This window comes from Hyperoodon ampullatus (assembly GCF_949752795.1).
Source record: "Hyperoodon ampullatus genome assembly, chromosome: 19".
Classification (NCBI taxonomy): Eukaryota; Metazoa; Chordata; class Mammalia; order Artiodactyla; family Ziphiidae; genus Hyperoodon; species Hyperoodon ampullatus.
The window spans coordinates 19,793,507-19,863,393 of NC_136932.1; the positions used below are offsets into that span (position 1 = coordinate 19,793,507).

At 55.2% G+C, this 69,887-nt stretch overlaps 2 protein-coding genes across 4 annotated transcripts; both read right to left on the minus strand.

Moving 5' to 3' along the window:
- Positions 1-9,696: 9,696 nt before the first annotated feature.
- Positions 9,697-48,014, minus strand: TTYH2 (tweety family member 2; the record flags this gene model as incomplete). 2 transcript variants are annotated; one of them, XM_079726164.1, is made up of 14 exons in its annotated part: positions 9,697-9,777; positions 14,870-14,948; positions 15,414-15,596; positions 16,241-16,383; positions 18,186-18,278; positions 18,496-18,588; positions 19,099-19,154; positions 19,424-19,493; positions 24,065-24,137; positions 24,632-24,727; positions 29,822-30,042; positions 34,826-34,937; positions 40,295-40,467; positions 47,886-48,014. In XM_079726164.1, the coding sequence occupies 14 exons, from the start codon at positions 48,012-48,014 to the stop codon at positions 9,697-9,699; spliced, it is 1,602 nt and encodes a 533-aa protein (XP_079582290.1). The 2 variants fall into 2 exon arrangements, with proteins under 2 accessions (XP_079582290.1, XP_079582289.1); XM_079726163.1 differs by having other exon boundaries at positions 29,822-30,061; positions 34,821-34,937.
- Positions 48,015-53,179: 5,165 nt separating this feature from the next.
- On the minus strand, positions 53,180-56,707 carry RPL38 (ribosomal protein L38). 2 transcript variants are annotated; one of them, XM_079724615.1, is made up of 5 exons: positions 56,646-56,707; positions 56,400-56,434; positions 56,178-56,238; positions 54,001-54,123; positions 53,180-53,249 (listed from the first exon to the last, which is right to left on the minus strand). In XM_079724615.1, the coding sequence occupies exons 2-5, from the start codon at positions 56,400-56,402 to the stop codon at positions 53,224-53,226; spliced, it is 213 nt and encodes a 70-aa protein (XP_079580741.1). In that variant the 5' UTR covers positions 56,403-56,434; positions 56,646-56,707; the 3' UTR covers positions 53,180-53,223. The 2 variants fall into 2 exon arrangements, with proteins under 2 accessions (XP_079580741.1, XP_079580742.1); XM_079724616.1 differs by lacking the exon at positions 56,646-56,707 and adding an exon at positions 56,552-56,633.
- Between the last annotated feature and the right edge of the window lie 13,180 nt (positions 56,708-69,887).

A 69,887-nucleotide genomic window follows, 5' to 3' on the forward strand; every position in this document is an offset into this window, starting at 1 on the left:
ACGCTCGGAAATGCATTCTCACTCATGCTAACAGGAAGTCTTAGAAAGGCCGTGGCCCTTCCCACGAATTGCTCTCGACTTGCCCCAAAAGACAAGATTAAGAAAATAAAGAGAGGGCTTCCCTGGTGGCGCAGTGGTTAGGAATCTACCTGCCCATGCAGGGGACACGGGTTCAAGCCCTGGTCCGGGAAGATCCCACATGCCATGGAGCAACTAAGCCCACGTACCACAACTACTGAGCCTGTGCTCTAGAGCCCGTGAGCCGCAACTACTGAGTCTGCGTGCCAAAACTACTGAAGCCCGCACGCCTAGAGCCCGTGCTCCACAACAAGAGAAGCCACCGCAATGAGAAGCCCGCGCACTGCAATGGAGGGCAGGGAATTATAGTGATTGAGCCCCTACTAGGGCAAATAAATTAATTTTAAAAATAAAAATAAATAAAGTGAGGGCTCTTAATCTCTCAACCAACGTTTCTCGCATCTGGGACGTCCATTCAAAACATAGAGATTCCCAGGCCCCCTCCTGCAAACACTGATTTACATGTGTGGGATGAGGCCTAGCAAAGTGTGTTTTACACAATCACCCCAGGTGACTGTTAGGACCAGATATGTGTCTGACCCCACCTCCAGGGCTTCAAAGGACCAGAGAGGTGGGTCCCGGCTGCCCCCTGAGATGCAGGGCCAAGAGCTGTGTGACAGCCTAGAAGCACGTGCCTGGGTGTCCTTGGGCCCTGGAGCAGCTGGGACCAGGGCTCAGGGCGACGAGGATGCGAGGTTAACTCCTAGGTCCCTTTGCATCCACCTATGTTGTTCCTTGAAGACAATACCACCCTCCCAACCACCCAGCCCGAGCTCCAGAACAACTCAAACTGCACCAGACTCACAGAGAGCAGTATTTCCCGCTCTTTCCTGTGGTTTGGAAACTCTTCTGCCCAGGAAGGGTAAAAGCAATGGCTTGGAGAACAGAGGGTGGGGACAGAAGCACAGATTATAGCAGGTTGCCCTCATGGGTTGTTGGACATGGACAAGATAGAGCCTCGTGCAAAAGGACGCACATCCAATTAGCTTCTTCCTGTCCGCCAGCACACTGCTGAAGTACAACAGGGCTGCACCTGCGCCCCTTCCCTCCCCCCCAACCCCTCCCCCAAGGACTGCCAGACTCGGGCAATTACAGGCTGCCTGTCTCTCCCTCTGTTAAAAGATAATTGCTACGAGACAGCTAGCTCCTAGGGGACACGAGGGGTCTTAAGAGCATGAGGAAACCCCAGGAAGACAAAAGTATCCTCTTTAGCCCAGGTCATATCTTTAACAGCTTTGCTTTCCTTCTTGGTGCTTCCTAGGGCCAAGCTAGGAGCGAGAACAGAGGCATTGTTTTCTGTCTGGAGGCAGACAGAGGGGACATTTAAAGGCTGGCTGGGTGATGGGAAGACAGCTCATTCAAGGACCCAGAGCAGGCTCTTTCTCGCAAGCTGGTGGAGCATGAACATGAGTGGTGAGGTCAGAGTTGGGGGTCTCAGGAGGTCTCTTCCCGCCCTGGTGAGACAAGTCTCATAGGCTGGGCTGCCCCAAGCAGCGCCTGAACGGGGCTGTCTGCAGAGGGGGCTTCCAAGGAAGGCAGGAGCAGCATCGCTGCCCTCTGGGAGTTCAGGGGAGGAGATCGCCCACCCGTGGGAACCTCAGGCCCACAGGCATCTCAAACACAAGAACGCGCAGAATTGGAGACATGCTGATCTGAATGTCAAATATGCAACCACCTCTTGCATCCTGGGGCAGTCAGATCAGAACCTTAACCAAACATAAAAACAAAACTAGGCTTGTGCAGTGATAGTGAGCAAAGTAATTCCTGGAAAAGAACTTCCTTTGGCTTAAGAGAAAGTGTGTTTCCCAAGCAGGGAGACGAGGGAGTGGAGGGTGGCTCAGAAGTTCAGTTGGGGGTTTTCGCAGGCAGGCGGGTGGGGGGCGGCACCTTCCCTCACCACGGGGCTCCCTGGTGGTACAAAGGAGACAAGGTCTCCTCTTCCTCGCGTCCCTGGGGCAGCCCCCCGTCTTTGTGCTGTGTCTGGCTGGACAAAGGACTGCAGGGGGAGGGGCTTCCTGCCCTCTTTCTTCTGTCTGTTCACCTTCTGGAATTTGCGGTCCTAAGGGACCCACTCGCCTTCAAAAGAGGCTGATCTCCCTGAATCCCTTCCTCTGCTTCACACTGGGTTGACCAGCAGTGAGCTCCAAGAGGTGGAGGATAGGGCTTCCCTGGTGGCACAGTGGTTAAGAATCCGTCTGCCAATGCAGGGACACGGGTTCGAGCCCTGGTCCAGGAAGATCTCACATACATGCTGCGGAGCAACTAAGCCCGTGCACCACAACTACTGAGCCTGCGCTTTAGAGCCCACGTGCCACAACTACTGAAGCCCACGTGCCTAGAGCCCGTGCTCTGCAACAAGAGAAGCCACGACAATGAGAAGCCCGCCCACCGCAATGTAGAGTAGCCCCCGCTCGCTGCACCTAGAGAAAGCCCACGCACAGCAACGAAGACTGAACACAGCCAAAAATAAAAACAAATAAATAAATACATTTATTAAAAAAAAAAAAAAAAAAGAGGTGGAGGATAAGGATAGCCAGAGGTGGGTGGAGGTCCTCAGAACCGGAGGGTGATGCGGGACCCTGTCTACGTCCTCTGCCCACCACAGTGTTGGCCCCTTGAATGAAGACTGAGGTCTTTTATTCATCACTATCCCCAGTGCCTGGCGCAGAGAGGGGCTCCCTACTCCCTTTGTCACATGCTGGATGTGTGATGTGACCTCAACCCCCCAGGGCTCTCCCCTAGAGCTCTTCTCCCCCCACTCCTCTTCTGGCTTGAAAAACAAAGCACAGCAAAGGTAACAATTTAAGAGAGGAAAGCACTGGTTCTGAAAGCTGGGAGAAGAGTGCACTTCTGTGGTTCAAGAGACCATGATAAAGTCTGAACTTGTTGCAGGAAGAAGGAACTAACGGTGTGACCTTGAGCGTGATACCCTAAGGGGCATAAGTATGCCCACTCCCGGGTTGAGGAATAAACTGATGCAGAGGGCCTGTCCCCTAGTAGGGGCTCAATCACTATAATTCCCTGCCCTCCGTTCTTATCAGAAAGCTCTCCTCTTCACGGGCTTAGCCTCCCGGCACCCCAGTCCCAGGCTGTATTTTCTATCCATTCAGCCGTAAACCCTTCAGAGGTCTCCCGTCCCCTCCAGGAGACCGATCACATCAGGGCCCCGACTGGCAGCTAGGGGTGCAGGAGGCAGGGTGTTTAGAACTTGCTGGGTCCCGTGACTCGGGAAGCATCGAGGGCAGCGAGGACTGATGGGGCGGGGGACCGAGGAGCGCTCGTCCAGGAATCCACCATCCGGCAGAGCTAGCCCCAAGGACGCCCCACGAGGAGTTTCTTGCACTAGCGGTGGTTCTCACACTTGGGGGCTCCCCCCCTTCACTCTCCACTCTCCTGTTCAGCCGCGGACGTCCTCCCCGCACCCGCCCTTACCCTCGGTCCGTTCCTGTTGCCTCTGGGCCGCTGGGGAAGCACCCGAGCGGCGGTGCCGGCTTCCCGGCTTCTCAAACGGCTCGGAGCCTTGGCGTTTACCCGTTGCCTAGCAACCCTGGCCGGCCCCGGACGCGGGGCGGCGCTGCGCAGAGCTGAGCGGAAGGAGATCCGGGGCACGTGACCCCCCCATCCCGCTATGTTGGAAGCGTCTCCGGTCCCTCCCAAGTTAGTCAAGCACCGGTAATGATAAACTTTTGTAGAGTCTCTGCCAAGGCGCTTATCCGAGTCTACAAATATGCATTTGGCAAGATCCTGAGAAAATGCAAATTGTTCTCAGCGCGCCTCCGGGTCCTGCGCCCTGGTTGGGGCTCTGCTATTTATTTGCTCGTGATCCGGCGGGTCGTTTTACCACCCCTTCCTTCAGCTTCCTCGTCTGCTAAATGGGAATTATAACCCCCAGCCTCCTTTATGCTACCATATTCCCTGCACACTGTATAATAAGCTTAAATCTGACTACAGCACCAGAATGGAAACTCCTGGAAAGTAGGGACTGGGTGTTTCCACAGCTTAGCTCTTGGTTGCCACGTTGTAAACATGTACTGTTTATTGAATGGATGAATGAATGAATAAAATGAATTCCTCATGGGTTAAGGCAATGAGGGGAAATAATGTAAACTAAAGGAAGTGGATTGGGGGCTAGAAAACATGGGTTTAAATCCCAGTTTGGCCATTTACTAATCGCATGACCTTGGGCTAGTTGCTTTCCTTTTCTGACTCAGCCATCCTCGTTGGCAAAGGGAGAGGACAGTGGCAGTACTTAGGATAATTGGGAGGGCCAGCTGAGCTGACGCGGCAGGGTGCCCAGGCTGGAGCTAACTGCAGAGCCGGCATCTGAAGGGAGGCCAGCTCTGTACCTCCGACGGCAGTGAATCTAATCGGAGTTCAGGGATGGGCGCTGGAGATTTGGAGTGGGGCGGACCATGTGTCATACAAGAAGTGGCATTTGAGATTGGAACCAAGCCTTGAAAAACCGTTATGAGCTGCAGGGGGGAAGGAGTGGGGAGAGGATTCCAGATTGGGGGGAGGGCGGGGCTAGTGTGAGCAAAGGAGGGGCTGTTGTCATGGAGGAAAGGCATTTGGGGGGCTGGAGTCCCTGCGGGGGGACAATGAGAGATGAATTTGCAAAGGTCTGCTGGGGCCAGTTTGTGGGAGATCCGAGAGGCAGTCTAAGGCGCCTGGCCAGCTTCCCGGGGGTTTTGTGAAAGTACAGGAAGAAAGCAAACATTCCCTCCCACAGGCTCCCCAGCTCCTGCATAAATGTGCTTTCACCACTACCGGGCAGGTGCAACAAAATTGCCATTGAGATGGCACTTTGCCCAACCGCACTAACCAAAGGCGAGCCCATAAGTGACTGCTGTCATCAACCGCCCCCCACCTCGACTCCCGCCACCAGTTTCTCTGAGTCAAGGAGTCCCTCAGGGTGGATGCCGAGGTGGGTGATGGGGGCTGGGTGCAGGAGTGTCTGAAAGCCCCACGGAACCGGCTTCGTGTGGTCAGATGTGAATCAGACCCGGACAAAACGTCAAGAAGATGGGCTCCACCCTGGAGCCCTGGCTGGTTGGGACTGCGATCGCAGGTGCCCTCCTTACCCCACCCCCAGCTTTGGGAAGCTGAGGCTCCCAACACACACGTTACGCCCCGGGGAAGGGAAGTGAGGCAGAGGCGGAAAAGGGGGAAATGGGAAAAGTTGAAAGGAAAACTGCTGCCTCCTCTCTCCTATTATTGCAATGATTTATTACAGGCTCCCCATCCCCCCTCCTCTGCCCCCACGCAGAAAGCCTGCATGCTGCCAACCACCAACATGCGGCTGTGTTCATTGGGAAGACAGGTGGCTCCCATGTGCAAGCCCGTCTCAGCCACCCTGGGAAGCCAGCAATAGAGCATATAATTAGAAGTAGGCAAAAGGGTCCAGTTGAAAAAATGCAGGGTCTCTCAGATCTCTGCTCAATCACAGCAGAACTGCCAACTGATATTCTTTGCTGAGAGTGGCCCCTGGCCCTGGACATCCCCAAGGCCAGTCCGCAATCCACTGCACTGCTGTCCCCCCAACCTCTTTTTCCAATTTTCTATTGTGGTCAAGTACACATAAAATCTACCACCTTAACCATTTTTAAGTGCACAGTTCAGTGGTATTAAGTACATTCATATTGTTATGCAACTGTCACCACCATCCATCTCCAGAGCTGTTTTCATCATGCAAACCTGAGACTCTACTTCCCTTAAACAATAAGACCCCACGGCCCTCCAGCTCCTGGCAAGCACAATCCTACTTTCTGTCTCTATGATTTCGACTGGTCTAAGTACGTCGTAGAAGTGGAATCACACAGTATTTGTTTCTTTTTTGTAATTGGCTTATTTCACTTGGGCGTAATGTCTTCAAGGTTCATTCATGTTGTAGCAAGTGTCAGGATTTCCTTCCTTTTTGAGACTGAGTGATGTTCCGTTGTACGGATAGAGCACATTTTGTTTACCCATTCATCTATAGATGGACCCTAGGGTTGCTTCCACATTTTACTATTGTGACTAATGGTGCTATGAGCATGGAGGTACAAATATTGAGACCATGCTTTCAATTCTTTTGGAAAATGGAATTGCTGGATCATATGGTAATTCTATTTACTTAATAGAATTTATCCATTTTTAGTTTTTAAAAAAATTATTTATTTATTTATTTATTTATTTATTTATTTATTTATATTCTTGGCTGCGTTGGGTCTTCGTTGCTGCCCGCGGGCTTTCTCTAGTTGCGGCGAGCGGGGGCTACTCTTTGTTGTGGTGCACGGGCTTCTCACTGCGGTGGCTTCTCTTGTTACGGAGCACGGGCTCTAGGCATGCAGGCTTCAGTAGTTGTGGCACGTGGGCTCAATAGTTGTGGCTCGCGGGCTCTAGAGAGCAGGCTCAGTAGTTGTGGCGCACGGGCTTAGCTGCTGTTCCGCGGCATGTGGGATCTTCCCGGACCAGGGCTCGAACCCGTGTCCCCTCCTTGGCAGGCGGATTCTTAACAACTGCGCTACCAGGGAAGTCCCAGGTTTTAATTTTTTTGAAGAACCTCCATACTGTTATCCACAGCAGCTGTACCATTCCACATTCCTGCCAACAGTGCACAAGGGACCACTCCGTCTGCCGCTCCATAGGGCAAGTGTGGATGACAGCCTCAAACACACGCCTGTTCCTGGCAAAGGCTTGAAACGCGGCCGATTCTGGGAGCACAGCTGCTGCATGGAAGTCAACAGTAGCTGAGGACCATGGGCGGGGAGCTGGGGTCGGCCTGCCCAGCCCTCTCAGGCTGGCCCGGGTGTTCAGCGGACAAATGAGATGCTGCAAAGAAAGCTGGAAAGGCGCCGTGCATCCCAGGCGCCCAGGCCCAGAGAAGCACCCCATGGAGGTGAAGAGTTTAGGAAGAGAATGCAGCAAGGACCCGCTGCAAAGCTGGGAGAGGTGGCCCGCCACACGACACCCGCCCCAAGCCCATGTAATGGCACAGAGGTGCCCAGCGGGGCTCTGGGTTGCACACTCCTGGCTCTGACACGCTGTTCTTGACCAGGGTTCTTGGCCTTACCCAACCAATAGAAATTGATTAGAGGTCACACAAGAAATTCAGGCCAGGCTTTATTGGGGCCCCTGCTGCAGGAGGGAGCGAAAACAAGTAATAGGTTCCCTTGCTCGCTCCCCGAAAAGGGGGGAGCCGAGCTGGTTCCTTATATGTGGTGAGGGTGGGGGTGTGTCCGGGGGTGCAGCTGGAAGGGTGGCTTAGGTGGTCTGCCCACCCCACTGGTGGCGCTGTGTGCAGTGCCCTGCTTTTGCTCCTGACACCGTTTTTGCTCCCAGCTCTTCAGAAGTGGCGGTTGGGTTTTTGGGGGTCTATTTGTCCAGAGTTTGCCCCAACTGCACATGCATGCAGTTAGTTTTAGTCCCTTAGAGTCTCTTTGTATTTTGTTGCTCGAGGAGACGTGTGTCCAGGTGTAAGCACTGCAGCAAAGGGCCCCAGGTCCCAGCCTGTCTCAGCTCCAACTAAGTCCTTACTCTCTCTCTGCACCTCTGTTCTTTTATTTAGAAAATGACCTCGTAAGGTTATTATGAGGTTTAACAATTAATGTGAATACTTGGGACAGTCTTTGGTACACACACTGGAGGTAATAAATGCCACTCATTATCAGCAACCTTAGAAGCAATGACCTTTAAAGGGAACTTTGGAGACTCGAGCAGAAAGGCCTGTCCTTGGTCCTGAAGATCAGCAAGGTCACCCGCCACCGGAGAGGCCCTGGGACATTCATTCAACAGCCCTGTCTTTCAATCCTTGATACTGAAACCTGCTCTGGAGTGCTCCCTGCACGTAACCCAGCCAGAAGGTGCTGTTAGGGACCCTTATCATTCCCAAAGCTGAGGAAGTTGGAGACGGTGTGCATTTTAGTACCAGTGGTTTATTTCTCCCCCAGGTGAGGGCACACATGTATCAAGCAGAGGTGTGCCCGCATGCCCCCTTCAGGAAGCACCCAAGGGATTCTAGTTTAGTTTACATGCATTAAAAACAACTCTAGTGGCCAACGAGCGTTAAGAAACACCACCTTGGTGTCGCCAAGTCCTGTCTGCACGTGACAGGGCCTCACGAAGGTGGCTTCACGGTGCACGTATGTACAGGTGAATGGGGGAGACAGAGTCCCGGAGGCCCCGTGGCCCCGCTGGCGTGGAGGCTTGGCTGGGGGTTGAGAACCACTCTGCTGTCAGTGTTCTGACCAGAAGGCGGTGCTTCCAAAATGGAAATGGAGCCCCTGTCCACAGCCACACTACCCTGTGCCCCTGCTTTGGTGTGCAGGGCTGCGGAGGCTCCCGGGTCACGCACTCTTCGTCGGCAGGAGGTTGGAAGCACCAAAGACCCTAACCCTGGATCCTCAGCGGGAAGGATGGTGGGTCATTATTTTCTCCTTGTCCACAAGCTCTTTCTCACCCAGCAGGTGTAGGTCAGGGGCTGGGGAACAATGGGGTGGGGACGGGATGGTGGGAGAGGTAGGGAAGACACTTGTCTTCACATCAAGACACAGTCAGCCCATTCTGCTAAAACCTTTTATGACAAACTTTCCTGAAGACAAAAGCGGGGGGTGGGGGGGCGGGGAGAGTTGACCTGGGCATTCAGCCAGTCTCCTGGACCAGACTCTGTTCATGTTCAGACTTGCCTCTTAGAGACTTTGCTCTCTCAAAACGCCTCCCTCGGGGTGGGATGAACCCACAACCCCATCAATCAGCATCTTGGGACAGGATGTCTCACTGATCTTTATTTTGGTAGACAAATCAGGTGGGAGGGATGAACCCCAAATCTATAGTAAAAACCGGCTGTGCTGTGAGTTTCAATTCTTTGGCTAATCAAAAAATCTTTAAAACACTGGCAAAAAAGAGTTGGAATTGCTTTCAAAGTGTCTGTGAATACCTGAGACTGTCCGTAATCCGCAGTGAGCAAACGCACAGCAGCGATTCTGGAATGGAGGTGCGGCGACAGAGGGCTGCAGAAAGGCCGGCCCACCCCTGCCACCTGGAAGCCCACCAGGCACGAGGCTCTGGTCCCCCAGCCTCCTATGCAGGGCCTGCCAGTGCCTTCCCTTGGCGGCACAGGAAGAGTCCACCTGGCCCCGGGAGACGGATTTGGACAGTGTCTGGTCTCATCAGGGATGTCATCTCCTGATCAGCCCTCCCACCTTTACCTGTGGGGAGATGGCACCCATCCGAGCAGCCAGGAGGGGGCACAGTCCAGGCAAGGGGACCCTCAAGTCAAGCCTGACTCCTCCCCACCGTCATTCACCACCTGGGGAAGGTGGGACGCAGGGGCAAACTGAACCAGGCTCTCAGCTTAGGGACGGCCAGGCACCTGGAGGGCATTTCCGGTGTGGAGAGAAGGTCAAAGGAGGGAGAGGCTGGTCCAAGTCATGGGTCTTCTGTCTGCCTGGGAATCTCAGCCAACCCCAGGCTGATTCTCCCTGAATCTCAGCCACTCCCTTGCGCCAGCAGGAGCCTTCCAATCCTGCAGGTCCACGCACAGTCTCTAGATGCCTTTGGTTTCTATGAAAGAAACACGCTTGCATTTGCCTTAGTTAAAAACCAAAATGGATCAAGGAGGCAGGAACTCCCGAAAGTGTGTTAGGCTGGAAACTCATTCCCATAGTGCCTCAGGTGTTCATCTGCCACGGAAAGGTAGGTGGCCCTCATGCTGGGAGAGTACTGTGGGAGAGAGGGGAGGGGACAGTCAGAACAGGGTCACACATCACCCGTTAAACCAGACACCGTACTAGCAAACATGCTGGAACTTCTGAGGAAGTGTGAGCTGGGCCAGCCACAGTGGCCGGGCACCAAGTTTCAATGTCAAGGCCTCGTGGGGATTAGCAGAGGATTGTCGAGTGGCCTGGGCAGGCTTCGTGTTTGCTGATGCTTCCAACCCTGGGGCCATCAGGACGTCTGGGTCCCAGCCTCAAACTCAAGATGCACACACCGACCAGCCACCCTAATGCACCAGTGTGCTTAGGAGCCCGCCTAGTGAGCAGGCTGAGGGCACAGGCCCACTGACTCAGAGAGCCAGGTTCAAATCCCAGCTGTGCACCTTACTCATCCCATGACCTCGGCGGAGGTTCTCCAGTCACTCCAAGCCTCCGTTTCCCCACCTGCACGATGGACCGAAGAGTACTCAGCTCTTCCACTGAAAGGATAGAGTGATATAAAGCAGGCAAGACCCCTAACACGGGGGTTCTCAAACTTGGCTGTGCATCAGAGACACTGCGGGGGCGGGGGTGGGTCTAAAAGCATCCTGAAACCTAGGCCACACCCACCAGTATTTTTTTTTTTTTTTTTTTTTTTTTTTTTTTTGCGGTCCGCGGGCCTCTCACTGTTGTGGCCTCTCCCGTTGCGGAGCACAGGCTCCGGACGCGCAGGCTCAGCGGCCATGGCTCACGGGCCCAGCCGCTCCACGGCATGTGGGATCTTCCCGGACCGGGGCATGAACCCGTGTCCCCTGCATCGGCAGGCGGACTCTCAACCACTGCGCCACCAGGGAAGCCCCACCAGTATTTTTTTTTTATGTGATAACATAACATAAAATTAAGCCTTTTAAAGTGCCACCACCAGCACCGGCCAGTGACCCACGAGGCTCCTCCTTGACCAGCTGGCATCGAGCAGTGCAAAAGCAAATCCCTCCCTAAAGCTGGGAGAGTCACGCTGTGGGCTACACCTGCACGCAGGTGGGTACATATCTCCTGGGTCCTGGGACCCTGCCTAAGGAAAGTGAGGAGGTGGAGAGCAAATCAAGCAGCTCAGTATCTGCTACTACTAGATAAAAGTGACTGTGAGTCAGCTTAATAGCAGGTGCTCAATAAATGTTATCACTATGATTGCTTAGTATCATCATTATTACTAGCTGCGTAGCTCTTGGCAATTCACATTAATCCTCTTAGACTCAGCGTCCTAGTTCGTAAAACAAGCTTGACACTACTGGAATGATCTAAGATCGTCATGGTGGTTATATTACAAGATAAGTTCATTGAAATTCGCTGGCAATTGCTCATTAAGTGTTAGGACAGGAGAGAGAAGTTGTTTTCTCCTTTTGATGTGAGAAAAATGAGGCTATAATTATCTTACAGAAAAAAAAAATACAGTGCCACCAATATTTTTTTGTAGGTTCTTCCAAGTGCAGCCAAGTCGGAGAAACACAAAGTTTAAGCGTTCATTCACAGAAGACGTTAGCGGGCCTCTGCTCGGAAGTGGAGATGAGGCTTCTTAGGTTAGCACATCTCACATTACACGTAGGACCTGAGATTCTGCATTTCTAACAAGCTCCAGGTGCTGCTGGGCAGCTAACTCCAAGTAGCAATGGTCCACAGGATCCTGACTGTCTCCTAGTGCCAGGGATGTTTCTGGGGTCCAGGTCGAGGCCGTTCACACCAGAGGTGGACGAAGGCTTCCTGCTGGGGGACAGGGAGTAGGGGCCTGAGACCCCTTAACCCAGTGGGTCTGAACCAGGGGCAATTTTGCCCCTGCCCAGGGACATCTGGTAATGCCTGAAGGCATTTTCAGTTGTCACGGCTGGGGGCTATGGAGTGGGGATGCTACTGCCATCGCGTGGGTGGAGGCCAGGTATGCAGCTAAACCTCCAACAGTGCACAGGACGGCTCCCGTGACACGCAGTGCTCTGGCTCAAAGTGTTGGTACGCCTGAGCAGGCTTCAGGCTTTACCTGGGAACAGGTTAGAAATGCAAAGCCCCGAGCCCCACCCCAGATATTCTGAATCAGAAGCAGGGTGGGCCCAGTGGCCTGAGTTGTAATGAGTCCTCCAGGCGATGGATGTTCAAGAGTGAGACCCTCCTCCTTGAAGCAGTATTTTCCAAACTTGCTTGATGGCAAGGTTCACCCGGGCTACGTCTTCAGTGAAGTCCCTGGACTGGTATTTTTAAACAAGTGCCTGGGTCATTTTTGTCCATCGGGCCCAGGATACGGTGCCTGGAAAGACAGGAGGTGATTCCTAGAAAGCAGAGCTAAGGGAAAACACGTTTCTAGCCGAGGGAAGAGGCTGTAGGTTCCGATGGCCTGGCTTGATATCACCCACCTTAGTGAAATCCCCAGTGTCCCAGAGATGGAGCTGGCAGGGGGAGGGATTTTCCGTACACCAAATGCACTGGGTACTGATGGATAATATTTAGAGCAGGTGCAGGGGGAGAGTGGGGAGCGGTCAGCTGCGTCCTCTTTACTGGGGCTCACGTCCGTATCCTCCATGCTGTGGCTTCCTTGGTCAGCAGGCTCAGCCGTCTCTTCATGCCTCTTGCTTGTTAGGAGGGGAGGGGGGTCATCTCTGGGGCAGGTTGAGCTGGGCAGGGCAGGGCAGTCAGCTCTGCCAAAGCAACTGGAGTTTCTGGGCTGGTCTCAGTTATAGCGGGGGAAGGTTTAGTCTGTCCGTCCTTGTCCTTGCAAATAAGGTCAGTTCTTGATTATCTCTGCTAATGTCAGGAAGAGTGGCCTGGATCTTTCAGAACAGAAGGTAACCCGAAATTCATTTTTATTTGGCATCCCAGTGCCTTGAGTAATTTATTTTTCACAGCAGCGGATCTCCCCTAATTATGTTGTACTGAGATTAATATTAAAATCAATCTGCATTCCTGGGGCCACAGCAGCTGGCGGGAGGAAAAAAGGAACCCAAGAGGCTTCTGGTTTAGAGAGAAGCCAGCTTGGGATTTCAAAGGTGCCAACTCTGGAAGCAGGCTTGGACCAGCCGCTCTCCCTGCCTCAGGCCCCCAGGGAGCAAGAGTAAGGCCTGGGTCTAGTGCTGTTTGTAAAAGGACAGCAGGGAGGCGCTCTGGGCAAAAAGCAGCAAGGTGGGGAGAGCCAGAGGGTCGGTCTGGGCACGACACTGCACACATTTGGGGCCGATCATCCTGCGTGGTGGGCAGTGCCCTGTGCTCAGCAGCACCCCTGGCCTCCACCCACTAGATGCCAGTACCAGCAACCCCCCCAGGTGTGACAACCAAAGATGCCTCAAGACATGGCCAAATGTCCCCCGGGGGAGCAAACTCCCTCCTGGGTGAGCCCCAGTGCTCCAAGGTAAGGCTCAAATGTCACCTCCTTAGACCCCGAAGGAACAGTTCCTCCCTCTAGGTCCTAAAGCACCGTATGGCACTTATTACAACAGCTTTCTGAGTCTCTCCCTGCCGCCCCTGCAGGCTATCCATGTCCTGAAGATGGGGGCTGGGTGCCCATCTCTCTTTCCGGGGTCCGGCACTGTGGTTTTCCCCAGGCGCACTCGCTGGATTCCCCGAGTGCACGTGAACATTGCGGTTCTCAGGGCCAAGGTCTATTTCGTTAGTCCCCCGTCCTTGGGGCTCCAGGGCTCCTATTTCACCAACTGGACGGCTCCTTCTAAACTACCTGGATGGGGCAGGTGAAACACCTCGCCCAGCCCAGTGAAGGCAGGGGCTCCTTCCCCGACAGACCCCTGGCTCAAGAATGCAGACTTCAACCTGGACTTAGAGCCCCCTCTTTCTTACAGAGGCCACGCCTCCGTGGAGGAGGTGGGGTGGGAGGAAGCTTGAGTGACAGCAGCAGGAGGGGGTAAAATAAATAGGCGGCTCAGTCTTACATCACTGACTGCGTCACACAAACATGCTTTCGTAAGGATCAATTTCTCCAATGCTCCAACCACCTATGTGGTGTGCTATTACATCCCCATTCTACAGATGGGGAAACTGAGGCACAGAAAGGTAAAGTACTCGCCCAAGGCCACAGAGGTCATAAGCAATGAGCTGGCATTGGAACCCAGGCATTTGGTACTGGAGTCTGTTTTTTTTTTCTCTTTTGGCCGTGCCACGATGCTTGCAGGATCTTAGTTCCCCGACCGGGGACGCAACCTGGGCCGCGGCAGTGAAAGAGTGGAGTCTGTGTTTCTGAACCTCAGCTGTCTCTATTTGCAGCTCTATCTCAGCCAGTAGTATGAGGCCACCCTCATACTTCTCCAGGGGCAGACAGCCGGCACACTCCTCACACCCTGATGTTGCATCTAGGTCCCCTGGCTGGGGTGGAGGGTGGGTGGGAAGTGCAGACCCCACTTGGGCACAGCCTGGGGACGTCAAGAGCTGCGGGGCGGGGGGAGGTTTGGGGCAGGCAGGTCTGGTATTAGCCCTCCCAGACCTGCCACCACAGGGGCCCCTGACCCTCTAGCTCCGGGTGTCAAGGTAAACGTAAATCTAAAAAGAAAACATTTCCCCGGTGCAAAAAGGGAAATAAATGCTTCTTTGAGCAGCATTTCCTTTAGAAAGCTGATCCGCATAAATTACTCCTCTGTCCCTTTGAGAGGTGTTTAAACCTTTTTAAAGGCCAACGAAGGCTCTCAGCAGTTTTACAATCCAGAAACGCTTTCTTCCGGGGCTGGGAGCCATCTCTGAAACGGTAGCATCAGGAAGACTGCCCCCACCTCCCCGGCAGTTAGTGAGCCCTGATGGCCACACAACTACCAGGTGGATTTAGGATGAACCAGTGTGACAAATGGTGCTGCCGAGTCCTCTTGCTGGCAGACAGGAGTCGTTTATCTTGAGGACAGGTGTGGAATGCGGTGCATCTATCTGCCTGGCTGTGTAGTATGAGCTCTGTCTTTACAGTCCCCTTAGCAGACAGCCTGCGATGTGCATGGCAGTCTGGTTTAATGCTTATCTGGCAACAAAACTGTTTCATTCGTTTCTACCTCTGTGGCGGGGAGTCACTGGGTCCGCAGGAGGTTTTTTCTTCAATTATTCCCCCCTCCCCACAGGGGCAGTGCCATTGCCCAGGGAGCCCAGGTTACCGTGGGCGGAGGGGAGCCTCTTCCAATGAGCGGCACATTCTCGTAGCGTGGGTTCCCACCGAAGAGGACAGCTTGGTTCCTGCAGGCAGAAAGGAGCGGGGAGAGCTCAGGCTGGGGAGGCCGGGTGGGGGGTGTCTGCTCAGATTCCTACAGGAGGGTCCCGGGGGTGTGCAGGTGGGAGATGGAAAAGGACCACGGATAGACGGGAGGGAGTGAGGGCAGGAAGACAGGGAGGCCTGGGGAGAAGGAGCAGGTGGGGTGATGGTGCCAGGAGCAGTGTGGCCTGGAGAAATGCAGCTTCTCGGGCCTTCAACCTGCCCCGCAAGCTTGAGGCAAAAGACCTGACACCTTGCAGGGGCTCTTCCTCCAGCACTAGATGCTCTCCGGGGGCCTTCCCACCTGGCATCCTGGCTGCAGTGAGGGGACCACGCTGGCCTCGGATGCCTCCTCCCCACCCGGCTCTCTGGACCCAAACGTGCTGCCCGCAGATCCAGCCCGATGGGTCGGGGGAGGTACCGGGGAGACCCTGGGAGCCCTGCCGTACATGTACTCCGAGACGGGGGCATTGGAGATAGTCTGGGCCGGGGGCTGCAGGCTGGTCTGGCTGCCCAGGCCGCTGCTGTAGCTGCAGAAGCTGCGAAGCTGCCCGCGAGGGGGGTTGTGGGCGGCGATGCGCCGGGCCTGGGGGTTGAAGGGGTCATCGTCGATGTCGTCGTAATCTCTGTCCCTAGAATGACACATAGGATATGGCCAGCTGTGAGGGGCGAGGGAGGCTCCAGGCAGTGCGGCCCCGGCCCGCTTCCCTGTCTTTCCTCCCAGGACTTTCCCTCTGGCCGCAGGTGTCTCCTTGAGGTTCTTTGATATGACTCTGCTCCATTCCCAACTGCGCATCCTCCTCCTCCAGGCAGTCCACCATGCTGACCACAGGCACACGGACCCTCCCTACCCTGCTTCCTTTTCTGATCTACTCTGAAGACACTGAAATACCATCTTGTCTCTGTCTATCTCCTCAATGAGACTATAGGTGCCCTGGTGCTACAGTATGTCCTTCTGGTATTCTGAGGCACCCCTCCCAGCAGCAGCATCACACCACCAAGTCCTGCAGAGGAAGAGGGGATAAGCAAAGGATGCCAGGCTGTGGCATGACGCTGTCACCAGCCTTGGCCCTGCTCCTGCCCTGGCCCCCTCCAACCTCCTTTTGGGGTCCTGTCTGGACTTTCAGGGACGCTTGGGCAGAAATCCAGCCAGCCTGTTGGGGCTGAATGCCTGGTCCCCCTGTTGCCCTTCTCCATCCCAGGTTATCAGCTCCCGGTTCAGTCACAGAGCTGAGCCTCCTGCCTCCTCCCCCAGGAAGCCGCCCAGGCAGCCCACCTGGTGGCAAAGTGCTTCCAGGCCCCTGGCCCCATGCAGATCATGGTGGAGAAGGCGAGGGCAGCCAGGAGGGAGAAGAGGCCGAGGTACAGCAGGCCCTCGAGGCCGTCGTAGCAGATGCCAGTGAGGGCGTCCAGGTAGTCCTGGCGGAGGAAGAGGAACACACAGCTGGAGGGGGAGTGGGACACAGCCTGGGGCCTGAGCTGGTCTCCGAAAGCCCCTCTCCCCCAGCCTGGACTCGGGGTCTCTGCCCCTCTCCCATCCCAAGCACCTGGAACAGCCACTCAGGGTCCACGCTCGGGACCCGGACACAGTGGGGCTTCTCGGGTTCTCTCTACAAGCCTTTGCTGAATACCTACTGTGTGCTGGGCTCTGAACAGGACAGATGAGCTTGCAGGGTAGGGGAGCCGGGGGACAGGGGGCATTTAATCTGAGGCCAGGATGGCAAGGAGTGGAGTGTGCCTTGAGCAGCTGAGGCAAAGCAGACAAGCTTGGTGTGTTCAGGAAAAAGGAAAAAGGCCAGCAGGGGACAGGTGAGATGGCACCAGGTCATGCTGGGCCTCGCAGGACAGGCGAGGAGTTTGAATTTTACACAAGGTGATGGGAAGACATGGGCAGGTTTGGGGATGGAAGGGATGTGATCCTATTCATTTTTTTTTTTTTTTCTTGCGATATGCGGGCCTCTCACTGTTGTGGCCTCTCCCGTTGCGGAGCACAGGCTCCGGACGCACAGGCTCAGCGGCCATGGCTCACGGGCCCAGCTGCTCCGCGGCATGTGGGATCTTCCTGGACCGGGGCACGAACCCGTGTCCCCTGCATCGGCAGGCGGACTCTCAACCACTGCACCACCAGGGAAGCCCAATCCTATTCATTTTTAAAAGACCGCTCTGGCTGCCTGGCTGCCATATATGAAAGGTAAGGGGGCAGGAGAAAGTGGGGACTGGTTAGGAGGTCATGGTTGTCACCCAGGGGAGCGGGATGGTGCTCGGACCAAGGCGGGAGCGGTGGAGGGAGAGAGAAGTGGACGGAGCAGGATATATTTGAGAGTACAGTTGTGAGGCCTTGCTGAGGGGTTGGATGTGGAAGGGGAGGGAGGGTACTGGGGCGACTCCCATGTTCTCAGCTCTGAAGTCAGACTGCTGGGGTCAGAAACCCAAGCCCTTGAATTGATAGCTCTGGGATCTTCAGTAAGCTACTTTTTAGATATACATATAGATAGATAGATAGGTAGATAGATACATCTGTCTATCTACCTATCTATCTATCCATCTATCCATCCACATACATAGACACACACACACACACGTTGCTTATCTATAAAATTTCCCATAAAATAACATGTATCTCACAGTAAAACTGTGAGGACTCAATGACATGTTGGATATAAACTGCACAGAACAAGGCTGAACACAGAACCAAGGACTCAGTAAATCGCAGCTGTGAACATTATTGCGAATATTTGCTCGAATTCCACATGGGATGCGAAACATCGACATGCACTGGCTTTCTGCTTTGGGGGACAGAGGGCCTCACATACTCCCAGTGTGTTCCCTGCACGATTGTCCGATACTCCAGACTCCTAGAGATGACCCTGGCAATGAGAATGGGATGTCCACTTGCAATTCAGGAATTGGTCAGGTGGACCAGATGGCTGGGAGTCTGGGCAATGGGGAACAGCCACCCTCATATAGCTCAGGGCCCCCCAGCATTCTAGAGGTAAACGGATCCAACTCTCCTACCCGCACCCCCGGTACCTTTCACTGAGGCTCCCCGGCTCAGCTACTGGAGAGAATCCAGAAGCCAGGCACCTCTTCTACCCCATTCCCTGGCCTGAAGGGAGCCCAGGCAATCACTCTCCCAGCCTCTGCAGCCTTCTCTCTGGGAAGATGTGGCCTGCTGGGGTGCCCCCTGCCTTCCACCCGCGCCCCCAGGGCCACCCCGGCACCTTGTGCAGCCCCCGGCAATCCAACATGGCCATCAGCTGGTGGAGGCTGGACTCGGATGAATTCAACAGGAGCTGGATTCTGAGCAGATCTTTCTGAAGCAGGAAGAAAGAAAGAGGCAAACATGCAGACAGACAGAGAGGCAGAGGATGAACGCTGGGGGGAGGGCTTGTGGATAAAACCGCAAACCGCAGCTTGTGCAGAGAGGCCTTTAAAGCCAAAGGAAGCGGCTAGCCTGCCGGGAGGGAACAATTTCTTTCCATAGCCTGGTCTCTGAAGCCCGACCCTGTGGGAGGTGGCCGGCCACCTTACCTCTGCTGTGGGGAAATGCGGGACAGCAAACTGCAGCAGTCCCGTCACCTGGATCTGCATGGTGGTCAGCGAGCGCTGGAAGACGGTCAGTGCCTGGGCCAGGAGAGACCGAGGTCCCGCATGAGCTTCGATTCCCAGGAGCCCCCCCGCAGCTGCCAGATTCCCCTGCAGCCCCTCCCCGTCTGCAGCTGCAGTCGCTTCCCCATCATGGCCCTTCCTGCTTACAGGAGGTCTTCCCCTCAGCCCTCAGGCTTCTTCAGAGCAGCACCATTCTCTTGCTTCCTGCTACTCTAAATGTCCTGCTGGGACAGCCTTGCCCGGGGCGGGGCGGGGTGGGGTGGGGGCGGCTTGTGAGAAACACAGAATCTTGGGCCCCAACCCAGATCTACTGCACAGCCTCTGCATGGTAACCAGCACCCAGGGTGAGGGATGGGCATGCACGCTGACCAAGAGCACTGTCCCCTGCAGAGGACCCCAAAGCAGCAAAGAACACCCAGCCACTGCCACCTTATTGGTCAGTGCTGGGGCTTGGGGTCAAGAGGGAGCGAGCTGACCACCAAGGGGGCTGGGGGCAGGGTGAGGGCTGGGCTGGGCGGGCCGTACCTGCTGGAACGGGCTGCTTGCACTCTGACTGCAATACAGGTAGTAACGGGTCACCTCTGCAAGGCAAAGACACTGGGTCAGGCAGGAGCTCACATGTGACGAGCTGCTCATCCATCCTCAGCAGCCAAGCTGGTACCCGAGCTCCCAAAGGAGGTAGCTTCTAAGAAATGACCCAGTGGTCCAGTTGGACCTGAAGTACAGGGGTGGGGAGGCAATGGGTGACTACAGTGCTGAAAGGGGTAAGTAGAGGCACAGTCTGGCTGACCACGAGCCTGCACTGAGCATTCTGAGTGGCTCTGACCCCAGAGGCCTGAGAGCTTGTTACCTGTGCGGAGCTGGCCCTCCGTGATGTTGAGGATGAAGGCGTCGGGAGCCGCGCAGAAGTCGCCGGTGCCCTGAGCCGGGGAGAGACGGGAGGGGTGGAGGAAAGTCACACACCGGGGCCCTGGGAGGAACCGGGTGCCCTTGGCCCCAGGCACGGAGACCCCGCGGCTCAGACCTAGGTGGGCAAGAACAGTCAACAGCCACCCTCCCTGTGCTCGAATCCTGGTTCTGCCTCCGCCCAGCTCTGTAACTTTACAGACAAATCCTGTGTCTCAGCGGCCTCCTCAGTCACATGGAGAGAAAAACGCTATTCACCTAATGAGTTAATCTACATAAAGTACTCAGAAAAGTGGCCAACAGCAGGCACTACAATCCGTTAACTCTTATTCCCAAATGCCTCTTCCGGGATGGACCTGGGTCAAGGGTAAGCTGTGGGACGTGTTTTGGAGAGTTATTTGCACCATGACCTCGTTTGCTCATGTTTTATTTTTTGTCTTGCTGTTACCAAGTCCACCCCCGCTCTGGGGCTGTCCATCTATGAAGCCTCCCTTAGAATCTCTTTCTAAAGAACTACATTGGTGCTGAATCCATCTTTGAGCTTCTGGGTGCAGGTCCTGTCATGATGAGATGGGGGACCAGGAAGCGCACGGGCTGAGAGGACACGGGTTCCGGGCTCTGCCACTGCTGCGCTGGGGGACTGGGACACCGCAGCGCAGCCTGGCTAGGTGACCACCAAGGGCCCACAGGGCTGAGTGGAAGCACGTCTGGGCCCTGGAAGAGGCAGCAGCAAGGATGCCATCCTCTGAGCCAGGCCCTCCCCAGATCTGGCCTGGGGGGTGCAGTGGGACACTGGGTAGAGGGGGACTTCCACCTTTCAGAGCAGCCAGGGGAGGCTCTGGTCCTCTGGCCCGTTCCAAGGGGCACCCCTGCTCCAGTGCACGCTCTCCAAGCCGGGGACTCCTCTCCATGGCCCTTTCCTGCCAGTGCCCTGTCCTCCTTCAGGAAGGGCTGCCTCAGGGGGCAATGCTGGAGCATCACTCATTCATTCACCGAATTGACAAGTATTTATTGAGTACCTACTAGGTGCCACACGATGTCCTAGGCATGAGACACAGTGGTAAGCTGTACTATGGCACTTATGGTCTAGAAAGTGTGTGTCTGGGTGGCATTGGGGAATAAAATGCCCCTCCAGATACAGAGCTTCCACAGAGCCACATCTGTACATGCACACATGCACACATATACATGCTCACACAACCACGTACCTCAGGACCCTGGGAGAACCGTTTTATACTCAAATCACTAGGGTCCATCATCAGACTGGTTTATTATTATAAATCAGAGCCGCTGCACCAGCGGGCCCAGGGGTGCACCCTCACCCCCGTTACAGGAGTGGCAGAGAGAGGGGAGCCAGAGCCAAGCAGGGGGACGGGGAGGCCTTGGGAAACGTGAAGAGCGAGGCCGCCATCTTGGTCTGGGTCACCCCCAACAAGTCTGGGATCCAAAGGAGGGCAGGAGGCTGCTGGCAGAGGTGCCACCAGGGATGCGCCCCTCACCCCCTCTCCTCAGGCCAGGCCTGCTCTTCAGACCCTCAGTGAGGATTCAACCTTCCTATCGCTGAAGACAAGGGCCCGTATGTGCGTGTGCACGCGTGCGCTTTCTTCACGCAGCGGGGATGGGGACGGGGACGGGGGACGGGGGGCGGGGGAGGGGAGGGTGCGCTGAGCGCGGTTGGAGTCGCCCTGTGACTCTCCTAGAAAAAGGTAGTAAATGTGCAGTAAACCAATGGACCCTCACTATGTGCCTCCCAGGGGTCAACCAACCCATCTCGTCCCAACAACAACCCTTCAAGGCGACTGCTGTTCTCCCCATTTTACACAAGAGGAGACAAGGAGATGGAGGCCTGGGGAACTTCAGTTAAGTCCCCAGGGCCCCCTGCTGGGGAGGTGGGGAGGGGATGAGGACCCAGCCAGGGGGGTTCCAGAGGCCAGCCCCCTTGGGCTTGGAGTATATAGTTGTAATAGTTACCTACTTATTTGCTTTGGTATTTGTTCAAAGTATTGGCTATTTTTATAAAATTCTTTGGAAGTTTTTCCTTTATTGATTGGAAGCAGATTATTTTTTGCACGATTAAAATAAGCTTATTATATGAAATATTAAAAAACAAAAACCCTCACTGGGTCAGGGCCCAGTGAGGTGGGCCCGTCGTCCCTCCGTGGCGATTCCCAGAGAGACCTCGGCTCAGTCGGTGTTGCTCTGCGGCCAAAGCACCTGGGTGACCCTTTCCTCCTTCCTCTCCTGGAATCCACTTCTCCCCCTCCCTTCTCCTTGGGCGCTTTCTCTTCTCTCTGCCCCTCACCCTTCACCTCTGCCTTACACTCCTGACTGCACGGGGGGTGGTCGAGCAGATAAGGCTCAGCTCCCCGGCTCCCAGTTCCCTCCCCATAGGGGCAATGCTCCTGACTCATGGAGGCCCTTTCCGGGGGACGGGGAAGGCAGGGGGTGAGGCCACCCCTGCAGTGGGAAGGCAGTGTTGGAGCTCTGGTCCCACAGATCTCAAAAACAAAAACACCCCCCAAAAAACAGGCTCAGAGAGCAGGGGCAGTGGCCACACAAAAGCTCCCCACAATAGCCTTTGAGGGCCTGGCTCCTTCACCCCCCACTTCCTATTAAAATGCAGCAGGATCTGTAGCCCCATCAAAGGCCCATTCACTCCCTCATCCTCTCTCTCTCTCTCACACAAGGGCCTGACTAATCGAATTAGGGAAATGGCCTTTCTCTCCAACTCCCTGGCAACCCGGGGCCCTCAGCTGGGAGCTGAAGTCCCCGCTGGGACGGAGCTGTCTCCCAAAAGGCAGCCCGTGGTGGCCAGCTGGAGGCCATCGCTGTTTTGGGAAGGCAGATGGGGGAAGGGCCCACCATATGCAGGCTTCCCTGCGCCCACTCTTCTCCCTGGAGGAGAGGCTGTCGCCAGGCGGCTGTGCGTGGGGCTCCGGCCAGCAGCCGCTCCCCCTAGACCATGTACAGCCCACCCAGCTCAGATGACGGCAGGATGCGTTTGAGTATGACCTGCGCTCTCCTCCTCTGCTCTTCCCTGTATCTGGAGGGGCCTCAGCCCCAGGGATGTAGGCTCCTGCCTGTCCAGTGCTCCCTCCTGCCCAGAGCGGACACTGAATGGGGGGAGGGGAGACAAAACGGGAGATGCTCACCTCCTCTCCCTTCTGGACAAGTTTTGCCCAAAGCTACCCTGAGCAAGCTGCACCAGGGTCTACTCATCTTGGGGGCGTCATGGATGCAAAGTGGCCAAGGCCAGAGCCACCAGCCAGCCCCCAAGTCACTGGGCCAGGCACGCATTTGGGTAGAGGGGTTCCAGTGAGCCCTTTTCTTTTCTCCCCAGGTTGAAAGGGCAGAACGGTTGCAGGTCACGGGGTTACTTTGTGGCCCTTAAGTCAGCTAGGGGTTCCCTGAAATCCCTTGGTACATCCTGTCCCCTGTGCCCTACCCCACACACACACTGTGCACCGCCATGTAGCGATTCACATGGGATGGCAATGATCTGCCTACATGTCTTTCTTCCGCGGGCTGCGACTTAGTCAAGGGCAAACATCACGTCCTCCTGTTTCTGTACCCCAGGCACCTGCACTACTGAGTGCCACACAGACAAACATCAGCTGAACGAACGAACGAATGAATGAATGACACGCACACAGCTTCTCTAGAGCATTAGGCCTATTAAAGACCAAACATAGGGCTTCCCTGGTGGCGCAGTGGTTGAGAGTCCGCCTGCTGATGCAGGGGGCGCGGGTTCGTGCCCCGGTCGGGGAGGATCCCACGTGCCGCGGAGCGGCTGGGCCCGTGAGCCATGGCCACTGAGCCTGCGCGTCCGGAGCCTGTGCTCCGCAGCGGGAGAGGCCACAACAGTGAGAGGCCCGCGTACCGCAAAAAAAAAAAAAAAAAAAAAAAGACCAAACATACCTGCATAGGAAGCTTCCCCGCTTACACTCCTGACCCACCTTGTGTGTGTGTGTGTGTGTGTGTGTGTGTGCATGCTTGGTTTTGTTTTGTTCACATCTCGAGGCACCACATCAGGAAACATACACCACTGCATTTTAGATGGTGTGCGTGAGTCCAAGGGCAAGGGGACGGGAAGCAGGTGAAACGCCACCTTCCACGTTCCTGACACCGGGGAAGCCGGCCCAGGAGTGTGCTTCTGAAGCTGGAGGGCTCTCCAGTCTGAGGTTCAAACCCCGCCCACACCCACCAGACCTGGTTAGTTCTTTATATCCAGAGAGAAGGCACCTGGTCATCTGTGCCCATCCTCAGAAGCCGTGGCTGGGAATGGGCCAGCAGGGTGGGAAAGGGATCAGGCTTCAAGGGTCTTATCTTGGCTCTGCCCCGAAATGCCTCGTGACCCTGGGCAAGGCCCTTCCCTTCCCCGGGCCTGTGTCCCCATCTGAAGGGGGAGGGGGCTGGCACAGATGAGCCCAGCCCCTTTAGTCCTGAGACTCTGGGATTCTAGGTTAGGGACTGAGACTGGCAGCTGGCCCTGCCCTGGGGACGCTGGACGGGACACATCGATGCACCACCAGACAGATGGACCACCTGGTCAGACCACCCAGCACCCCCGGGCCCCCCAACTCACCACTGCCGCAGCAGTGTCAGCAGCCAGGGACGTCCAGCTGAGAAGCAGGGCCAGCACCCCAGAGCACAGCACCCTAGGAGAGAGGCAGCTGCCGGTGGGATCCAGGCCAAGGCCGGCAGGCGGGGGACCCCGTGATGGCTGTCACCCCGCCAACCTTCAGCGCCCTTCCTCTCGGCTACGATCTTGTCCCCCCGACCCCCAGACTCTTGCAGTGGCCCTGAGGGCAGCCTCAGCCCCTGCCCTGACATTGCTCCGCTGATTGCTGGCAGAGGGATGTGGACCAATGCCTGGGGCACAGGTCCCTGAGCCGAAGAGACACGGCAGGGAGGGTGCAAGCTGAGGAAGCGAGTGGCTCTAACGCCTCAGCTGCTCAACAGTCAGGTCCAGGAGGGAGGGGACACGTGGAAGAAAGCCTGGTGCTGGCTTGGTGTCCAGATGGTGAGTCAGTGGCTGCTGCCCCCACTACATCCTCCCAGCCCTTCCAGGCCCTCATCTCTCTGATGGTGGCACTGTCACCCCACACCCTTGGCCAGCTCCTGTCCCGGGCCCAGAGGCGGGGCTACTCACGAGGCCAGGAGGCACCTGGAGCTCTTGGCCAGTCCCAGGCAGGCGAGGAGGCAAAGGACCAGGTCCAGGACGAAGAGCAGGAGGTAGGAGAGCCACCTGAGCAGACCGGAAGGGATGGTCAGGGGGAGCAGGGCACAACTGCCCACCTGGGGCCCACCAGGGAGGCCTGGACCACTGCCCCAGGCCCGCAGGACCCTTCGTGATACAAACCGCCCACAGCCAGTGGCTAAGCAAACTAGACCAGGGGGCGCCCCTGCCCCGGACAGGAAGAACCCAGCGTGCATGGCGGACAGCTCCTCTGGGCTCTGGGAGCTGCACCCCGCTTCTGCCCGGACAAAGGAGTCACCTTCCCCTGCCCCGGCTGAATGTCTGAACCAGCACGGTCCCCTGAACTTTCTGCAGTGATGCAAGTGGACCACCTCTGCACTGTCCACTCTCTCTGCCACTACCCACGTGTTGCCACGAGAATGTGAAACATGGCTGGTGCAACCGAGGAAAGAAATTTCTCCTTTCATTTCCTTTTTTTTTCAACTTTTTAAAAAAAATTGAAGTATAGTTGCTGTACAATATTACATAAATTTCAGGTGTACAATATAGTGGCTCACAAGTTTTGAAGGTGATACTCCGTTTATAGTTATTATAAAATATTGGCTACATTGTACAATATATCCTTGTAGCTTATTTTATTTTTTTTAATTTAATTTTTATTTTATATTGGAGTATAGTTTTTTTTCTTTCCTTTTTGGCCACACCCGGCGGCATGTGGGATCTTAGCTCCCCGACCAGGGATCGAACCCACGCCCCCTGCAGTGGAAGCGCGGAGTCTTAACCACTGGACCGCCAGGGAAGTCCTGGAGTGTACGTCGTTGACTTACAATGTTGTGTTGGTTTCAGGTGTACAGCAAAATGATTCAGTTATACATATACATATATCCTTTTGATTATTATTATTTTTTTTATTTTTTATTTTTGTGGTACGCGAGCCTCTCACTGTTGTGGCCTCTCCCGTTGTGGAGCACAGGCTCCGGACGCACAGGCTCAGCGGCCATGGCTCACGGGCCCAGCCGCTCCGCGGCATGTGGGATCCTCCCGGACCGGGGCACGAACCCGTGTCCCCTGCATCGGCAGGCGGACTCTCAACCACTGCACCACCAGGGAAGCCCTTGGTTAGGTTTTGATTTCAACCACCTTTTGTGCCAGGCACCGAGCTTAGGGCCAGGGGCTTCTCGGATGAGTGGGCTCATCCCCAGACCATCAGGAGCTCGGGGTGGGGCAAGGGAGCCCAGGCCAGGTCATCCCAGGGCACCAAGAACCTCCAGGCCTCCCAGCCCCTCACTCCTCTGGCCTTTTGCTGCCCACCCAGGGCTGAGGTGTTGGGGAAACGCAGTCACACAAGCTGGAGAACTTGGCAAGTTGCACCCCCCCTCCCCCTTGAGCCTCAGTTTGCAAACCTGTGAAGGAGGCCAGGAACTCTGTGAGGATTAAGTGCTCGCTAAATGAAAAGGGAAACAAAGAAAGGCAGAGGGATTCCGGGGTTCCTGCTTTTCTGCTTCTCCAAAGCACGGGCTGCAGAGCCCAGGGTACCCAAGTCCAAGGGCGCTCACAAGATCCCAAGCAAAGCACCCTGGTTGGTTCCCTTCCAAACAGGATCCCAAGGTGCCCTCACAGCTCAGCTCCAGCCTCGCCGAGCAGCCACTTTCATCGGCCCTGCGCTGGGGGACCAGTCTGAGCGTTGGGGACTGGTGGACGGAGAAGGCAGGGAGCAGAGAGAAGGGGCTTCTCCTAGTCCCAGAAGAGGGAAGTCTTCTGATCATTATGTCTCTTGATGCAAAAGCCAAGTAAATTCGTTGACTTCTCTCCAGCAAAGGTTTTCTGCTTCACTAATACCACAAGGAGGGTAAGAAAGAGCTTGGTGTGTGGGTAGGGAGTGGGGTGGATCTGGAAGAAAGTGACAAAGAAGCTCCAAGTGGGGGAGAGCACGCTGGAGGCCGCCTGGCAGCCAAACGAGGTTCCTTCCCCCTTTACGAATGGAGGCTAAACGCCTCAAAAAGGGGACTAATCAAAATCCTCGATTCCCTGCCTGGAGCGGAGCCAGGGCAGCCACTGTAGTCTCTGGAGCTCCCAGGAATGGATCTAGCGGCTCTGGGGAAGTGCAGAGCCCGCCTCGCCCTCCACTAGGACGAGGCCACCAAGAGCCAGTCTTCTTAGAATCAGAGTCAGAGCTTGAAAGAACCTCAGGAACATCTAGCATTAGAATCTCATTCTACAGGGCTTCCCTGGTGACGGAGTGGTTAAGAATCTGCCTGCCAATGCAGGGGACATGGGTTCGAGCCCTGGTCCAGGAAGATCCAACATGCCGCGGAGCAACTAAACCCGTGCGCCACAACTATTGAGTCCGCGCGCCACAGCTACTGAAGCCCACGTGCCTAGAGCCTGTGCTCCGCAACAAGAGAAGCCACCGCAATGAGAAGCCCGCACGCCGCAAGGAAGAGTAGCCCCCGCTCGCCGCAACTAGAGAAAGCCTGTGCGCAGCAATGAAGACCCAACGCAGCAAAAAATAAAAAAAAATAAAAAAAAAAAGAACCTCGTTCTACAGACTGTTAAACTGAGGCCCGTGGGAGAAGAGCCTGGACCAGGAATTCCAGACTCTCCATGTCTCGGAGCCTTCCTACAAGAGACACAGCCAGCCACCAGGCGCCTCTCAAAGTCCTGGTTTCATGTTTCCAACATAAAGGTTTCTTGTTACCTCTCTCTCCTCTACTCTGCACATTAGCAGGAAATCAGCTAGGACTGCTTCTAACCCACTCTCCACGATGACTGTGTTTCAAGGCATCTACACCTCCTTGTGTAGTAAAGGGTTCCTGGAAACAGCTCTGAGAGGCGGATGCCTTTTCCCAGAGGAGCCTGGTGATGACCTGGGGATGTGTTTCTAACCAAGAACTTGGCTCTCGCAGGAGCAGCTCAGGCCCCTACTCTCTCAGCTCCTCCCATATCCGGTGTTGATGCGCTTGCTGTTACATCCTTTGTAAATCTCCGGAGAGGAGTCTCTTGGCTTTTTAATTGCCTCCGATACTTAGCCAGGCCTTGTGTAAAAGTACTAAAAAGAATTTGCTTAGCTGGATGGCTGCGCTCTAGAACCATTTGGAAAGCAAAGATGAGGAGGCTGTCCAAAGGAGACCCAGCCCCTAAGGCTGGTTAGGTCATGAAGAATAAAATAAGGCTTTTGTTTTAGGGCAGCTCAGGCAAGAGGCGGGAGCCAACAGCAGATGAGGGGAAAGGACAGAACATCACTAACGTCCAGAAGCCACAGGTGCTAACCTTGAACTAGACCTGAACAGGGGTGGAAATTGGGGATGGGGGCTCCAGGGTACGTGCTCAGTCACCCACATTGAAATAGATACTGTGCAGCGGTCACCACTTACCCCAGTTTTTCATAAAATCATCTTAAACGTCCCGGTTAATACATACATTCTGACTTATTTCACCATAGTCATTCTCAAAATGCCCACATTAGGCCCTTTGGTGTACATGGCCCCAGGTTAGGTCCACTCAGAGAGAATGGCAGGGTCAAAACGGATACCTAGGGCTTCCCTGGTGGCGCAGTGGTTGAGAGTCTGCCTGCCGATGCAGGGGACACGGGTTCGTGCCCTGGTCTGGGAAGATCCCACATGCCGCAGAGCGGCTGGGCCCGTGAGCCATGGCCGCTGAGCCTGCGCGTCCGGAGCCTGTGCTCCGCAACGGGAGAGGCCACAACGAGAGGCCCGCGTACCGCAAAAAAAAAAAACCAAAAAACCCCCCAAAAATGGATACTTACTTTCCACGACAAAAAGATTTAGGAGGCTCAGGCAATGACTGTACCTCATGTCACAGGACTAATCCGATGCCACTGTATTGGGTCACAAGTCACAACCAGTCCTTAGAGTTGGCAGTTTCTTTTTGGTCACTTGGGAGAAAGGTGCTTTTGCACGTGAGCAAAAAAACATCTGGTGGGAAGCTGCATTGGTGACATCTGGAAAGGCAGGGGCTGGATGGGCGGGAGGGGAGGAACAAGGAGCGCTGTCCAGGGCCAGGGGGGACTCATGAGCTCCCCTTGGTCGGGGCCCGGCCATCTCCTACCCCAGGGAAGAGAGAGCCCTGGGTGGGGAGGTCTCTGGCCAGAGGCCACCAGAAGCATTTTCTCTGGGTCAGTTCAGCCTGGGATGGGGCTTTCTCATAAAGGGGAAATGAATCCAGAGTAAACTGTGCAACGTTGTGGTAAAGACTCTGACCTTTGCTAATGGCTTGAAGGGGAGGCAACAAATTGGGGGGGTGGGGTGGAAGGGGCATCCAAAGAGCAGATACTTGCTCTTCGGGGCTCCTGTGCCCATTGCTCCCCAGCACTGCCTCCGTGCCAGGCGCCCTGCCCTGGGTGCGCAAGGACGTGTATGCCATGAGTGGGTGTCACCCTTCGGCTGGGAGCCCCCCAAAGCCGGGACTGCCTCCTCCTTTCTTGGTTGTCCCCAGATTGACCTTCACCAGACCGTGTGCGTGGAGGGAGGGCAGCCGGTCCCTGGTCAGCTGGCCTGTATCCAGTGCCTGCACCTGGGATGGGCTTTGGGTGATGGAGAGGCAGGGGAGACGTAAATGAAATCCCAAAGGCTCGATGACACAGGTGTGAACCTGCATACCTGATATGGCAAAGGTGGGGTGGCGCCCCGCAGACCACATCACTCAGGCAGGAGGCACCTCTGAGCTTGCTAAGCAGCTGCCATCGGGGGGAGGCAAAGAGGCTGCCATCTCCCCGACCCCCTGCACCTCTGTGGCTGAGAATGCAGGTGCAGGGAACCCTGTCCCAGAAACCCGGGCAGGTGAGGAACCCATAAACCACCAGCACTTCATCCAGCGCCAGCCACAGAGGATGCTGGTCCCGGAGGAGCCCCCTGCTGTGTGCGGGGTGGGAGGCCAGGTCCACCCTCCTGCGCTGAGATCTCGGCACATCACTGCCCCTCCCTGGGGCTCAGCACCTGCCTGTACAAGCAGGCTGTACTACATGCCCACCGCTCGGCCCCCACCAGCTCTCATGTCCTAGGGATTTCAGTCATTAAGGCTTATTAAGACCTTCTGGTGGCACTTCCCAGCCCAAGCCCCAAGACGCTGGCTTGGATGAAGGAAGCTGGTGCAGCCCCATCACCCCTCCCCGGGGCCCCTCACCGGTAGTACTCCACGTAGCCGGTCTGGTTGGCCAGTTCGGTCAGCTCCTCGGTGACCTCTGTCCACACGGGCACCCCTGCCAACTGGACAATGATGTTGCCCGCCATCTGCTGCATGAACTTCAGCGTCTGGAGGTAATCTCCCCGAGTGGCAAAGATCTCACTGAGCCGGGCCAGGTGCTGCTCGAGGTCCACCTTCATCTTCTGGGTGGTTCCAGACACCTGGGGAGGGGCGGGGCTTCTGAGTCTGGCCTCGGGTGGGAGGAAGCCAGAGAGGTAAACCCTCTGCCTCAAACTCTGGAGGAGAAGAGCTTGGCCTTGAATGAGTGCCCCACGGGCGCCACCCCCAGCCCTGAAGAGTCATGAGGCTGCGGTCCAGACGGAGGATGGACAGCAGAGGCTCCCACTACCCGCCCAGCCCGTGGGTCCCTCCATCCAGGGGACGGGCTCAATCTGGTCCTAACCAGGACCTGGGCTCCAAGACATAGTGCTTTCCTAGAAAGACAGACCCAGATGGGGAAACAAACAAGAGAAGCCATTTTTCTTCCTTGAAGATTCTCTTCAAAGTTTAAACACCTTGGGTGATGAATTCTTTTGGGGGGTGAGGAATAAAATGTTTAAACTGAAGAGTCCCTCTGTTGCTACCTGACATTTTGTTCCCACAATAGGCTTTCTCAGCGTCTCACAAGAGAAAGGCTTTGTTGTAGAGCAAACGACAGCCCACAGCGTCCTGAACCCCCCGAGTGAGAGCAGAACAATGGAACTTTGAAATAATACAGGCAGACGGGATCCTGCCTCCGAGCAGCTGGGACACGTGACAGGAGGAGGAAATCGGCGCCTTCTCTGTGCTTGTTTCCCCCTCCGCCCCCCATGTTTGTCCTGCCTGGAGCCAAGCAGACCCTAAAGGAGGCATCTCTCTGCTCAGAAGTAGAGAGGGAAGGTCAATGGAGGTGACTCTCCTGGGCCTGCAAACAAGGACCACAAGAATTAGAAAGGTGCCTCTCGATAGCCCAGATGCAGGGTCCTGCCAGGGGATGGAGACCCAGCCTGGGAACCCCAAGCACCTCCCTGCCAAGCCCGTTCTGAGCCTGGGTGTCAGCACGAGGGGAAGAAGGGCTTCGTTGCTCTGAAACTGTCATGCTACACCAACAAGCACAACTGGTTGGAAGCGGGGAGTGCGTGCTACTCCTCCAGGCAGCCTTCAGCCCCCTCAGGTCTGGAAGGAAGAGGAAAATGACCCAGAATGGGAGTCCCCTGGCGGTCCAGTGGTTAGGACTCTGCGCTTTCACTGCCGAGGGCCATGGGTTCAATCCCTGGTCGGGGAACTAAGATCCCGCAAGCCTTGTGGTACTGCCAAAAAAAAAAAAAAAAGGACCCAGAAGAAGGTTTAGGAGCGTCCCATGGGGAGAGCTCTGCAGAGAGGTTATCAGACCTGACTCCTGGCAGCAAACGCTGTTTCTCCGCATTAGGGGGGACTTGACAGCAACTTTGGGGCCTTTCACATCTGCGCTAGGCTAGGAGTTCCTGGTTCCAGAAAAGAGAATGGCCCCCTTTGTTGCATTTTATTTCTTTCAGTGTCAGCGGCTTGTTCCTTTTCCCGGCTTGTTGCTGGTTCTTACAAGCTGGCTAAGGACTAAGAGATACCAAAGTGCAGAGATGCTGGGCATGTACAAATGAATTCAATAACTAAACCTCACCCTCATAAACGTGCCTTTTCAATTCAATAAGATCAACGGACAAAGGCTTTGCAGCCATTGATCCAAAGGCACTCTTAATAAATGTTAATATTGGGAGCAAGACCTGTAATGTGTGATATTTTCATATTCCTATATGATACCTAGCACACTTTAGATCACAGGGCCGTTAAAAATGCTCTCTAGGGGGCTTCCCTGGTGGCGCAGTGGTTGAGAATCTGCCTGCCAATGCAGGGGACACGGGTTCGAGCCCTGGTCTGGGGAGATCCCACATGCCGCGGAGCAAGTGGGCCTGTGAGCCACAACTACTGAGCCTGCGTGTCTGGAGCCTGTGCTCCGCAACAAGAGAGGCCGCGATAGTGAGAGGCCCGCGCACCGCGATGAAGAGTGGCCCCAGCTCGCCGTAACTAGAGAAAGCCCTCGCACAGAAACAAAGACCCAACACAGACAAAAATAAATTAAAAAAAAAAAAAGGGCTCTGTAAACTTTTCCTGTAAGACCACTTTTTTTCCCCTTCCATAGCTCTACATGTTTAACTTCTCTATTTCTTAAATTCCTCCTTGAAAAAAAAAAACAAAAGCCAGGCCCTCTCTTTCCTCCTGATGTCTTCCCATAGGAAACGAAACAAAATAGAAAAAAATAAAATCACAGCGCTGACCTACTTACACCCCCGTCTCCCCCACTCCACCTCCAGTCCTTAGAGGTTCGGCACAGAGCTCCCCATGGGGAGATGGGCATGGGAACACACAGAGGTGGATCAGGCTCTCCCACAGGGAAGAGAAACTCTTCAATCGGGAGGGCCAGCTCAGCTCCCCAGGCTAGGGTGGGGTTAGGGGCGAGCTAGCAGGTGGTAGAGGAAGCTGTTGCCCCAGAGGATGGAGCCGTGGTTCTCCAGCTGCGGCCCCTGGACCAGCAGCATCGGTGTTAGCAGCTGGGAACTCGTTATAAATGCAAATTCTCAGCCTGGTCCCAGACCTACAGAATTCGAAAGTCTGGGGTGGGCCCCCCCATCTGTGTTTATCAAGCCCCCCAGGGGATTCTGATGCAAGCTCAAGTTTGAAAATCTCTGAGACGGAGGAAGCTCCCTCTTAGAGAAGGAGCTAATGAGGTTTTCTAGACAGGCAGGGGATGAAGTGCCAGGAGATGAAGGGGTGGAGCCTTGGCAGACCGGGGGCAGGGCCCCCATCTCAGAGCCTTGAAGGGAAAGGCTAAGACCAGACCCCTGGGTCCCAGTACTTGCTCTAACACATACTAGCTCCCTACACTGGAGCAGCAACACGACCTCTCTGTGCCCAGTTCCTTCCCCAGGGCTGCCCACAGCCCTGATGCCAACGCAAAGGAGAACCCAGAGGAGCCTCAGTGGCCACCAGAACATGTGGCTCAAACTTGAGCCAGCTGAGCTCCCAGGGGCTGTAGAGCCCAAGGCCCTGGTTTTTTGTTTTTTTTTTTTTTTGCCGTTCGCGGGCCTCTCACTGTTGTGGTCTCTCCCCTTGCGGAGCACAGGCTCCGGACGCGCAGGCTCAGCGGCCATGGCTCACGGGCCCAGCCTGGGGGTCTCAGGCCCAGCTCATCTACGGGGGATAAGGACATGAAAAGCTTGAATCTTTCTATCAGGGCGGCTCTGGGACTTTCTTCCTCAGCCCTGGGGAGGCACGGGTCATTCCTTACAATGGTCACAAGTCAGCCAGTGAAGGTCATGGCTCTGGGGCTTCCCGGGGAAGGGATTCTCCTTCAGGGCCTGGCTCTTCCTCCAGTGGTTCTGTGCTGGTGGGTGGAGCCCCTTCCCCACCAGGGCAGAGCAGAGGGCGGGGGTCCCTAGGGAGTGAGCTCCCCCCAGGCCAGGTCGTACCCGGGCCCCAGCCAGTGCTGGTCAGGCGGCGTTCGGCCCCTCAGCTCCCCCATCCCAGCCGCCCCATCCTCGCCCCATTAGAGCTGCTCCAGCCCAGTGTCCAGACAGCTCTCAGTCCCCAGGGATGGGTCCCAGTGGACACAGGCGGTGGTTGGATGAGCTCAGCAGGAGAGCTGGGCCCCTGCTCTGGTGTGTGACCCTCGGCTCCCCAGAAGGACTCTCTCTGAGGCCAGAGCCACAGCACCCAGCACCCAGCCGTACCCCCAAGGAGCAGCACAGCTGTCTCTTTAAGGGAGTCCCTCCTGGGAGGAGCCGGGCTGGGGATTAAGGCCTGAGAGGAGCTTAAGGGAGAGGAGGGGCACTGAGGTTGAATCCTCCTCCTAAAGCGGCACCAGGATGAAGTCCACAGGCTCTGGTCGGGGCTGGATTGTGTGGCTGAGGCTGCCTGACGCAATTGCTCATTTGCTGAGGTCACCCCTCTACTGGGGAACTGGCCCAGAGGTGATGGGGGACAGGACTGGCATTTCTGAAAACTGCCCTGGAGCCTGGCTCCTAGGGCACCAGGGGCTGCTGGGAAATCAGCTGGAAAGAGCCAGTGCTTCCAGAGAGAAAGTGACAAGCACTGGGGGCCATGGGCTACCTTTTTTGAAGACCCTGACTCTCCCCGCCCTCGAGGCTCAGCAAGTGGACCTCTTCCCTGGGCGGAAACTCCTACCTCTCCTCTGGCCAGCCCAGCACATCCTTCACCCTTAGCCCCCAGCTGGAGTCACGGCGCCTGGAAACCAGAGCCCGGAGGACACCTTGCGGGGTTTGGGGCTCTTCACTTGTTTTTTTTTTTTTTTTTTTTTTTTTTTTTGTGGTGGTATGCGGGCCTCTCACTGTTGTGGCCTCTCCCGTCGTGGGGCACAGGCTCTGGATGCGCAGGCTCAGCGGCCATGTCTCACAGGCCCAGCCGCTCCGCGGCACGTGGGATCTTCCCGGACCGGGGCATGAACCCGTGTCCCCTGCATCGGCAGGCGGACTCTCAACCACTGCGCCACCAGGGAAGCCCCTCTTCACTTGTTTTTGAAGAGTGTTGACATCTCCTGGACGCCACCCACCATACTCTACACCCAGCACTGAACGTGAACACAGAAAACACCGCGGTGCCGACTTTCCACATTCAGGGGCCTCTTGAACAAATGGCACAGTGCTCAGCTCTGCTGAAGATGGACGGGCTTTGATCCCACAGCCGTCCTGCCCCCCAGGACCCCACAGCCTTTCTCCTTCAGTCCTCACTCCTACCCCTGCCCCCTATGCCCTCCGCCTCCCAGCCTGGGGAGCAGAAATCGCCGGCTGGCTCCTGGCGGGACCAACTGGCAGCCCCAAGGGGAGTCCGGCCCCCTTGGAGCCGAGCTGGCTGGTCTTTGACTGGGGCTCTCGTTCCCACCACGCTGACCTCACCGGCTGCCCGCGACCTTACCAGCACATCGATCCCAGAGAAGGTGTGGTTGGCATCGTCCAGGGCGTAGATCAGCTGGTACACCCCGTCGCTGGCCTCGCTGTTTCCATAGAAACCAACGCCCACCGCAGCACTAGGGGCAAGACCCCAAAGTTAGAGGTGACACCCAGAGGAGAAATTTTGTTAGTATACTATTTTTTAGCGCCGTTTTGACTTCACAATGAAACTGAATGGAAAGTAGAGCCATTTCCCATATACCCTGTGGCGCCTCACACGCCCAGACCGTCTCCCCAGCCATCAACAGCCCCCGCCAGAATGGGACAATTGTTACAACTGATGAACCTACATCATTCTCACCCAAAGTCCACAGTTTACATTAGGGTCACTCTTGGTGTCGTAATACAATCTTATGGGTTTGGCCAAATGTATCCGCCATTATAGTCTCATACAGAGTAATATCACTGCCCTTAAAATCCTCTGCGCTCTGCCCGTCCATCCCTCCCTCATCCCTAACCCCTGGCAACCACTGACCCTTTTACTGTCTCCATAGTTTTGCCTTTTCCAGAATGTCATATGGTTGGAATCCTACAGTATGTAGCCTTTTCAGACGGGCTTCTTTCACTTAGTAATATGTATTTAAGATTCCTCCATGTTTGTTCATAGCTTGAGAGCTCATTTTTCTTTTTTTAAGCGCTGAATAATATTCCATTGTTTGGATGAACACAATTTAGCCATTCACCTACTGAAGGGCTTCTCGGTTGCTTCTAGGTTTTGGCAATTATGATGAAAGCGCCTTTAAACATCCATGAGAGCTGGTTTTTGACTTTAGCCGAGGAACTCTTTCCTGGGGGTAGGGGAGACGGGGTGGTCTGGAGTTCTGGCAGGTGGGCTGGCCGGGGGAGGGAGGAAGGCTCTGGGGCAGCGGTCTCTGGCCTGGCCAACTAGCTCTGCAGCACATTTCATTCAGCCAACAAGAAAATACTCCTGTTCTCCAGTCCCGGGGCTCTGAAGGGTGGAAGATTGCTGGCCGGGCCCTAGGGATTTTGATGCTACACAGTAGGTCTGGGAGGGGCTCAGGAACTCGTACCTTTGCCAGCTCCCCAGGTGACTCTGACACACGTGGGCTTGGGGACCACTGAGGTCTCATGAAATCACACTCGCCTCTCCCAAACCCTCCAAGGGTTGGGGATGTCCACTCCATTCTCTATCCTTTCCCCTCCACTTCCTCACACCACCCATGAGGCATCTGTCCTACTGAAAAGTCCCGGCTTCTAGAAAGTCCCTTCTTAGGTTGAGTTAGGTTGAGCTGAAGCCTACCGCCTTAAATCACATACCTGCTGGCTCCTGGCTGTGCTCGGGGCCAGACTGGAATAAGCCTCTAATTCTGCAAGGCACCCTGTCAGACATCTGAATGGGGCTCCGTGTCACCCCTTTTCTGCTCTACGAGTCAGATGTGTCCTCCAGACCCTGGCCTGCATCATCCTCTGGTTCAACTCTCTCTAATCAGTCCATGTCGCCCTTAAACGTGGCGTGGCCTCTGAGTGAAGCACCCAAGCCCAGCTGGTCCCTCCAGCTCCGGACACAGGGGGCGAATGCCCTGGGGTCCTCCCTCCCTGTCACTGACCTTGTGGTCCATTAATATCCCTGGATTTCTCCCCAGGAACTGCCGCTAAGCCCAGGCGTTCCTTCTTCCTCTAGTGCCTTATTGCTTTTTGTTTTGTTTTAAATAAAAGCGGAACTTTAAATCCATCCCTGTGAAATTTCATCTAGTTGGTTTTAGTCCAACATTCCAGCCTGAACAAATCATCCGAAGTCTTGCCTCTGTCACCGATCATACTTTCTCTGACTCACACCACTGGGGGTCCTCTCAAGATTCATTAAACAGCCTCCTTGAGTTTTCATCCAAAACGCTGATTTTGTGGGGGGCGGGGGGTGGGGAAGATGAAGGCACATGTGCAAACGCTTACCCTTTTTCTTTAAACAGGGCAGGACCTGGGATGGAATCCCCTGGGAGACTCTTATAGAAACCTCCTCCCAGGGTGCCCTTGACCCCTAATTCCGTGTTTCTCAGAGAGTGGTCCATGGACCACAGGACAGAATCATCTGTTAAAAGCGTAGGTGGGGGGTGGGGGGCACACCGCACCCATGTGTTACCAGTATGGTCTGAGAATGTGCATTTTAAAACAAGGCTCCTATCTGCTTCACGTGTCTGACGCACGCACGCATGCACGCACCAGCTACAGTTTGGTGAACCCATGAGTAAATCAGTATTCTTTGCATTCAACCAGAATCGTTCAACCAGCTTTGAATCCACTTAACCGCACCACCACACAATCTGAAAATACAGCGTCCGCAGGGATACTGGGAGGACCTTGGTCAAGTGCAGAAATATTCATACATTAAATGTATTGTATTTCTCTGAGCTTCTCTTTAGTCACTTCATCTTTTAAATTTCAGTATGCTCTGAAAAATACCTTTCGTTTGCTCCTTGCGTTTCTAACTTTCTCTGCTAGTTCTCTGTGTCATGATCCAGTGTTTTCTGGGGACTCGGCCTCAAGCCAGTGCTCTCCCGTCCTTTTAAATCTCCCTTTCCCTGTTTTCAACAACGGAGGATTCTACTTTTGCGTCTTCTCATCGTCCATGGATTTATCGGAGATGATGGCTCAGGAGGGGCTGTGTAATTGCAGCCGGTCTGAGACAAGTCTGTGGTGCTGCCCCTCTCTGGTATAACAGCACCGCTCTCGTTCTCAAATGTTAAATCACTGTCCCCCCAAAGAGAGGAGCGCTGGGAGCTCTCCTCATATCCCTTTTGCCTTGCTCATTCTTTCTTCTACGAATTGAATCTCCCCTCTTCCCCGAGATCCTTGCTGTCAGAGCTCAGCAAGACCTCCGCCTCCTAGTCCCCCCAGCCTCACCTCGTATCCCTTCTCCTTATGCTTTTGTTGCCCCCCTGCCCCGCTTCTCTCCCTCAACTCACTCCAGCTGGGCTCCAATCTGAGCACGACTCCAGTGAAGGTAACGGTGGGCCTCCACTGCACTTAACTGCTCCTCCACCCACCCTGCTGCACCCCTACCCCAGCCCCCTCACCCGCCCCTCTGCTCCAGCCACACTGGCTTCTCTCAGTGCCTTAAAAGCTTTGTGCATCCCACTCCTGGGCATATACCCGGACAAAACTATAATTCAAAAAGATACATGCACCCCTATGCTCATAGCTGCACTATTCACAATAGTCAAGACACGGAAACAACCTAAATGTCCATCGACAGATGAACGGATAAAGAAGATGTGGTACATATATACAATGGAATATTACTCAGCCATAAAATAGAACAAAATAATGCCATCTGCAGCAACATGGATGGACCTAGAGATTATTATACTAACTGAAGTAAGTCAGACAGAGAAAGACAAATACCATATGATATCGCGAATATGTAGAATAATCTAAAATATGACAGAAATGAACTTATCTATGAAACAGAAATAGACTCACAAAGAACAGACTTGTGGTTGCCAAGGGGGAGGCGGGGTGGGGGAGGGATGGATTGGGGGTTTGGGGTTAGCAGATGCAAAGTATTATATACAGAATGGATAAACAACAAGGTCCAACTGTGTAGCACAGGGAACTCTATTCGATATCCCGGGATAAACCATAATGGAAAAGAATATGAAAAAGAATAACTGCATCACTTTGTTGTATGGCAGAAATTAATACGACATTGTATATCAACTATACTTCAATAACATAAATTAAAAAAAAAAGCTTTGCTCCCCCTCCCCCCCACCACAGGGCCTTTGCACACACTCCAATTCCCTCTGCATGGAAGTATCTCCTCCCAACTTGCCCCCACCTTTGCCTAGGTTCACGCCTTCTCATCCTGTCGGTCTTGGTGCCCTTGTCACCCAGTTAACACCCGACTCGAGTGGGCTATCCAACTTCACACCTATGCCTTGTCTCCAAAATTACCCTTTCATTCATAAGTACTCAAATCAAACAAGCATATGATCCTCTGTCTCTCCCAACAGACCAAGAGCTACAAGAAAGCATAACTGGTGGCTGTTTTTCTTATCGCCAGCTCCCTCGTGCCTGGCACAGGTAACCTGGAGAATTCTGAAGAAGGAGCTGTGCCACATACACTCCCGTTTTGAGTTCTCCTTAAGTGGCAGGTAATGATTACTTATTGGAATTGACCCTCCAAAGTCATCCTTACTGTTCCAAAGTATTCTTCTGTCATTTGCAGTATTTTTTTTCAGAAAAATCTGAGTTCATAGGAGAGAGGGCTGCCTGCGTAGCAAGCACTGCTGGTTTCTTTGGCCGTCTCCATCCTGTCTCTCCCTGCCCGCCCTGCACACCTTACTCTCAGGAGGAGGCTGTTTAATACCAGGTACTTTGCAGGAGGCTCTTTTCTGCTGGGAGTCATATTTGTCTTTGAACTTGTGACCATGGCTCAACCCCTCTCCTTTAAGTTTATGATTTAAGCCCCGGCCACATGTCTCACCCAGCCCTGGTTCTCTTCCACGTGTTTGGTGCTATGTCACCCCTGCAAAGCCGCTTTAAGTTCTTGCCTATCTTTTGGCTTAGATGCCCTGACACTGCAGGCAGGACGGGACCTTGAACGTGATCTAATGGAGAAGAAAGCCCTGGGCATGAGGTGAGCCGCTAGGGATGAGCCCCATCTGCCTCTTGTCCTGCTGCCAAGACAGTGCTGTGGGTTCTTGGATACAATGGACAATTAGCCATGAGGCATTCCACCCCTTGAGCAGGACCACCCCCCGGAGCGTTTCAGGAGGAACTGAGGCTTTTGGAAAAACCTCTGTAGATATAAAGACAAGAAAAATACAACTGGTGAACACAAGGCCCGCGTGTGTGTGTACACTGCCTGGGCAGCGTGGCTCTGACACACAGTTAGAAAGCCTCACTTCACCATCCGAAGCAAAGAAGACCCAGCTGATGGCGCTAAGAGCTATTGATCTTGTGAGAAGATGGCACTGATCTGGACTGGAGTCAGACTTTGATCGCAGAGCCCGGGCGGCCACTGGGAGGGGACAGGACGCAGAGAGCAGAGATGTCACCGGTCAACTGCTCAGGGAGCTCGCCGCCAGGCTGGAGAGGCCCACCCCGGGGCAGGGGCTAGGGAGGCTCGGGAGCCTTCCCTTGCCATCCAGGACATCTGATTCCCACTGTTTGGCGAGAAAAGGCACAGCTTTCACCCTGGAGTCAGGCCCTCCCATCCAGGTACCCGGAGCTCAGGCAGGAGAACGTGGCCAGACAGCTGAGGAGCCACTTGGGGTTTGCTGGTGGCGGGGTGGAGTGGTGCGGGAAGTGGAGGGCGAGGAAGGGGTGTCCTGGTCATCAGGCTGACCACTGGGGATACCCAGATGGTCAGGCCCACTTTTCTTCCGCTGTGTCCGCCTTGCAGCCTCACACGGAGACCCTCCGACTCCCCACCCGAGCGCGCACGCCGGGCCCGGCGCAGAGGGACACTCACCAGCAGACGAGCCCAGCCACCACGACCGTCCAGGTGATGCAGCAGGGGTGGCGACGCTTGGTCTGCACCGCGCTGTTCTGCAGGGAGCAGCACACGCACACCAGGTAAGCCGCGAGGAAGATGAGGTTGAGGCCCAGCCCGACGGCGGCCACCAGCCCCAGGAACAGCAGCGACTGAGGAGGGAGAGGCCAGGGGTCAGCACTCGGTCCCGTGGGTGGCAGGGGTGTTGGGAAGCGCCCTGCCCTCGGGCTGGGCGGGGAGTGGGGGGCAGAGGAGCTTAGGTGTGGGTGGGGAAGGACACGAGACGAGAGGTGGAAGGAGGAACGGCTCAAGCCTGGCCCCCAGGTCCGGGGCTTACACAGCTGGATGCAGGTGCGGACCAGGCCTTGTCTGATGGATGCTCTGAGCTGCTCAAGAGACAAGGCAGGAATCATCCCCGGACAGTGAGGTCTGTGGGCAGTGCTCTGTGTGTCTGAGGGAGACAAGGAGACGGACGTCCGTGGGATCAGAGCATCCAAGGCCTCCTGGAGGACACGGGGCTGGGCGGGGTGTCTCAGAAGCTGAGTGGAGCCTGTCGCAGGGCGGGGAAGGGATGCCCTGGCGGATGTGCCCCACAGAGCCTTGTTCCAGGTATTGGGGTACATCCTCAACCAGAGGCCAACTCTGCGCTGGGGGAGGGGGGAGACGTCAGGAGATGCACCTGGGGTGTCCCTCTCATGACATCTTGAAAGGGACGGCAACCCCCCAGATGCCAATTGTGGCAGCAAAGCCCAGAATTCTGAAGGGGGGAGGAAATGCCGTCTCAGGCCCGCTGAGCAACTCAGGGTCCTACAGAAGGAGCCGCTGTCTGTCAGGAGGCCCAGAGCCCCCCACTCCTTGCCTTCCAATCTCTTGATTCAGCCAGATGGACACCAGATGGCACCAGGACTGGTGGCCGCCAGCCAGGGCTGGACCTGGCTCTAAGTCAGGCTCCTGAGCTGACAGCCTCGCCCTGCTGCCCACGTGCCCTGAGTCGTTCCCAGCCCAGAACCCCCAGTGCTCCAGTCTGGGCTGTCGGGGCAGGGTGATCAGCAGAGTTGGGGGGACACTGGGGCCCTTCTGGGCTAAGGGGGAGACAAGACTCAGGCAGGAGCATGCTGCCTCTGAACACAGAGGCTGGGGTCTGCAGTCCCGAGCCCCGGGGTCTTGGACGGGGGTGGGCAGAGCCTCACAGGGGAGAGGGTATCTGCTGAGGCCGCTCAGTCGCTCGGGCCTGTGAGGGCTTGGGCCGGCCTGCAGACCCCTGACTTGACCTGCTCTGCTGGTCACCTGGACCGACAGGTTTCTGAGCCTCACGGACAAATGGCCAAAGCAGTGGGGACAGCCCAGAAGAGGACAGGAGAGATGGCTCAGGGTGGATGTGACGAAGTGTGGCTTTCACCTCCACCTGGGATAAATATGTCTTAGGTACTGCCAGGAACTTGCTCCCCGACCCCGGACTCAGCAGCATGGGTGGTAAGCCCTCCTCCTCCAGGTAGCTGGGAAGGCCCAGTGGACCTGACCACACCCCCTACAGAAGTCCTCCTGGGTGGCAGGCGCTGGGGCTCCCGGGCCAGGGCCACTGGGCCTGTCCCATGGACTGTGCCAGGAGGCTGGCCTGGTGAGATGGTGGAAGAAGCTGCCACTAGTCGGCCCCCAGCCCATGCCCCTCACTGGAGGCCCTGTAACCCCAGGCCAAGGGGAAGAAGGCAAGGATGGGGGTTTAGAGCCTTGCTATTCAAAGTGAAGTTCACCAACCCTGGGGCATTGACATCTTCTGAAATGCAGAACACACCTTCTCAAGCCCCACCCTGGACCCAGTGAATCAGAACTGCACCAAGAGAGGATCCCAAAAGATCTGTATCTCATTGAAGCTGGGGAAACACTGATTAGTGTCAACGGACTTTCTCAAACTGTTTATAGTAGCTTAACCTTTTCTTCAGACTCGCTTAGCACAGCGCTGATATACATAGCGCCTCTGACTGAGGGGTGGACGTAAATGCCAAGCTTTGTCCTGGCCACCCCTTCGCAGGCCTGAGGCCCCTCTGCTAAAGCCCAGGACCCCCTTCACAAGTTGCAAACCACTGTGCAGTGTGCATATACCCCAAGAGCCAGCAACCCTACTCCTGTATATTCACCTGGCAGAAAGGAGGGCTCACGTCCCCCACAAGACACATGCAAAAATGTCCACAGCAGCCTAACACTGCGGTAATAGCCAAACACCAGAAACAACTGAAATGTCCACCAACAAGAGATCAGATAGATAACAGGGACTGGAGCCACACGATGGAATACGACGCAGTTATGAAAAGTAAACTGCGGCGACAGCCAGTGATGTGGGAGAATCTCACAGATGTAATGGTGGAGGAAACAAGCCAGATGACACAGCAGAGACTGTGTGGTTTAACTGACGTAAGATGCAAAATCAGAGAAACTCATCTGTAGTGACAGAGGTCTGAATAGTAGCTACCTTTGGGAGGGAATCAAGTGGGATGGAGCCTCCTGGGGGGTCAGGAATCCACTTTGTCTGGGATGGTGTCTCACACACACACACACACACACACACACACGTATTGAGGTGTACACTTAGGAATGTGCACTTCCCTGTAAGTTAATCCTAATTAAAAAGAAAGTAACAAAAGCCTGGATAAACCTTTTGTATAGATTAGAGACTGGTTAACAGCCAGACTTCCTCTCAGCTACCCTGGACAGCCTCACCCTCAATCTCCCCGCAAACAGGAAAACCCACTGACTCTGTCATGGGTCCTCATCCACCAAGGAAGGACCTCCAGGAAGTAATCTCGACTTGGGTTGGTGCCGTTTCAATATCTCCAAACCACAGCCCATCCCCACCCCCGAGCCCCTGCCCTGGCTCCCTCGTTTCACGCCTCACAGCCACTCCTGACTCCTGGCCTCCTGCAAGCCCCATCTCGTGTGCAGGGCCCTGGGATTCCGAGGCCGGGGGGGGCGGGGGCGCTCCCCAAGCTGGGCATCTGGCCTCAGTTCGATTACCCTTGGTGCAGCCCAGCCCCGGGGAGGCCCTGTCTGGGAAACCCAAATGTGGAGGCCCTTTTGTTAGCAGTTCCCCTCCAGAACTTTCCTCAGGCGCTGGGAGCACGAGGGCAGGGGCAGAGGTTAGGGTTAGGGAAGGAGCAGTTGGAGGGGGGAGGGAAGAGGAGCCTGAAGAGCCACCTCCCACGGCCACCTTGGTGTCACCGGCCAGCGGCCAACGGGCAATTATTTTCCGGCTGCTAATTAACACTGCGGGTCCCCGTGTGTCTGGGTGCGGGGAGGGTGTTACAGGGAGGACCTCCCGTCCAGAGGAAGCCAGGAGCTCTGCTCACACGGCCTCCTGCTCCGACAGCGCCGAGAAAGGAGCGTTCCAGGGCAGCTCCTGCGGCCACCGCCTCCCCGCCCCCGCGTCAGGGCTCGGGCCTCTCCCTCGTCGCAGTGACTCCTATTAGTTCTGGTTTGTCACTTTGCGATGAGAAACCAGAGCACAAACCCAGGACCCTGACCGACTGGCATTCTGGGAACGCCGAGGCTGCAGCTGCACCGCGAGGGGCTCCTGCACTGGGGCGGGGGAGTGGGCAACGGCCCGAATGTCCCTCGCCCCGAGACCCCAGGAGACAGTGAGCCAGCCGAGGGGCGAGGCCAGGGAGAGAGGAGCTGGAGGGAGAGGCAGTGACTGGATAAGGGTGCAGTCCCTCCACCCCTGGGGGCAGGGCGCAGGGCACAGCGTGACTCAGGGCTCAGACTGGGTGAAGGGGGCTTCCTCTTCCCAAGCTCGGCTCCCCTCAAATCCTGCCGGCGGGCCTCCCCGCCTGGCCTTTCCTCCTGAGGACTGCGCCGCAAGTTGGGGGAGCCCTGTAGTTCTGGGTCTAGCCCCTCCTCCGGCCTAAGGACACACACTTGGGACTCTCTGGGGAGTCTGTGAGCGGAACCACCTAACGTCAACACACGGAAATCCGTGCCTCCGTGTAAAAAATTAAGAGTGTCTCCTCTACTTCCTCACGCGCGTCCCAAGAGAACGGCTGGGCTACGGACGCGGGGCAAGGAAAGACACAGGGAGCGCACAGGAGGCTCCTGCACATCCGCACGCAGAAGCAGCAGTCAAGCTTGGCGCAGCACTCTGGAGCCTCCAGGCCTCTCAGGGACAGCACCTCCTCGGTGTCTGGCCTCCCACCTCTCCGGGGAGGTGGCTGCATGCCGACGGTGGCAACTGAAGGAGGAAACTGAAGTGGCTTGTTCTGGGAGTCACTGCTGGGGGCAGTGCCAGGGGCCCTTCCTGTTGTCCCCAACTCTGTCCAATGGGCACCTGGCCAGCTGGGGCTTCCTCCTCGTCAAGCAGGGCTTGTGGCAACTTAGGAAGTGCCGGGCGCTGGCCACATGCTTTACACCCACTAACGGATCGGGTCCCTTTAGTAGCCCTTTGAAGCAGGGATCCGCTCCATCTCCACTCCTTCTCCCCGGGCAGAGGTCAGCAGACTCAGGCTGAGAGGTCTGGGCTGCTTCCTCGGATGGGGCTGGGGGCCCAGCGGGGCCGGGGCACCCTCCTCCACCTGGGGCTCGCCTCACCTGCCTCTGCAGACAGACCGGGCACGACCTCCCCAAGAGCCTGGTGGATGCAGCCCAGGTAGCCTGAGCGAGGACTCAGGGTCAAGTCCACTGGCAGGGAGGGATGGAAGGACAGCCATCAGGGGGCTTCCATGGCTCCCCAAGACCCCAGAAAGTGACTGGGAGCTCTGCTTCCTCAAGGAAGCTCTGGGAACTGACTTTGCTCAGGATGTCCCAGTCACCAGGCGACCTGCTTTTCACTCCTAGACCTCCTTGCCTTCCAGATCCCCTGCACGGCTCGTCCCCGCCCCAGAGCTTTCCAGGACGCACTGCCTGTTCCCAGTTCCATTTAACCTTTGTGTACGTACACACACACACACACACACACACACACACACACACACACACAGTACTACAGGACGGTACTGTTCATTTGGACATTTGGGGCATGAGCTGAAGCCCCCTCTGCATGAGTCTTTCAGTCCTTCCTGATCAGTGACTGTAGACACAGATCTTCCATCTGTGTTCTCCATGGGTTATTGTACGTGGACACGTTTCTGAACCTCAAGGTCAGTCTGCGTAATGATTTGCGTCACTGGGTCCTATCACGTGCTATGGGACCCTCTATGTACTAAGCATGTTTCAAGGGACATCTCATCTAATACTTGCAGAGGAGGAAAGTGAGGCTCAGAGAGGTACAGACACCTGCCATGGTCACACAGTAAGTGACAAAACTGGGATTCCAACGCAGATAGCTGGATGGCACAGCCCCCATCCCATCTACTCAGCTGCTGTAGCGCTGAGCCTAGAAGGCCTTGGCTGCCTTGGTTATCACGTGACAGCCCCCACCCCCCGCCCCGCACTGGGCTTCTCCCCAGGCAAGTTTGCTGAGTACTGAGATGACTGACAGCAGAAGGTGACCAATCCAGGGTGTTAACTGACGTGGTGCCCTGACTCGGGCGGTGACCGCCGCTCAGGAGGAAGGGGACGAAGATGGGGACGTCCAGGAGAGACCCACGGTCAGACAACAGGGGAACTTACCAAAATAGGAGCTACCTTAAATAAATACCCAGAGCCAGACTTCCCATCCAGGCTCACCAGACTCATCTCTCACTCAAAGCCCTCAGGTGGCCTAAGCAGGGCATGGAGGGTAGGGGTGGGGCTGGGTGTTGGGTGGCCGGGGAGCAGCGGCCCTGGGGATGCCAGCACAGTGTGCCAGGGTCTGAACCCGGGGAGGAGAGGGGCAGGGGCTGTGAGTGGGTCCCTCTGGCTCATCTGCCACCTCTCCAGGGGACCAAGGCGGGTGGCCCAGGCTCAGGCCCTGCCAACCACAGCTGCTGGCCAGATGGGAGCTGTCTCTGGCGGGGGGGGGGGGGGGGTGCCCTACCGCCCCTCCCCACACACCAAGGTCTTCTCCACCCAGGCCGAGAGTTTACTTTTCCTCCAGGGGAAAGGAGAAAGCTGTGGTTGGAGACCCCAGGGGCAGGATCTGGGGCGCAGGGTTTGGGACACATGGACGTGGGGTCGGACACACACACACACACACACACACACACACACACACACACAGAGTACGCAAGCAACACAGCTGTCTCTGAAATCATATCCGCCTCTTTTCATGCATTCATTGGGAGCGGAAGATTCCCTAGAGCTCTCCCCAGGTGGTTACATTCTCAGGGAACTGCCTTCCCCAGGCAGGGCTTGGGGAGAGGGAGGCCAGACTGACAGGGAAGGAAGCGAACTCGGGAAGCCAGACCTGGCGACGGATCCCTGCCTAAGAGCAGGAAGGGGTCCTGATTCTCTCCTCCTTCTGGAAGGGCAGGCACCATCTGCCTGGGGCCCGAGGGTGACGGGGACACTAGGGGTTATTATTAGACTCCCTGTCACTGGCGCCCTGCACACCCTACTGGATCAGGATCCCGGCGCCCTGCAGGAGAGAGTCCTGGCAGGGGAGAGGTGAACAGCCGACTTCCTGCTCAGCCTCCCTGGAGGTCCCGCTCTGCCCTGACTGGCCTCACACCGGGAGACTGCGGAGAGCCTGACACGCAGGCAGAGGCCGCGGGGGGTCAAAGTCCTGAACAAATGGGCCCCATCTTGAACTTCCCAGCCCCGGAATCTTAGACCCAACAGAAAACTACTCAGCCTGGCCACAGGGGCTGGAGTGGGCTGGGCCACACCTGAGAAGGCTGGGAGATTCTGCAGTTCTGTCTGGGCGGGGAAGCCTGGGGAGCACCCCTTCTCCCCAGGGGTGCAGAAACCGCGGAGGCCAGCAGAGCAGGGCAAGGCGAGAATTGCAGGGATGAGGCGAGTGGCTGTCCAAGCCGCTAAGATCCCAGAAATCCAGGGCCTAGAAGGTGTGTCTGTACAGAGAAGGAGGGTGCGCTGGTGTGAGATGGGGCTGATGGGGGCCACCTTCCTTCCCCCAAATATCCACACGTAGTTGAGGGTCCACACCCCTCTCCCCCAGCTCTGTCGCCTTCCAGGAGGGGCCCAAGTAGAGGTGCTGGCAGCGGCTTCCACGCTGCAAGCAGGGGCTGGGGAGGAGGGCTGCTGCGGAGATGAACTGGGAGACTCCGGTCAGTTTCTGCCCAAACTTCTCCCAGAGAGAGCGCGTCTTGTAACCGCAGAAGGAGGAAAACGGCGGGGCCCTCCTCAGCATCTCCGCAGCTGGCGCGGCGGAATCACCGGGTACGGCACAAATGCCCCTACGCCGCGCGGCGCTGCCCTCCCCCTCGGCGCTCAGCCTCCCCGCCCCCCCGCAGGCAGCCTCTGTGCCCTTCCCCCCCGTGTCCCTCGGCCGGCTTAACTCCCATCTTTCCAGTTGTCCCAGCCCATGAAGTTCCCAGACCGGAGGGCCGTGGGCCAAGGACTCGCGGGGAAAGGGGAGAAGGGGCGAAGAGGCTGCGGGGAGAGTGGGGGGCGGGGTCTGGACGCCTGTGGAGAGCGGCGGGCTGGGAGGGCGGAAGGGGTGGCGCGGAGACTTGGGGCGCCGGGTCGGGGGGCGGCGCGGACTCACCTCCTGGTAACTCTCATCGCGGGGCCTGAAGGTGCTGTCCACCGGCTGCAGGCGCAAGCCGACGTGCGGGACGCTGTGCAGCCACACCACCCACCAGGGCGCGATATACTCCACGCGCGCCGCCAGCATGGCTCTGCCGGAGTGCGCCCGCCCGCTGAGGCCGCCGCCCGCAGCCCACCGCCGGGCCCGGGACGCGCGCCCGCCCGCCCCGCCCAAGGCCCCGCCCCGGGCCCACCCCGACCCCGCCTCGCCCTGGACTAGGCCCCGCCCCCCGAGCGCGCGCGCCCTCCCTGCCTCGTGCTCCCCCTCCGGGTGCAAGGGGTCACACCGAAGAGCCTGAAGCGTGTTTTTGGCCTGGAATCTGTCCTGGCCCCACGGGCGAAAGAGGTGGAAGGAGAAGTGGAAACAGCCCCCAGAAGGCTTCTGAATCTGTCTCTGAACAGCACTGTCTAGGTCCCCGGGCTTCTGGTCACTTATCATCAAAGCAAGCATTGCAGAGGGTCTGAGTGCCGCGGGCAGTCATGGCGTGAGAGGCGAGGCCGGCCGTTCCTAGCGCTCTTAGAGGGTAGAGAACTGACAGATTGGGGAAGGAAGGGACCCAGTCCTGGGTCACTAGTTCCGTATTCACTCTCAACTGTGATTGAGCATTCACTCTGTAAGCCACGTGGGTTCAAAGACATGGTCCTGCCCCGGGGGCGCCCAGCCCGTCTGCCCAATTAACGGGTGCCGCCTGGAAAGCCCCGGGCGGGGATTAAGAGAAGCAGCCGATTCTTACCAGCCGGCGGGACGGGGCGGGACGGGGCGGGACGGGGCGGGACGGGGAGGGCCCCCTGGGGAGAGACCCTGGAATTGTCCTGAGGGGAGGGGAGGGAGCACCGGGGGCGCCGGGAAGGGCCGGACATCCCAGGGAGACGCCAGAACCGTCGAGAACACAAGTTTACTGAGCGCCTACTACGTGCCAGGCACTGTTCTGTCCGTGAACAAAAGCGGATGGAAGCTCTGGCTGGGAGGGGATCGCAGTTTAGCGGCAGGCGGTAGCAGTATCCACGTGAAGACGGACAGCGTGCTAGGTTAGCGATGTTCTGGAGAAAAGCAGAGCAGGGTCAGGATGCGGGGGATGCGGTGGGGGCAGCCCCGGATCCGACAGAGCCACGCGGAAGGACGTGCGGTCCTGCGACCCAAACCGCGTGTCGTGACTGCGGGACGCGCGGGGCGGGAAGGAGGGGGAAGGCTTGGGACAAGGTCCAGGGCAGGGTAAAGGGCCGCCTGAGGTCGGTGAGGTGGGTGTGGGGCAGTTAAGGGGTCCTGAAGGGATCAGGCTTGAGTTGCAGACAGTCTGAGAGGTGGTAGCGAGGTGGGTAGAGACACCGGTGAGAACAGAGACCCAGGAGAGGCTTCTAGGTTTCTGGCTTGGGGAACGGGGTGGATGCGGGTGAAACTCCACCAAACACACGTGGCTGCTAGAGAGGGAGAGACCACACACGCCCCTTCCCCTATCAGAGATCCAGGGCTGGGAGATGGAGTCCTGTTCTGTGGTCGAGACCTCTCTCTCCTCCGGGAGGTCGCGGTCCGGGTCAAGGTTCCCTGAGCCTGACTGCGGCCGTCCATCTGCGCAGGCCCAAAGCTGAGGCACAGAAGCTGGAGAGCACCGTTCCTGTCATTGGGGTTTCCTTTCATTAATTCAACAAATTTTGATTGAGCACCTTCTCTGTTCTAGGGAATACAGTGATGAGAAAAACACACGTTCCTGCCTGCATGGGAAGTTTGATAGGTGAGGGGAGGCAGCCTTTATCCCACTCAGTGATTAACTACAACCCCAGCCCCGCCCAGCACCCCCCCCAAAGTGCTTTCAAGAGCCCGGTATCGGTGTGTATCGGTGTGTGAATCGGGACAGAGTCTTGGTGGGGTGGGGGACATTTCCTGAAAAATGACACGTGAGGTGAGAGCTGAAGGATGAGGAGTTAACCCCCAGCGTCCTGGGGGACAGTGGATTCGGAGCAGGGGGACAGTACACTGTGAGGTCAGGGACCACGGTCCGCAGGGGACGGAGTGGAATCAGTAAATGCAAAGCCCGCAGTGAGGGGAGCGACAAGAAGGAGAGACTGGTACACTGCACCGACAGAAACAGACCAGTGGCAGGCTGCCAGGGGCTGGGGTGCAAGAGGGAACTTTGGGGTGGTGGGAATATTCTCTCTGGATTGCAGGGTTGGTTACACAACTGTATACATTTGTCAAAGTACAGAGAACTGCATACCAAGAAGGGTGAATTTCACTGTAAATTACACCTCAGCCTTACTTAAAAAGAAATATATATATATATAAAATTTATATATATATACTTTTTTAGTTCTCCAACTAGGGATCGAACCCGGCCCCTGGCAGTGAAAGCTCTGAGTCCTAACCACTGGACTGCCAGGGAATTTCCCAAAATAAAGGTATTTTTAAAAAGAGAAAGAAGTTGTCAAGGTGGGCCCGGGCCAGACCACACATGGCCCCTGGTCAGGGTCTTGGTCTCGGACCGGCCGTGCTGGTAGCTGAGGAAGACGGACCTGAAGCGGCACTGATAACCTGCATGATCACGCAGCCCCCGTGCAGCCCCGGACCTCTGGGATAGGCACTGCCTGGTACCACAGACACGTGCCCCCCCCCCCACCCTTTGTCAACAGCTCTGGCTGCAGCTGCTGAGCCCTGCCACAATGACCCGGAAGTTAGGAGGATTTGGCATTCCTCTAGGAAGATTAGTCACTACTGCAAACTGCAAGTGCCTCAGGGGAGAAGGGAGGGCGAGGGCATGGAGTGTACCCTGAGCATCGACTTCGCTGGAGCCGGGGCTGGGCCCAGAGACAGAACGGGTCGAGACGCTGACTGCACAAGCCCACCCTCAGGGCCATCACCGCAGCCTCGGGGTACAGCCTGGAACACACAAACCTGCTGGGCCGGTCTGCATCCAGCTAGACAGTGACCTTTCTAGCTGCTTCCCCCCGAGGCCTGCTGACCTAGACGGGACGCCAGAGAAGCGGAAGAGAAACGTGAGACCTCCCAGGGCCTCGTTAAGGGGGTCGAACAGCCCTCTTGCCTACGCAGCTCCCCATTCATCTGGCGTGGCGGGAAGCATTTCACCCAGGCTGACCGGCTGACCTCAGAGAGGCAGTGTCGGCCGTGGGCACCAGAGAGCTTGAACACATACCAATGCATCAAACCAACTTACGCAGAATCTCTGGAATCAGACCTGGCCTCAGCGAACTTAAAAGTGCCCTGAATGACTCTCAGGCACAGGCCGGGGCTGAGAACCACAGCATGAAAGGATGCCTTCTCTAGACAAATGCCTGCGGGATTTGTATCCTAGGAACTGGGGTTGGTCTCTGCAAAATGTGCTGGGACAAAGGGAGCCCAAATGGTAAACCCGCCCTCTTCCTGGGAAGCTGGACCAATGAAAGGGCGGGCAAGACTGGAAGCCGCTGAAGGCGCCCCATCTGGGTCTGTCAACAACCACTGAGCGCCCAAAGACCCTTGTGCCGGAGGAAACAAAACCCGAACTCCTCAGGACTAGATTGATAAAGGACCTCACGTGCCTCGAATTCTTACAGAAAAAAGCCTACGAACCATCTCAGACACTTGGCTACTTGGGCGTAGATCTCAGTGTAAACCACGGCCAGACCTTCCCGGGCTGCCAGCGCTCATCTGCCGTAGTTTGGTGCCACCTCGTGGTGCACCCGCACATCCGTGCCAAGAAAGACCCTAATCTCGATCGTAGCTCACTGGGCTCTGAAACCACTGCAATGGGTACGTGCCATAACCTGCTGGGAACTGAGTGCTGGAAAAAGCACCCTGGCGACCCTCACTCAGCTGCCTGAGACTGGTCCTCGGGCTGGGGAATACTTCCTGGCCAAAGGGTAATGAGCCCACAGAACCTGTGTGGGAAGTTCCCTTATTTCAAGCTCAATGAATTACTTTCCCTGCTTAAAAATGTGTGCCTCCTAAAACACTTGGCCCTCCATACTGCTCTCTGTGGGGAAGGGATGGGGGTCCTTCCATGAGGCAGGAGGGGTGCATGTAAGCGAACTGCCCTGCCACTGTGCAGACACTCGCTGGCCACAGGGGACCAAGGCCCACTGCTGAAAGCGATTTTGCCTTCTAAGTATTGCCCTATCTGTGTTTGACTGTTTCCTGTTTGGAGTCCTCCCCGGGATTGGTAACTGGCGCAGGGGAAGCTAAGGTAGTTTCTCAAGATAATTCAAGTCAGCAAGTAGTAGAAGCAGGACTGAATCCCCAAGGAGCCAGGCCTGGCTGGGAGTTGGGATTCGGGCCTTCACGCACCTGTCTGAGCAGCGTGTCCTATCCTCACACCCACCACTGCACTGCCTCAAGGTCCGGGGTCAGATCTCTGGCTCCTCCCTTTAATAGTCAACTGGATTTCAGACTGGTCTTTGGGTTTCAGGGGCTCCTTTCGCTGGGCTAACATCCACTCATCTCCATGCTTAGCTCATAGGCTCCTTCTCACAGCCCCTCATCTAAACTGTCCTCTCATCTGCGTTCATCTCACGGCACCAAGTACCACTCCCGAGCTCCACTTAACCTTGAGTAGCACTTAGGAAACACACAAGAGTGAATTTTCACTCCTGTGCCTGAGAACACAAGTGTCTTAGTCGAGGGAGGGGAGGGAATCACACATCCACCTCCGCATCAAGAAATATTTCAACATGGCAGACACAAAAGCGCCACCACCTCCTGAGGAAGAGACGGCTTTATTTACTGCCATTTCCAAGAAGGCTAATCAACTCCTCCTTTTAACTATCATTTTCACGACCAGGGAGCTCACTTTACCTAAATGACTTTTACATCCCATGAGTGCAGACTGGCTTCACTTCCACCAATAATTGGCTCTTTTTTTTTTTTTTGTGGTACGCGGGCCTCTCACTGTTGTGGCCTCTCCCGTTGCGGAGCACAGGCTCCGGATGCGCAGGCTCAGCAGCCATGGCTCACGGGCCCAGCCGCTCCGCGGCATATGGGATCCTCCCAGACCGGGGCACGAACCCGTATCCCCTGCATCGGCAGGCGGACTCTCAACCACTGCGCCACCAGGGAGGCCCAATAATTGGCTCTTTTAACTGCCTATTTCCATCTACTTATTTTCAAACTTAGGCTTAAAAAAAAAAAGATGGCTTTATTTGTCCACTGGGATCACAGCCCAAGATTAGGGATGCAACAAGGTAGCAACCAGGGCCCCCATCCTATTCCCACCAGAAGCCATTCCAAGTAACACCCACACCCCCCATCCTCAAAGACAAAGGCCATTGTGAGAATTTAAAAAATTTTAATACAGTTCAGTGTGCGTGATTCATTTCAGCTCCTTCACCGCCAAACCTAGAGGAAAAGAGACACCAAAAGTAAGCCATTCAGAAGATTACTCATTTTATTTGAGTTACTACTGCTTGTCTGGATTTTGTACTTAAGCTAAAGAGGGCTTGCAAAGCTCAGAAATTAAGCCCACCAGGACGGTTTTGCTTAAAACATTAACAGTTAGTGTTTGATAATAAAAACGTTCCCTCTCTCAGCCTTTCTAAAGATGTTCCAGTTAGTCTTACAAAGGCAAGTGGTGCTGGCTGACTTCTCACTGTGAAGAAGCAGCCTTTAGAAACCCCTCTGGGCTCCTGGGGCAGTTTCCTCCCAGTTGCCCTTTTGAGCCTTCCACCACCAGGACAGGCCCCTATGCTTAACTAACCTATGCTCATGGCCTGTTGTATTTAATAAGTCTCTCAACCTATAAAAATGGGGGTCATCAATATACCAGCACCTACCTACCTTGTAGGGCTGTGGTGAGGGTGAAATGAGTGACACAGAGTAAGCATCAGCTGTTATGATGCTGCATTAGGAAAGCACTGAAGGGGGTGAAACAAACTTTCCTGTGGCCACGGAAGCGATGTCTGGTATGGGATCTAACCTCTGAGAACCACCCATATTCCTTGCACTACACCCACAGCAAGAGCAGATACTGAGACAAACCACAGAATGGACTTTCCTCATTCTGGGGACAAGTCAAGAAACAAGATGGTGACACAGGGACCCTCCACATTCCAGGTTGTTGCCCCTCCCCGGGGGTTTCTGCCTTACTCACCTGGGGGCAGGGACTGCTTCAGCTTCTCTGCCTTCTCTTTGTCTGTGATGACCAAGGTGTAAAGGTACCTGCTACATCGAACTTTAAACTTCACATTATCCTTATTTTTCTTGATCTTGACCGCTATCAGAGACCAGAATTAACAATTAAATTGTATCACAGAAAAGAGAGGGCGCACAGTCCACCTGCTTTATAGTTCTGCAGGCAGTGGCACATGTGACAGCTGTGCTTGCCTCCCTCCACTGTCCCTCTGTTGAAACAGAAAACAAGACGCCCCCGCCCTCCTCTGAGCTCAGTATTTAAAAATAATGTCAGAAATCTTCATTTCCCTTACGTTAATACTCAAGAACCTGGAGCTTAATGTTTATATTTAAAACACAGGTAGTATCTGGTACACTGAACACATCCTAGAACATCCTGTGTCCATCTTATTATTATTTTTTTAAGGGATGAAAGTAGTTCATAAAGTAAGGAGATGGATTATCTGCTGAGATCAAGAACTTTCCATCACCCTTCTAGAAATAACTCTGCATATGAGATGCCATCGGGGGCGATGCTAAGGCTCTTCCTTCAGGACCGCCCCCCCGACATAATGAGCATGTACTGAAGCTTTTCCTCAAATTTGAGCAGAACACATTCTCTGGGCTCTTTATTGCTTTAAAATTCTATCTCAGGAACACAGCTCAGACAATAAAAAGCCCCAAGTGTGCTCAAAATTCAACAGCGAAAGGTTTGAAATTTAGCAAACAGTCTCGTTATGTACAAGCGTCAATGCATTTTTATGAGGCCGGCACCTATTCTGACGGCTGGAAGACATCCGCTTCCCAGGTTACTCATGTCAGGCACCTGTAAGTTCCTCGTTCAGACTTCTACAGCACAGTTAACTTGGACTCACAACCCATAGCTCCATCTCTGCCAATAACTGCTAAAGGGGTAGGACATGTCACAGGAAGCAGAAGCTCTGTGGCCCTGTCGAAGGCACTGGCTGCCTTGGCTCATGTTTTAATAAATCAGGCACATGGATATTTACTCAAACCAACCTATTTTGCTATCTTAACATTCCTCCCAAAGCTAAGTATATTGCGTCGTCCCTAGTAGCTGCTGTACATCTATAAACTGAAACCTCACAAGATAAGGCAGATGCATCTCTTAAAAATGTTTATTCAACATCATATGATGCAACAATTCTACTTACAGGAATATACTCAAAAGTACAGAAAGCAGCAACAACAGATATTTGTACAACGTTCACAGCAACATTATTCACAAGAGCCAAAGGCAGAAACCCCCCAAATGTCCACGGACGGATGGATAAACAAAATGTGGCACGTACACACAATGGGTTATTTAGTCTTAAGGAGGAAATCCTGACGAACTCTCCGACATGGATGAATTCTGAAGATATCATACTAAATGAAGTAAGCCAGTCATGAAAGGACAAACACCAGATGATTTCACTTACATGAGACACCTAGAAGAGTCAAACTGATAGAGACAAAGTAGAATGGCGGTGGCCGGGGCTTGGAGGGGGAGAACGGAGACCTATTGTTTAATAGGTCACAGTTTCAGTTTTGCAAGATAAAAATTTCTGGAAAAGGATGGTCGCACTATAATGTGAACACACTCAAAGCCAGTAAACTGCACACCAAAACATTTTATGTTTATTTTACAATTAAAACTATAAAGAAAAAATTTTAAGTTTATTCAAAAAACACTCACTGAGCACACGTCCATCAAAAACTCGCTGTTTTATGTTTTTGATGCATCAATTACTTTCCCCTTCGTTTACAGGCTAGGACACTAACACACGTAGAAGGGAACTTAGTTCCTTGGGAGCAGGGCCTGTCCTCAGCCCAGAGCCTAACACGCAGCACTAAGTCGGAGTTTATGAAACGCGCATTTCCAGATTTTCACCCAGTAAGGACTCCGTTCTGAGCACCTACCATACACAAGAAGACACACACGAACAAAACACCTTAGAACGTTTCTTAAACGTTCACAGTTAGCTGAAGAAGAGAACACACTGGCCAACCAGCTTTTCTTACGCGAGACCTGCTAAAACCACTGCTCCCCGACAGCACGCACAGGCTTAAGCAGCCGCCCGGCCCAGCGCCCGTGCAGGAGCGGCTCCGCGCCAACGCGACCCTTTCAACTCGCTCGTCTAGACGCTCACTTACATTTGGCGTCCTTTCGTCTGGCTGTGAGCAGGAAGTCCTTGATTTCCTCAATTTTGCGAGGCTGCAACACAAAGCAAAAATAAGCAACTGTAGAGACACGCTTTTCTGGGATGGTCGGGCCTACCAGCCCCTCTTGGGCTCGGGAGACCCTCGCACAGGCACCCCTGCCCTCGCCCCTCGCCCCCCAACCCCGGAAAGGCCCCAGGCAGGGGTCGTACTCACCATAGCGACGAAGCGCGGAGAGCGCGGGGCAGGACCTGCGGGAAAAAGAGCGTCAGCGTCCATGGGATGCGGGGGCCAGCGGCTACCCCGCTTCCCCTCCCCGCACCCCCGAAATGCCGGCCCCATCGCACTCCATTCTCCTCCCCCCGCACCTCTGATCCAGGCCCGGGGTCCCCAGACGTCACCCGGCCGTAGATTACCACGGATTACCCCCCACTCTCCACGTAGGGCCCGAGAAACACTCACCGTGAGCAGCCAGAAGCGAGGAGAACGGAAGAGAAAGAGACTCCCGTTTCCGGGCAGTTAAACCCGCCCCCAGCGGAAGCTGGGTACGGTGTCTGCAACGGGTCAAGAATAGCAGAGGCGTTCGCCTTTCCCATCGCTGCGTCTCTCCGTAGATTAACAGCGCGGCTCCCCGAAAGCAATGGGCCACCTGCCTCCACCACTCCCTACCTTCTCTATCCTCCGGTCCAAACCCCACCTTGGCTTTGCTAGCTTTATTTCAGATCCGGTTTGAAGACCTGTGTTAGGACTTATTATCTACTACTTTCATTAGACCTGTGTATTGGGCATCTACGCAGAGATTTTTTTTTTTTTTCTTTTAAATGGAGGGACCCTCCTACGTACATTTTATAACCTCTTTCTAGGGGTTCCTCCCTTTCCTTCTGGTCTCCTTTTCCACGGACATCTAATCTGTCAAGGGCAGGGCCCTCTTGCTCGCCTCTTTTTATCTAACGGAGCTTTTCCACTGGCTGCTTCCAATTCCTTTAAGAACTGGTACCATAAAAGCAAGTTAAAACTTGGAATAGCTAACGTTTATGGAACACTCACACCGGGCATCTCCTGTACTAAGCACTTTACCCATAGGGCCTCTGTGATCCTCGGGCGTGCTTGTGACGGGTGGCTCCGGTCGTTTACCCTAGTCTTACCCGCAGAGAATGAAGGCGTGTCAGTTGCTGGGAGAGGTGAAGTCAGGACTCGAACCCACGCTCCCAGACTCTTGACCACCTCCTTACTAGGCTGCGCACCTGAAATGGGCTGGCAGCTCTGGGAAGGCAGTGTTCCCTTTGCCCCTTTGGTTCCTCGCAGCCTTCATCCCATCCCTGGTATTATCTTCTCAGCACAAATTTACCCTCAGCTCTTCCAGAACGTCTTTTCAGGCAGGCTCCGGGAAACCTGAGGTTATCGATTTTATTTTCATCCTCCACTCTATTTTTAACCTCCTTACAAATGTCTACATTTTATTATATTTGTTTCCTCCCCAATTTAATAACTGCACAACAGAATGTAATTGCCCTGTGCGCATTATTACAGAGCAGCTCACTTGAAAAGAGTCCTTTACCATGAACTTCGCTTTGAACCCACTCCCCTCCCCCCTTCCCTCCCATTAGACAAGCCCAGGTTGAGCATTTTCCTAGAGATGCTGGAGATACAGGGAAGGATAAACCCACAGTCCTTGCCCCTGGGAGATCACGAAATCCTCTAATCGTGCTAGACAGCCTTTTAAAAGAAGCCAAACTATGTTTCTGTGACTACAGATGCTTCTGGGTGTTAACAAAGAGAAAAGTTAATTGGTAGGGCCTTAATGTGAGATTATCTGAAGGTCAGGAAGCCTCAGCTCTGACCTGAGAAAGACACTCTCAAATCCCCCCGCCTGACCTGACAGCCCCCCTCCATCTCAGGCTGATGCCTTTCTGGTCTTTTCTCCCCCACTGCACCGCCAAAAGCAACGACCTTTTCAGCCCAGCCAACCGGTGCCTTAAGGGCACTTCCTGACCCCAGGCATCGGTCTGTGCCCTCCCCCCTGACCCTAAATCCTGCTCATCCTCAGAGCTCAGCTCCGCCCTCTCCTCTGGGCAGGACCCTGCACCTCTGCCTCCTGTCACCCGTCACTCATGCAGCAGTTACTCCCACCTGCCTTTCCATAGGCTGTGCGGCAATGTTAAACTTCCCATACATTTGCACCGACTTTTTTATAAAGGCAAGGACGAGGTTCTGCATTCTGTTGATAACTCTCAAAATGCACTGCTCATACATATACAGAGGTGCTCAGTGCTGACAGGCAGGATCCTCGAGATGGCTGCAGCATCCGAGATCACTCACCATATGAAGGGTGGATAGATTGATGGAGGGATGGTTGGATGAATGAACGAAGGGATGAAGAGAGGGAGGGAGGGAGGGAGGGATGGATGGAGTGATTAATTCAGACAAAGCAGTGCCTGGCACATAATAGGTCCACAAAAATATTTGTTGAGTGAATACCTGGTGCTTCTCCCCACTGGGACCTACAGGACAGGGACAGGGAGGGGGGCTGCACCTTCCTTTTGGCAGTGATCCCAGAGACAGATGTTTGCCTCTTGAACTGCATAAGAAGAGAACATAGATGTCTAGTAACAAAACACAGAGACATATTTTTTCAGGTACCAATGGCTTTCTCCGGCTCCCCCAGGGCGACAAATAGCAAAACAAACTGCAGCCACTGAAAGGTGAAGCAAGGAGCCTGGAGGGAAGGCTTCCCTCCTTTGTGGAAACAAGGGCCAAAGCCCTGGCCCTGAGTGAGACAGCCTGCGTCTCTGGGTGGAGCCCAGGATGCCGCATTCGACAGAAGCTTCCCTAATGATGCTGATACACATGCAAGACGGCAAACTCTACAAGGAGCCCAGGGTGGACCCCATAGGAGATGAAGACCCCCAGACTTGAGAGCAGGACATAGCATGGACCAGTCTGCCGTTACAGGTCAGCCGTGAAGCGTGGAGGATGGGTGGAAATGTCCAAGACTGGTGGCCATAGGAATGGTGAGGGCTACTGTCACTGTCCAAGGACCGGGGAGGAGGGTCTCAACCAGGCTGGCGTCTGTGTGGTCAGAGAGCTGGAGATGGACGGAGGGCACGCCTAGAGCTGTGGGAAGCATCCATCCTCTCTCCTTTCCCTCCATCACCCTGCCGGGCCCAGGGCTGCCCGACTGGGCCCCTAGAAGCTAAGGCACACGGCCTCTGGCTCCCCCCCCAGCAGGTACCTGGCCAACCCTGAATTTAGATTCCTCTTCAGCTTTTGGGGCATCTTGGAAGTAGGACCAGGAGTGGCCAAAAAAACTAGCACCGACTTCATGGGGAGGGGTGGGGGAAGGAACGTAGGATGGTCCCTTCCTACGTTCATGGTCCGAACGCTTACTCTGTGCCAGGCCCCGGGCTGGGAATAACCAGGCTGGGGTTTGGTGTTTCATCCAAGCCAAGTCCCGAGCAGCAAGGGCTGTGCCTGGGGGTACAACGGGCCTCTTGGGGGTGCCAGTGGGGGAGCTCAAGGTTTCTATAAGAGCTGGGAGGCAGCGGGAGAGGAGCAGCTCCCCGAATGGCCTTTCCCACTTTATGCTGCTCTGCAGGGCTGGGCTTGTCCACGGCAGGCGTCATCCTGCGAAAACCCATGGCTGGCTCCAGGGGTTTTCCGGGGGAGGTCATACTACCTCTCTCTCTCCTCCCTCGGGTGTTGCTGTGAAGCCCAAATGGGACAACGAGAAAAGCCAGAGTCAGAGCCATCCTGCCTGCCCCGCCCCGCGTCTGAAAATTCCCGCCCGGCCCTGGGTGTAGTTTCCATCAGTGGCCACACGAGGGCGCTGAGGCAGTGACTGGAAATGGAAAGTGAAGATTCTGGCCCCTTTCTGCCTTGCATCCTAAAACCCCCGGCTGAAAGCACTTACATAAATTAGAGGTAATATTTGTATGGTATTTCATACCTGACGGGGTGCTCTCATACCTGCCATCTCATATAATTTCCAAGAGGCCCCCAGGAGGCCCACGCCTTTGTCTGGCGTCAGGGCTGTCCTTTAAACCATCTTGGAAGTTGTTTTGAATCTGGTGACGTGGGAAAAGGTTGATGAGGGAGGGAAGGAGGCAGGGTGCGGGCACGGAGGCTGGTGCTTTTTGGGGGGACCCAAGAGGACTAAAGGAACGCAGGTTTCTCCCCTTCTCTAGCCCCCAAGGAGTCCAGGAGAATCTCAGGTGCTCCCGAGGGATGCAGGTTCAATATTCTCCCAGCTGCTGTGCTAAAAGCCACAAGGCATGGCTGGTCGGACTGGAACAGGGTTTCTCCAACTCGGCACTGCTGGCTTTTGGGATCGTTCTGTTTTTTTGGGGGAGGGGTGTTCTGAACACTGTAGGATGTTCAGCTCTCCCTGGCCTCTACCCACCAGATGCTGGACCCTCACAACTGTGACAGACAAACGCATCTCCAGGCGTGGCCACGCGTCCCTGGGGGGCAAAATCACTCCACGTTGAGAGCCACTGGACCAGAAGGACAAAACCAAGAGGATATTCTTTATGATAATGACGTCTGTCCTGCACCTGTGGCCAGGTACTCATGGGCCCAGGCCTCTGTGTTTGCAGCCCATGGCCATTGCTCATGTTGGTACCCAGCCCTTGCTCTGGGATGCTCAAAGGTTCAGCATCCTTTTCTGCTGCTTCTCTGTGGCTCTCTGGCTGGCTGGCAAGATGGGTGTGGCCAGGTAGCCAGTCACCAGGAGCACATGCAGCCCCATCGGCCAGAAGCCTTGAACCTTAGGAATGGCGCTCTCCTCCTCGGCAGCTGGAGGACCGTTTCCAGTGGGAAGCCTTGTGTGGGGATGGGGGTTGGGTGAGGGGCGGTGGAGGGGAGAAGGCAGAAAAAGCTCCTGCAGAGCCTGCCTTTAAGGGGCCTCTAAGAGAGCAAACACCCACCCGCCCAGACGGCCCATTGACTGATTAAACGGATTCAACCCATTTTTAGAGAGCTCCTTCTGTCCGCCAGGCGGTGAAGATGCAGAAATAAGATCCAGTCTGCATCTCTGTCCCCATCTCCAGAGAATCACAGACTAGCAGGAGAGGCACTGATAAGGCCGTAAGTGCTTCTCACTGTGGGACCAGATGGGGACCGTGGGAGATTGATCCGGGCTGCGGACAGGCTGGGCCCAGGGAAACCCGCCAGGAGGAAGTAACAATGATGTTGATTCACAACAGAGAGAACCCACCCAACACACTCAGCAGCCAGCCGGCAAGCGCAAACCTTCAAAGCAAATATGTTCCAGGGGGGACAAGAATAAAGAAGCAATTGGATTAGGTGGTCTCAGTCCAGGAGGTCTTCCTGGAGGAGGCGTTGTGATAGGATTTATGGAAAACTGACCCTGGAGACAGATAGTCTTGGATTCAAGTCCTGTGTCTGGCTGGGAGAACTTGAACCAGTCTCCTGGCATCTCTGAGCCTCAGTCTCTGTTGAGGAGGGATATTAATCCCTCCTTCCAAGCCTTTCAGACCCTTATGCCAATTGGGTGTAGCCCACATGACTGTCTGCCACTTCCCTGCCTTGCTTAGCAGAAACCACAACAGAAAATGCTTAGCCCAGCAGCTGGCTCTGGGACTGTGAACTGAATGTAAGTCAAGAGTTGCCAGTAGATTTGGAGAACTACAACCCAGAGAAGAGGAGGTGGGCTGGGGTGGCCCTAGACTTGGTGAGGCAGGCAGAGGGCATCGCTGGGAAAGTCTGCCTGGTCTTGCCCAGAGAGGACACAGCCAGTTTTGACAGATGCCACCTCTTCAACTCCCCTGCTTCCACCAACCCCTTTGCACTGTGAACGGCTTCCACGGTGTCCAACCTGCTACCATAAAAAGGATGGATTAGACAGCGTCCACCAGCAGAGAGGAAAATAATATCGGGGCAGAGGAGAATCCATCTTGAGCGTAAGGGACAAACACCCCTCCTATATATCAACGTATGCCAGGGTGAGGGAGACATGAGAGAGAGAAAGAAAAAGGGCACGGTCCCTTCAAAGCAAGGGACAGGGGTCAACCTATCGGCTTGTATGTATCTTGCATTATGCAGCGGGAGAGAGAAAATCAATAGAGCTGTCAGCAGTGTAATGCATTCAGTATTGCAGACGGTCCCATCTCAGATGCTCCAGATAGATGCTTCAAATTAAAAAACAGTTAAGGGGGAGAAGGGCTGCAGGGGTGGCAGATAAACGCCCTGACAGACCAGAGGGAAAGAGGGGACACGACTGAGGATCTGGGAAAATGAAAGTCCATAAATCATGAGCCTTGGAGAGCATCCTGGGTGTGAGTGACAGGAGACCTTCATCAGCAGTGGTGTCGGGTCTTGGACCCCCCTCTGCCAGGTGGGAGTCCCAGGGAGGGAGGGGAGAGCGTGGAGAGGCCTCTAGTATTAATGGTGTTTTAAATTAATCAATTATTTATTTATTTATTTTGGCCGCGTTGTGGGGTTTGCAGGAGCTTAGTTCCCTGCGAACCCCGGGCCCATGGCAACGGAAGTGCAGAGTACTAACCACTGGACCACCAGGGAAGACCCTATTAAAGGTGTTAATGCCGGGGCCTTGGGGGTCGGACTAGACTTGGGTGTGAGGGGTGGAAGGGGTGCGGAAGCAGGCTGAAGTGAATGACAACCTCATAACCTGGGCCGTGTGGGTCCTTTGGGCAGGGCGCAGGCCGGTGGGTGCACCATCTTCCTCAGCCTCAGAGCCTTTGGCCTCCTGCTTCCCTCACGGTGGCCCCCAGGGCTGCATCCCCACTCCCTTGGAGGGAATGGGGGAGCCTGGATGGCCCACGTGTCCTTCCTGGAGCTGGCCGGCCCTGGCTTAAGACCGAGGAACGCTGGGAAAGACCGTGCACAGGGTGAAGAGCCTGCCCCCACCCTCGTCCCCTCCCCTCCCCGCAGGAAGCCACGTGCTCCTCCCCCTCCCCCAAGGGGCCACCTGCCCAGGGTGGGCCAACAGAGGAGAAAACCAGCCCCCCCCATCAAGGTGTCAAGGGCAGGACGGTGCTGGCTCCGGGAGAGAGCCACTGCCCACCAACACCGACGCCCACCGCCCTCTGGAGCCACCCCAATCCTGACCGGAAACAGCACAGCAAGACTGCATGATTGCAGGCTAATTTTTTTTTTTTTAATTTATTTATTTTTATTTGTTTATTTTTGGCTGTGTTGGGTCTTCATTTCTGTGCAAGGGCTTTCTCTAGTTGCGGCGAGCGAGGGCCACTTTTCATCACGGTGTGCGGGCCTCTCACTGTCGCGGCCTCTCTTGTTGCGGAGCACAGGCTCCAGACGCGCAGGCTCAGTAGTTGTGGCTCACGGGCCCAGTTGCCCCGCGGCATGTGGGATCTTCCCAGACCAGGGCTCGAACCCGTGTGCCCTGCATTGGCAGGCGGATTCTTAACCACTGCGCCACCAGGGAAGCCCTAATTTTTTTTTTGAATTTTATTTTATTTATTTTTTATACAGCCGGTTCTTATTCGTTATCTATTCATACATATTGGTGTATACATGTCAATCGCAATCTCCCCATTCATCCCACCACCGCCACTTTGATTGGAGGATAATTTTAACCACGGGACTGGGTTTGCAGGAGCGGGCAACAGGTACACGGAAGCAGGAGGGAGATCTCCCCCTGGGCCTGGGGGTGGCCGGGGGCGTCACCTGGACCCGGGACAGCGAAGCTGTATGGGGGGAGGGGCCGCCTCACTCAGACCAGGGCTGAGACCTTCCCCCCAAGAACACGGTCAGCCCTCCTGCAGCCTGTCAGGGAGAGAGCTGGGATGAGTGCCCCCAGCTCACTGTCTTTCCTCCCTCCATCCCTCCTTCTCTCCAGCTCTCCTTCTTCCCGCCCCTCCCATCTCCTGCCAGGGCACCCCATTGGCTGGACTCCACAGGGTCGTGGCGGTCACCCGCGGGACGCAGAAAAGGCTGGAGGCTCCGACCTGGAGGCACCAGCCAGCATATATTCACAGAGCAGGGAGCCCATCGACAACAGCCCTCGGGGTGGCCTCATGACCTAATGTGGCCGTGTCACCGCCTGGCTCCTTCGCGGTCTCGAGGCAGAGGAGTCCCCAGGGCTCAGCGGGCTCCCTTCCGTCCCGTCCATCATCCAAGCGTACCCCACACTCCCTGATCCCCGGAACCCCGGCCACGTCTGCAGGCCCACGTGCCGGCAACAGGCACAGACGAGCTCTGCGCTCTGGCCGGGCGCACAACCTATGCGCAGGGGAGCCGCGCGCCCCGCACAGCGACCCACTGGCCGCGCTTCCCGAGAAACAGGGAGGCCCGGGGTTGCTTCACTAGGTTATATCAACCAGGACAAGTTCTACCAATTAAACTGGTGACCGCATTTCCAGAAGCAATTATGGAGTGCTGCACTGCCTCGCAAGGTGAGGAGATAAAGGAGAGCGCTCAAGGCTGCGGCGGCTGGAAGCGCGTCTACCTGCCTCTGAGCACGTGCGCCCTTGGAGAGGGAGAGAGTCCCGGGGAGGAAGTCGGAGCTCGGGGGAAGGAGGCCGGCGGCCCTACGGGTTCAGGGTGGGAACTGGGTGTCTGTTCCCCTGTCCTTCCTGTTTCCTTCTCTGCTGTGTACGAGCAGGGAAAAACAATTTGTGCGAATCTAGACTCCATCCCAGGGGGACAGGGAGGCGCGTTGCCTGCTTGTGAGGGGGGAGGCGCGAACTGGCCGGGGTCTCCGTGGTGAGAAACCTTTGCCACCGCCTCCTCCCAAAGGCTCGCGAGCAGTCGGATCCCTCCCACGTGGCGGAAATCGCAGCATCTTTGGAGACGGAAGGATGGAGGCAGAAGTGGCCCCGAGCAGCCTCCTGCTTGGCTGAGTCTCGGGGAAGCCGGGTGTGCACGGGGTGGTGGTGGGGGCGCTGCTTCGCACAGCCTGCAGCTCCAACGCCTCACCCCCTCCCCTCCACTTGCTCTCTGGATCACCTGGTTAGGTGACAAGGGCTGTTACCCGTGCTCTGCCATCATCTCTCCCCTAGAGTTCGCCTGTGGCCTCTGGAAAGAGTTAGCTTCCGGGGCTGAAGGTCGGGGACTGATAGAAAGTAGCAGGGAGGGAGGGGGCAGTTGGGTCAACGTCCCCCCTCCCCTACTCTGCTTCCTTCTTACCTGTTCAGAATTTCCCCCTCAGCCCTTGTGGGGCAGGCTTATCTCCTATTAATGAGCAAGACAGATGCAGTTGGCTTTTTTTTTTAAATTAATTTATTTATTTTTGGCTGCGTTGGGTTTTCATTGCTGCCTGCAGGCTTTCTCTAGTTGCAGCGAGCGGGGGCTACTCTTCGTTGCGGTGCATGGGCTCCTCATTGCGGTGGCTTCTCTTGTTGCAGAGCATGGGCTCTAGGCGCGTGGGCTTCAGTAGTTGTGGCACGCGGGCTCAGTAGTTGTGGCTCGCGGGCTCTAGAGTTCAGGCTCAGTAGTTGTGGTGCACGGGCTTAGCCGCTCCCTGGCATGTGGGATCTTCCCAGACCAGGGCTCGAACCTGTGTCCCCTGCCTTGGCAGGAGGATGGTTAACCACTGTGCCACCGGGGAAGTCCAAGGATGCCTTGTTACTTGGGCATGGAGTGTTTCCCTGGTGAAATACTCAAAGCCTTTTGCCTCCCTCTCCAGTGACCAGCTGGGTCACAGGTTGCTGAGAGAAGGCCCAAACTGAGGTGATTCCTTGAATTTACAAATACATATTGAGCCCCTGCTCTATGCTGGAACTGGGGGTCTCGACATGAATAAACACATTTTCTGTCCTCATGGAGCTTGTCCTCCAGCTGTGAGGTGGACCAGTTTCTCAGCTCTGTCCACCCCTCTCACAGATCCCGCTGAAGACACAGCAGCCGTGTGACCCCCTGCCCCATGACCATGTGACCCCCATGTGCCGTGATGATGTGACCCTGCCCCATGGTCTCAGATGATTGGCCTAGCCTGGGACAATCCTGGGTTTGGAGCCAGAGCTTAGAGACTCTGGTTTGTTATGTGGCTGATTGGTCTGGGGTTCCATGCAAACCAGGGGCCCAGGGGCACCTCTTTGGGGGAAGTCACGATGGGTACATGTAAGCAGTATTCAGGGACTAGGGCTTCAGAGAAAGAGCAGCGGTTGGACACCTTCCTAGTGGCTGTGACAGCAGCTAAACTTTCTGACCCAGGTCCTGTGAAGTTCACCTCCCCCTTCCCTTCCCGCATATTTCTACCTTTTCCTGAAGCTGCTTTGAATTGGTTTTCATTTGGGAAACAAATGACCCCTGGGGTAGAAGACAAGGTGAAAGTCCAGGTTGGGTGCACAGAGGAGGGGGCTGGGCTCCTTCTGGGGCCTCAGCAAATGACGGGGGCAGGGAAGGGAGACAGAAGGGGCATCCCAGGGAGTGGGGGGAGAGCCTGGCAGAGGGAACAGCCCACACAAAGATGGGCAGATACGCAAGTGGGTGACATGCTCGGGGACCTTTCAACAGGGGTAGGCTGGCAAATGTTTAAAATCTGGCTTTCTGACCTAAATAAATAAATAAATTTGTCCTCTGTAACGTGTGCTGATTCCCATGGTGTAAATGCTCCCACCGTGGTCAATTTCAGGTTGCCAATGTCATGTCAACTTTTGAATGCGGAACAAGCGGCTCCCATGAGCTGGTAGAGCCGATTCCAGGAGACCACCCATCAGGTCAGCAGGTCAGCGCCTAGATGCAGGGGCCACGTGGGGAGGACAGGAGGCGGGAGAGGAGGGTGGAGATGGGATTGGGAGGGGTTTTGAATGTCACCTTTGGGAGTTTGAGCTTCAGTCTGAACTGGCAGAAACCCAGGCATTGATTGGGTGCTTCGCGTGGGCATGTGAATCAGCAGCTCTAAGCTCTTTGTGGTCTGCTGTGCCCTGGCCTCCCCTTCAGCTGGTCCCCTGAGCAACCCCAGGGAGTCTGTTGGAGCCTGGTATTGGACCTGGACAGGGGTGCCCAGAATGCGAGGTGCACTGTTTCCAAATAGAGAGGGAGAAGAGAACTGACCCGCAGCCTGCTGTGCCGTGGGGCCATCCCTCATCCTAATAAGTCCATCCAAATCTCGTTTGCTAATGAGGATTTTAATGGTCACAGGCTGACAAGAGAGACTGAGAGGGGAGATGGGAAGGTCGTTACGAAAATGATGTAGCTATGTGGCACGCCACTGCTGCCCCACCTGCCCACCCAGAATGGGTGAGACGTGGGGAGCGGGGACTGGCTTGCCCACACCTCATGCGCTCCTGGCTGGGCCTGGGGGTCAGCACCACAGACAGGGGACGGCTTTGCTCTGTGTTCCCAGTAGTCAGGAATGCGGGCCCCTTCTGCTCCATAATAAAGTTTGCTTTTCCAAACCTCAGACGGGACGTCACCTCCCTTTGGAAATCTTGAGTGCAGCCCCAGATGGTGTCAGCATGGCAACCTTTGCACAATCTCTTAGCACCTACGTCAGGGTGCTTAAATGCTTCATTTCCTTGGCTATTCTCCCTACTAATTTGTAAGCAGCTTGAATGCAGTGTCTGTATTATCCTCTCCATATCCTGAATCCTGACCACATGCCCAGCACTGTGCAAGGCATAGGGAGAGAATTTGTTGAGAAATGAATGAGCGAATGAATGAAACAGTGAATAAATGAGTAGATGGGGGAGTGAGGGAAAGAACGCATGAACAATGTGTTCAATGAAACAATCAATGGATATAGAATCACAGCCAGGCTATTGAAGGAGTGGGTAAAGATTTGGATATAAAAGAAGTATCCCATCCTTTGGACTGCACAAGGTGGACAGGGAAGTTAGAACAGAGATTTCCAGAAATTCCCTTATCCCCCACCCCCCATTCTTCCATAATATAGGGCTATTCAGAATAAAAACTACACATTTCAACATTCCATGCAAATATCTGTGGCCATGTGACTAATTTATAGCCAATGGGGTGTAAGGAGAAATGGTGTAAATGGAGGGGGCATGGCCTTCTCCTTCCCGTCCTCCTTCCTGTTGGCTGAACTGTGGGGGTGATGGCTGGAGCAGGGGCAGCCATCTTAGACTTGGAATCCAGCCAGTTTGAAGCAACATGATAGAAGAAGAATGAGTCTTTTGAGGACTCTGCAGAAGAGAGCTTCTAGGCTAGCCCTGGGCTGCTAACATCTAGATTACAGTTGGAGGGAGAAATGAATCTCTAACCTTTTCTTCTGTTATTTTAGGTTTCAATGCTCAACTGAAACTAATCCTAAGTAATATATGCGCTATCATGAAAGAGAGACTCAAACATAAGAATAAAGGTGCAAATCAGTGCAATGTAAATAAATCATGGAAGCTGGCACTGAGCAGGGTTGCCCAAGGTTCACCCAGGGTGACATCTAAGCTGGGTGTTAAAGGAGGGAGGAGGCACACGAGGAGTAGTAGGGTGGGGGATTGTTAGAATGATGACTGGGCTCCCAGATCCTGGGCCCCTGTCCTCATCCAGCCTGGAGGAGCTGCTTGCATTTGTCCCTGTGCTCAGCATCCTGGGAAGAAGGAAGGTAGCTGGTCAAGGCTCCCAGGTCAGGGCAGCCAGGAATCCTGGCTGGGGCTTGGGACACAGAGGAGACCAGAGATCAGGGGAAGAGCACTGGACAGGGAGCCAGATTGTGTCAGATCTCTGTTTTCTCCATTTCCTCTCCCAAAATGGAAGGCTCTCATTCATGGCTGGCCGCTGGGTTGTTTGTTGGGACAGTCCATCAGGCTGGGGCAGGGGAGGCCTGTGGCTATGACACCATCCCATGGCCTGGTTCTGTGCATTTGGAGAGGAGCTCCGATGGAGGGTGTGGTGGGCAGGATTCTCAAATGACCTCCAATGACCCACACCCTTCAAAATTCCCTCCCCTTGTGTGTGGGTGGGACCTGTAACTTGCATCTCACCCAAAGAATATGGCAAAGGTGAGGAGATTTTGCAGATGTAATTAAGGTCCTTAAACAGTTAACCTTAAGTTAATCAAAACTGAGATTATCCTGGTGGGCCTGACCTAATCAGGCGAGCCCTTTAAGAGAGGAACTGGAAATCAGAGACTCCCTTTCCTGCTGACCTTGAACAAGCAAGCTGCCAGGAGTTCTACTGCTGTCAGGAAAAATGAATTCTGCCATGAACCACATGTGCTTGCAAGGGGATCCTAAGCCTCCGAAGAGACCCCAATCCCAGCCACACCTTGAGTGCAGCCTGGTGAGACCCCAGCAGAGGCCCCAGCTAGACCATGATCACATCCCTAACCCACGGCAGCTTTAATATCATAAATGTGTCTTGTTCTAAGCCACGACATTTGGGGTAATTTGTTATGCGGCAATAAAAATTTCATACAGAGGGTCCAGTGTGTCTGGACTGACCCTGCTTTGGTCCAGTCTCACCGCCTGCCTCTCTCAAGCTGGGGTGTGGGGCTGCGATCACTGCTCATGGCGATGTGATAATGAGAGAGAAAATTAAAATCCAAGATGGAGCGATTCAAAGACTGTAATCTCGGCACACAGTGGCACTTAGATTTCCCATTATTGATCCCCTCAGTGGATATTCTCCAATCTCGTAATTACAGGAGGACTTTTTCAATTTGGGCTGAATTGCCTCCCCTCCCCCGCACGCCCCTCCTTGATTTCTTTAAACTCACAATAATGCACGGTAGACTGTAGGGGAGCTGTGGAGTCTAAATAAACGGTGCTAATCACTTTAATTGAAATCTAATCTCAGCAGCGG

Coding starts and splice junctions, on each gene's coding strand:
- RPL38 (XM_079724615.1), bottom strand. Junction 54,124..56,177: donor CAGACGAAAGGACGCCAAAT/GTAAGTGAGCGT, acceptor GGTCTCTGATAG/CGGTCAAGATCAAGAAAAAT. Junction 53,250..54,000: donor GAAGCAGTCCCTGCCCCCAG/GTGAGTAAGGCA, acceptor CTTTTCCTCTAG/GTTTGGCGGTGAAGGAGCTG.